At 43.0% G+C, this 70817-nt stretch overlaps 2 protein-coding genes across 4 annotated transcripts; one reads left to right on the top strand and one right to left on the bottom strand.

Annotated features, from left to right (window-relative positions):
- Positions 1-1549: 1549 nt before the first annotated feature.
- On the bottom strand, positions 1550-23760 carry ANXA13 (annexin A13). Its single transcript, XM_082752733.1, has 11 exons — positions 23722-23760; positions 12169-12250; positions 9877-9971; positions 7953-8123; positions 7394-7427; positions 7227-7306; positions 6460-6528; positions 6140-6241; positions 3998-4073; positions 3079-3191; positions 1550-1846 (listed from the first exon to the last, which is right to left on the bottom strand). The coding sequence occupies exons 1-11, from the start codon at positions 23734-23736 to the stop codon at positions 1727-1729; spliced, it is 957 nt and encodes a 318-aa protein (XP_082608859.1). The 5' UTR covers positions 23737-23760; the 3' UTR covers positions 1550-1726.
- Positions 23761-30693: 6933 nt separating this feature from the next.
- On the top strand, positions 30694-57620 carry FAM91A1 (family with sequence similarity 91 member A1). Of its 3 annotated transcripts, XM_082753390.1 has the most exons (24): positions 30694-30891; positions 32802-32886; positions 33358-33509; positions 34903-34960; positions 36417-36484; positions 37547-37660; positions 38701-38791; positions 40333-40395; positions 41429-41535; positions 42348-42386; positions 42499-42611; positions 43504-43622; positions 44033-44145; positions 44344-44430; positions 45181-45313; positions 45739-45887; positions 46343-46477; positions 48248-48361; positions 49313-49385; positions 50375-50524; positions 51013-51120; positions 51396-51519; positions 52556-52625; positions 53776-57620. In XM_082753390.1, exons 1-24 carry the CDS (start codon positions 30820-30822, stop codon positions 53968-53970), a joined length of 2532 nt encoding a protein of 843 aa, XP_082609516.1. In that variant the 5' UTR covers positions 30694-30819; the 3' UTR covers positions 53971-57620. The 3 variants fall into 3 exon arrangements, with proteins under 3 accessions (XP_082609516.1, XP_082609517.1, XP_082609518.1); XM_082753391.1 differs by lacking the exons at positions 51013-51120; positions 51396-51519; positions 52556-52625; positions 53776-57620 and adding an exon at positions 50609-50746; XM_082753392.1 differs by lacking the exons at positions 51013-51120; positions 51396-51519; positions 52556-52625; positions 53776-57620 and adding an exon at positions 50636-50744.
- Positions 57621-70817: the final 13197 nt, after the last annotated feature.

The following is a 70817-nucleotide window of genomic DNA, read 5'->3' on the forward strand; positions in this document are numbered from 1 at the left end:
TTAAAGGGTGCTGAACTCCTAGAGGTTTCACAGAAACCAATCATACAGCTTTGGGCACTCTTGCTCGAATATTTCAAAACAAATCCTTTGCCTAAACCAGCTCCTTCATGTGCATTTCAGACAACCACGTCTTTTTGTTCCAACTACATCATTTAAGAATGGGTACCTGCCAGCTTATCTTGGACAGAGCACACAGTGTGACCTGGAAAGGATAAAATATCACCGGGAACACTGGACACCTAAGTAGATTATTCATGTATCCTTTCTATAGTCTCTGATTACAATAGCCCCATAGCAACAGCGAGAAGGAGACACGCAGATCCTGCCCCGCTTCACTCTTTCTGGGTCTGAAAATTAAAGACTTTGATAAAAGTCAAATCCAGTATCATATGGTTCACTTAAGGGTTGGTATCTGCCTCTGATATTTTTAGGGTACTGAAATGTTGTCAAAGGAGGATCAGGCCTCTAAAATGCTGGGACATCCTATTATACCTGTGTGATACACAAATCCTACAAGCTCCCCATTTTTCCCATTGTCCATTTATTTTGTCCTATCTTTACCAACTATAAGTAGATGTCCAGATGTTACCACTGTAACATTGATACAAGCAGGGAGAAACAGGTCCCATTCTTCAAAAACACTATTTTCAGTGGAAATGAGATGTCAAAGTACCTGTGAGAATTTAGGTCTGAAAGATCTTTCCCCTCACGGTGTAGTGCATGCAGAAGAGGGAGGGGGCCAAACACGAAGAGCTCACAAGTCCATCTCCTTGACCCAGATTCTCTTCTCTCTGTTCTTATTTGTCAGGCCCTCTCATGTTACCATGTATCTATATCTTCTGTCATATGATTATAGGATTTTAGGGTAATTCAGGGTGAAAGGGACCTCAGGTGGTTTCTCATCTGACCCTCTGCTCAAAGCAGGGTCAGCCATGAGATCAGACCATGTTGTTCAGGGTTTTACCCAGTTTGGTCTTGGAAACCTCCAAGGACAGAGACTGTGCAACTGTCCTGAGATCCATGTCTAGCTCTGTAGGAACAGCATTTTCCTGATGGACACATCCACCTCATGAAGTCCTGTCTCTTCCCCAGCCATTCTCCTGTGCCATATCTCAGGAGGTGGTACTAACATGGACTGCAGTTCCTTATCTCCTTCATGGGGTAACGTAGGAGGTGACGATGCTGAGGCAGGAGCTCACAGACAGGGAAATCACTCCAACCTTCCCTTTTGATAGCGTGATTTTTCTCAGGCTTGACTTAAATCATTAATTCACAGCCCACAGGTTGTTTGAAGAGCTGTAATAATGGGTTGAAAAGAAATTTCTATCCATTTTCTCTTGGCAGGACTGTCATGGCATGACACAACACCCTTCAAATTGGGGGAAAAAGTCAGGGAAAGATCAGGGACAATCTTTGGAACTAAATAAAGGCAATAAGTCTACCCAGAAGAAATCATGACAGAAAATAAAGATTCCTCCACATATGCAGACACAAAGAGGCCAATTTAGATTTAGTTTTTTAACGTGTCTTTATTGCTTAAGGACATTTGGCGAGATAGCCATAACATAAACCTCACGTCCAGCTTTACTTGGCAACATGTTTCCCAGCTGGAAAGAAAATAAATTGGATTTTTTTTCTTTGTGCTAATGCCACATATTTTGGATGCTATTTTGGAAACTAATCAAGAGGTGGCTGCTCAGCATGCTTCTTCATTCTTGATGGCTTTTTAGTGCAAAATAGCCAGCAGCAACTTTCTGAAATCCCCAGAGGTATCAGAACGGACAGCTTCAGTTAATGACTTCTTGTACAATTGCTGGAACTTCCCCTTTATTTCTGGCAGGTCGGTCTGAGGAGACACCAAGAATTTCTTTAGATGAGTGGGACGTGCTTTGTGCAATGTGCCCTGTTTCTATGAGGAACCCCAGGGTCTGACCCAAGGTCCACTGATGCCAGTGGGAGGAAAAGAGGAGAAAGCAGTAGGTCCAAAAACCTTGGACCCAGCTTAATAGTGGGACTTGAGGTAAGCCCATGTCAGATGGTGTGTGGTGAGGGGTACAGGCCTGAGTGGAGAGCCATGCTGGGGTGCCTGGGGGCATCTTTGCCTGGTGCTCAGCAGTGCTGTGTGGGCACAGCATTGGTGCCAGATCACTGCATACTCCTGAGGCCACTCTGCAGTGGCAAGAAGGAGTATCACTTCCAGGAGTATGTTCAAAAGACAGTTTTGTTCTACCCACCCACCATGGTAATTTTCTGGTTACTGCGTGGGGAGAATGAAAAGCCTTGTCTTGAGCTTTCCTGGGAAAAGGTACCCATGGCACAGCCCTGATCTTTATCACTGGTTTTGAAACATTCTCATAGTTAAACCACATCTTAACAAGAGACTACACTGGCGACTAATTTCTCACACTATTGATCACTGAAACGTAGGCTCTCCTCATCCATGTGAACAACTTCTCTGTGTCAAGACTGGAACAGCTCTGAGGTTATACAATCTCAACAGCTTACATGGAAGGAAGAGTTAAAGGCTGTGTTTATGATCTCAAATGCCTTGTGCAGTTTTGTGCTTTTTAAGATTACAGTTATCTCCTTTGGCTCTTAATTTTTCTTCCCTCCTTCCCATCTGTTTTTTCCCAGCTGGAATCGGAGAGAATTGGTGACATATGTTTATTAGAAACTGTCAATTTGGGAACTGCTGCTTTATCATTACATAACTAGGCATTTACTGTTACACATCTTACTGGGGCCAGACCTCCCCATGGACCAATTTTATTTAGGTACAGTTGACTCCACTTGAAATTTCCTGTATGCTTTCTGTTTTCTTTGTTTGTTTGTTTGTTTTTGTTTTGTTGTGTTTTTGTTTTGTTTTGGTGTGTTTTGCTTTTGTTTCCCAAAACAGAATTAGATGCAATACCAAAATTAGAGTTGCCTAGGTACAAAAGCAGAGTGTGACCTCTGGTGTCATTGGTCTGGAAGGGGCTGGCTGAGCACACGATCTACCAGGGCTCAGTGTACCCTCTAAGTCTGTATTTCTCCCAGAGCTGATGGTATTACAGTATTGCAGGTCTCAGGGTGTCCTACCTCAGCCCTGGTCACAAGGACGCGAATTAAAGTCTCTTCATCACTCCCAGCTCCCTTCATTGACTTGTGCAGAAGTGTAGCAAAGTAACCCGGGCAGTCTTTGGCACAGTTGACTAGAAAACAGTAAGAAACCTCATTACACCTGCACATTTACACTTTGAAATACATCTTCAATGAGAAGGAAATAAATAAGAAAGAAAGAAAACTCTTTAGGATTTATGATCACACAGAGCTAGTTGGGCTCTTGTTCTGTAACTGGCCCCTGACAGCATGTAAAGGAGGTTTGGGGCTTGAATGGGGGAATACATTTCTCCACAGGGAAAGCATGTTACACGGTGTAATGATCAGCGCTGAATGTGCTGCTATCCCACGGTGAAAATGAAATGGATGAGAATGAGCATTTGCCTATCTGGAGATCTCCTTGCCCATCTCTTCTCGGGATACTTGCTCACTCCGCAACTCAGAAGGGGAAGATTTGGGAGAGCCCAGATCCACACGGATAAAATCAATACCAGTAAGCTTACCAGAGGCAGGGTAGAGGTGTAAATACAGATGACAGTCACCTCCAGTGCCAAACGGCTGTCAGGGACCCTGTATGTTTTGGTGGTAGCCTGGTAGCACCCCACTGATGGTGCCCAGGCATCAGCTGGAAGTTATCAGCAGATACAGCCTCAGGGGAAGCTTGAAGCTGCTCACCCTGTTTTAAAGGGCAAATAACGTAGCCTCGTGAAGAGGAGATGTGTCTGATATGTTTTATTTCTAAAACTAAGGGCTCCAAATCATTACTGAAACCTGGTTCTTCTTTTCCTAGAAGATGAGTCAGCTTCAGTTGAAGGGTATCTCAATAGCTGTCACCTATGTACAGAACCCCAGGAATGAGGGCAAGAACTAAAAATGAAAGCTCTCAACATTTTATTACCAAGAGTGAGGTAAGCCTTCTCCAGATCTCCAGATGTTTCACTTTTAATGGATTCTTCTATGTCTTTCCCACACACCTAGAGGGACAATAAAGAGTAGCCATCAGAGCTGCTGTCTGTACAAGCCATCCCACTGCCATAAAACCAGCATCAGCTTTAGGACACAATGGCAAAAGGCCAGTTCAGATCCTTTTGAGACTTTCCAAGGGTAAGGGAAAATCCTTTCTGGTGTAAGTGCTCACAGATCCGCTGGCACCAAGAAAAAAGGGACTACAAGGCTCGGTAAGGCACAGCAGTTAGATAACCTAAATCAAGCAAGTTGTATGCATACCCCAGGGCTTCTAGGACAAACAAGTTGCGGCTTCTTCTTGAGCAACCCCAAGCAAAAGAGAAACTCTCTGAGCTCCCTCTAACCCCTTTATCAAGCTCTGGCTGGCTTCCACACACAGAAGATAAATTTTGGAACTTTACCAGCTCTATGAAGTTTTGTTACTTCATTAGACTTCATTATTGTCTTTGGCTGCTCAGGGAAAGCTTACAGGCATTGCAGTTGTTCCCTAGTTATTGTATTATTCTGTAGGGAAGGGGAAAAACAGACTACTACTTTAAAACAGAGTTCATCCTGACCTTTGTGAATGTTACAAACCTCAAAACCTTTTACTTTGCTCTGTTTTGCTATCAGGATGGCCCTGCATGGCTTAAAACTCGGGTGGATTTTGTTCATGCCGAGGAGACCACAGGTACAAAGCAGCAACGGGTGCCTTGAGAGGTTCTGCAAGTGTCAGCCTGGTGTAGAGCCAGCCCTACTTATCTTAACCAAATGTGGAGAAGGACTCAAGTTCGTGTGGCTCTAATCTTGGCCCCCTTCTCCTTCAGATGCAGCCAGGCAGGATGTGGTGGTTTGGTTTGGGCAACCTGATCTGCTCGGCTTTATGAATCCAAAAGCCAAGGTAGCTTGGAACCCCCCAGGGTTTGCAGGACTACGAAGAACTACCAGTCAGTGACTGTTGTTCTCCTGCCAGCAGCAAACCAAAAGCTGGATTAAGCTGCAAACATTTTTCCAGCTAAGGGTTCCTTATTGTGCTGACACTGAAATATGGCTGCGATTGAAGGTTTTTACATCTCCCGTGCGCAGGGTTATGGTTTCCTGATGAACTCAGTCATCCTACGAAGCTCAGGACTAAGAGACAGAGGCTGGAGGTGTGGCCCTCTCCTGAGAATAAATGTCACTGCTGAGCTTCCGCCTTTCTGCCAGGAGAAGGATCTCCCCTTGCTTGGACTTTCACGGGTCATTTCCAGGCGAAAGGCATCAGTGGAGGTCAGCTCCAGGTCCAGTCACGAGTAAAATGTCCCTGGTGGGTGACACCAGACGTAGCAGCCGGATGGGATCCTGCTAGCCTAGTTTGCCTTTTGCTCGGAGATAGAGGAGAGCACAGCAAAGTCCTTGCAGCAGCTGAGTGCAAGGGGTTGGAAGAGGCACCCCCAGAGACACCAGGGTCTCAGGAGTAAGCCAGGGACTGACCTGGCACATATTCACCCATCTGTGTGCCTTCCCCACTGCCCCCAAAAGGTCAGGCCACTAAAAATAAATGGGACAGCCACCACAAGGCCACCACCACTGTGTCAACTGTGTCCTGTGGTCTTCAGCAGAGGCACCATGATGTGGTGTTGTGGCAATCAATGGGCTGGTCGGGTACGTGGGTTTGGAAGGGGAAGGTTAAACAGTCAATAGGAGTGTGTGAAGCAGGGTGGCCACGATGAGAGACCCTGCCAGGCTCTGCTTTGGAGGAGAAGAAAAGGTCAGAAAGGCAAAGTTCTGCTTCAGGGCAGGAGTTTAGGAACATCTCTCTTTGCTGGTCCTGCTGCAGGAGTGGTGACACCCACAGCCATGCAGTTGTGGAAAGGACATCACAGTCTTTATTTGGCTGGATGTTGTGTGGGTTATAAAGGGGAGTGGGTTCTTCAATGGCAGAAGACACAGCTTTTATCCCTGATTTCTTTCAGGACCCAGTCATATAGAAATAGTTTCGGAGATTCATTTAAAAAGGGCAAATAAAGCATCACCTGCCCTACATGTTGTCATAGGGTCTGCAAACTACATGTGAGGCCCTGTGCAGCCCGCATCACAGAAGGGAATAACTCACCTTTTCATAGGCTTGAAAGGTTGCTCGCAGCTGACTGTAGCTTCTCTTTGCTAAGACCACATTGAAAGCCAGCTCCTCTGTTCCCCAGCGGCCTTCTCCTGCCTTAAAGATTGCGTATCAGTTTTTGAAGCACTTGTTTATTCACAGCAGAGACAAAAAGTCAGCTGGAGCCCTTGATTCACCACACTCCAGCACGTGCACCGCCCGCTTCAGCTCTGTACCCTGCCCTTGCCTCCATGCTCGGTGCATTTTGTTGCCTCCCAGGCAGCACATTGCTGAGCAGCACTGCACAAGGGGGCTTTTTCTGCAGTTTCACTTACTTTATACAGATCTGTGGCATCTTGCTCAGCGAGCTCTGTGTTGACCTGTTGGCTCTCGTCCCGAGTTGCCTACGGAAGAGGATATTACAGTAGGAAAAAAGACCAAGTGCTGATTACAGTCATAATGGGAAGGAAAGTGGCAATTTCGAAGCCCTCACGTTTATTCTGGTTATAGTTTTGCTGCCATCTGCTGACAGCAGCCTAGTAATGGGCCACTGTGGTGGCGCAGGATCCAACTGTCCAAGTTTACCCCAGACTTCAGAGGTGACGCCTGAATGTTCATCGAGGCAGGGTTTATCTCACAGTTTTATTTGCTCTGTGCTGAGGCCCTAAGGCCATTGCACATCTGATGCCTCAGGAGCAGGACAGGAATCTTCAAGCATTAGGCTTTGCTGTTCAGCCTTGAGTCAAAAAAAAATCTATGGATAACATGCATTTGTCTCTCCTGAAAATATACCAGTGCTTTCCAGACTGGTGTATTTAGTGAATCTTTCCATTTCTGCTCTCTTCAGAGAAATCAGAATTTAAAAACTCACTTCTGATTTTATATAAACCTTGCTGTTATATTAAAAAGTTGCAAACGTAAAGGCTCTTATCCTGAAGAATGCTTTTGAGAATGCCTTTTGCTTATTATAATAACTGTTATATTCATTATTATATTACTTATTACAGTCGCCTTATTCTAAATAGCAGATGATCCTTATTATGATAGAAAAAATGAAATCTCTCTCCCCAGCAGGTGCATAGTAGCAAGTTCCCAGCCTTACCTCCAGCACAGTGACCAACACCTTCCTCAGGGAGCCACTTGTGTCACTTTTCACATCAGACTCTAGATCCTGATCAAAGACTGTGGAGGAAAAGAAATCAAATCTGAGAGGGTTCACTCAATAATGAAGGCTCTAAATGAAGGTGTTTGAAAGGGAACACTACTCACGCCGCTTGTACGCCTCCTTTATGTTTATGATTTCCTAGGGAAATAAGAAACATAAATCAATAGGCAAACAAACAGACAAAGCAGCAGGTCAGTACCATGCCCTTGGTGCTTCAGACGCTGCAGGTGTGGAGCTGGGAGAGGGCACAAAGAGCACAACTCGCCCTTTCCGCCACGTTGGATGGCCATGCTACCAATAACAGCATTTGGACCACTGCCTGGCTGGTTTTGTTTGCATTCAGGGATGAGCTAAAGGGATTTTTGAAGAGGACTGTGCTCTTGTAAGTGGTGGGAACCTCAGCCAGAGCCATGCAGAAGGCTCTGACAGATGCCTAAAGATAGGCTCCTGGGGACTTCTGCATCCCCAGTGCTGCCCTGCGCCTCCACAGGAGATGTGTGGGGGATGTGTAGGGCTGAGGAAGGAATCTGAATTGCACAGCTCTTACTCTTGTCAGAGTTTTGGCTCTGGTGTGACAACCTTCAGGCTGCAGCAGACACAGGCCCGCTCTTTGCCCTGCTACCTAAGGCACACCACATGTAAAATCCACCCGGGTGTTCCAACCTTGTTGCTTCGTGTGCAGAGAATCTCAATCAGCAGCGACTCGTCTGTCCCAGCACCCTTCATTGCCTTCCGAAGCTCCCGGGCCTCGTACTCGCAGGGAAGGTCCAGCAGAGCCAGCACGGCCTTCTCGAAATTGCCACTCAGGTCTCCCTTCAGCACCTCTGCCATGTCCTGCGAGGGTGGGTGGAAGGGTTAGTGCAAAAGCTGAGGAGGGATTAGAAGATTTATTTGGTTGGTTCAGGGAATTTCATGATTTCAAAGCTTTTTTCTGTACCAGAAAGTGACAAAAACATGAAAAATCCATGAAATACACAGGCTTTTTTCATATTAAATACTCTAGATATTTTAATAGTTTCATATTGAAATAATTTTTTCTCCCATCTTTAAATATTAGCCACTCATTTCAGTTTGAACTCTTACTTGCTTAAATACATGTCAACTAGTGTTTTTAAAAGCTTAACAGGAGAGATTTCTCTGAAACACGATGCAGAAACCTTCTTTGAATGAGGTGCACCAGAATGGATCAAGCTTTTTCAAGTTCTCTTCCACTTCTGGTTAGAATTGACTTACTGGGAAAAGCAAAAAAAAATCTATGAAGTGCTTTGCTTTCAAGCCATCAGATTTTTTTTTTCCACCAAAAAACAAACAAAGAAACAAGGAACCCCATAAAAAGAAAGAACAAAACAAAAACAAAAACAAAAACAAACACCCTCTTTCTGATAGTATCTACTTAATTCAAAAATTAAGGTGACCCTGGAGAAGACTTGGCTACTGTGTACGTGTTGGCCAAGCACTCACGCTGAGAATGTCTATCAATGATTTATTTTAAGCCCTATCTGTGGCTGACGTTTCCTGCAGTACAGGAAGCATTTGACAACTTTGGAACAACAATAAAGAAGGCCAGCTTGAAATCTTTTGTTCCTAGGCATGCTCTTACACAATCACAGATGAAGACATGATCTCCAGAGGCTGGCACCAGTGCTGCAGCCGGTCCCAGGAGCAGGTGAGGGCAGTGGTACTTACGGCCCTGCTGCTGCCCTCCCAGATATCCAGGCTGCCCAGGCAGGTGGGAAGGTTTATTATGTGCTCGTTTCACTGGGATGTCCCCTGGAATTTGCCCATTTCTACTGCCTATTTTTATTAATCCTCATTATAGAGCTAACTCAGCCAGGTGTATGCACCCAAACCCATGCTTGCTGTCTGGTTTACATATGAAAGGCTTTCTGTTTCTGCACTGCCTGCCTTATTATCATTGATTAATGACTAAAGTAGAAGCAGACCTTAAGAAAATACCAATTTAATAATAAGCTCTGCAAGATTCAGCTATTCAGCTGTTCACCTAAATAATACACTGGAAGGTTTTATTTTTCTTACATACGAAATGACCAAGGCAGTCCATGCGTCCACCAGAAACCAAGCGCTCCATGAGATTTCTCTGTTCTGCACTGTGCAGTCGATCTCAGCATGAGCATAAATCAATACTAAATCCACTCAACACAACAAAAATATAATGATGTAAGACCAAGTGGTTCCTCTGAATATGCACCTGGTCTGAGCGGGATTTGGAACTGAAGTTAGCTGCATTTGCCTGAAAGCTTTGGCTTCAGGCTTCCTTTTTTTGAGATGCACCGAAGATGAACACAAGCTGAAATATTTTAAATTTTGGTAATGACTTATTTTCTAGCTGTCCCAGCTTTGCCTAAATTGCTCAGATCTGGGTAAGGCTGATTTCAAAAAGACTCTGAGGCCTAATGTTATTAAGATAATCAGTATTTTGGGAGATAATAGAAAATGCTGGATCAGAAACTAACAAGTGACCTCCTTAAATCTGCTGGACCCTTGATATTTGAAAAGCAGAGCACTGTAGGCTACATTTCCCACAGGCAGGCTGTCTGAAACAAAGAGGCTGTTAATTTTGAAATACCTTGCCATACAAAGCATTGTACTTCTGTTTTATTTGTTGTCTCTGCTCCACTGTTCGGCTTGACAAGACTTCGATAATTTTTTTTTCATCAGTTCCTGAAAAAGAAGGTTGGGCATAGGCTGCATTTAATCGGGAATCCAACGCAGAGGAAAGAAAACAGGACTGAGTGCTCTTGGCTCTAAAGAGAAACAAATCGATGTGCATACATCTACTGGTGCCAACTCTAGGATTTGTAAAAGTACGTGAGATTCTTTTGACAAAACATGCATCTGTAGTTGGCTATAATGTTCAAAACATAAAATACAAGTTCATTGCCTTGTGCAGCTGCTTATATGTTATAGGGAATCTGAGTCTTCTGTTTCAGATCAGTCAATGCCCTAAAACCAGGGCACTGTCTGCACATAGGCTGATATCCGAACTTTTGCTGGCAGTGGCTGTTTGAGCAGTCTCTGCCCCTGTTTCTACCCCTTCCTGTGGTGCTTTACAGATGTGGCAATGGCCTGGGGACAAGCGGTAGGAGTAGGTGAGGATCATTAACCCACTGCCTGAACAATGTCTCTACAAGAGATGGTGTCAGAAAGAGGAGTGGGAATCAGCCTTCATGGTCTGAACCTCTCTGCTGATGCTGTTTTGTTTGGCAAAAATAAGTGGGAGAATGCAGCCACTGTGAAGTGCAGGTGATGGGCACCACAGGGGCTGCGTCTCTGGGGAGCCTGTGGGGGAACCGACCGCAGACACCCTGCCACGAGAAACTCCTGGGGCAGCTTCGAGCTGAAACCTATGCAAGGATGGAAGTGGCTTGCTAAAGGCAATGACCTTGTTCTTGTGCTTTTCTTGCCCTAAGCCAATATAAACAGATGTTTGCCCTGAACAAAGCTGCTGGGAGACATCAGTCGATGTTTGTGGCTAATGGGACAGGACCAAAGCAATGTTGTTTGGATGCAGGAGTGACACAACAGAGGAGTTGTTGCATTAACATGTGTCCTGGTGCGCTTCTATCTGCGGGACCAACAACTTGCCTTGGGCATTATTTCTTCAAGGCAGGTATTGAAATGGAAAATGTGTATCTGGAGGGGCCTCTGATCCTGCACGGGATGGGCACTGCCAAAATGTCCAGAGAGTATGAAGGCTTCAAATGGCAGATGAAACATATCAAGCCATATGACAGCTCTGCTGATGTACTCACGTCACACTGGTGAATATTGCCCCAAAATCTTCCATCTGCTGCTTCCAGCTACTGGACTTTGTGTTGTGTTATGCCTTAATGCAGGCTCTTGGGAGCTAGGGCCTGCAAGGGTTTCTGAGGAGCTACCAGTACAAGCAACAAAAATACAAATGATGTTGGCATTCAATAGCAGTTGATGCATTTTCCTCCCTGCATGCCATCACTGGGTACATTCAGACAAGTTTAGGGCACCTTGTCCAGTTCTTTTTGCTTGGAAGCAAGACAGAAGGCATGGTCCTATTTTAGAAGGAACAACACCTCTATCTGACAATGTGGGGCTAAACTTTTAGGGGGAGAGTCCTCAGGGGAACTGTCTTGAGTATGTCGATAGGACACTGTTCCTAAAATTCAGGCACTAGCTAATCCCGAGTGTCAGTGCTATACCAGGAAGAAAGGCTTAAATACATGTTTACTGTGCAAATGCCTGGTGTGGATTAATAACTTAATGCTCTCACATGCTGCTCAGCTGTTCTGCCTCTGCTGGACGTTGGCACCTCCGTGGATCTGAGGACCCGTGAGCGCTGGACATTCCTGTTCACAGCAGCGCTTAAATTCAGCCAGTTTACTTTAAGACTCCCTTAGGAGATGGTGGTCGCCAGTACTTTTGGTTCAATCACTGACACAGGTTGAGGAACATCCCTCCCATATTCCTTTCAGCTGATGGAGCTGCAGTGGGCTCTGATGAGCATCTGGAGGCGGTCATGTTTTTAACCAGTCCCTGAAGACCCGGGAGAGGACATATACCCCTGCCCTTAATCTGGCCTGACTGGCTTGACCCCATGACTGTCATATCAGCCTTGACAGCTTCATGGCCCTATCCTAATCCTAATGTTTACCCTAATCCTCTGCAGCCATGCAGTTAACGCACCAGATCTTACCAGTCTTTGAGGAACAAGCTGTCTTCCCTTCCCATTTATCTTAATCCTATTAAACTCCATGGGTGTGCATGTGCTTTGAGTCAGTAGGTGACAGAAAGGATAAAGATTAACCGAAAAAGGTTTAAACAATTGTTTTTGTGTGTGTGTATGCTGTTTATAATCTTGAATAGGAACCAAGAGTTTTCTTACCGGCTCCTTTGCAGGCACTGTGTATTTTCTTGGCATCTCGGTCTGCATCAAAGCCGTGATGGTGGTGGCGTTTTTCAGTTGACTGGGAAAATAGAGAGACAAAAGATACATGAAAAATGGTTTTGCAGAAATTCAGGCCAGCTTCTCACCTGATCTTTTGTCACGTCATCTAAACTGTAAATATCATGCTGGGCTTTTCAGAAATGCTGTATCTGTCACGAGGCCCCGAGGACTGGAGCAAAACCAGCTGTCCCCACGTGGCACGTGATGCCGATCCCGTGTAACTTTGCTCTGCCAGTTCTGGCTTGTTCAAATAATTTGAATGTAATGACTGTAGAGTGGACAACTTTGTGCCAGATCAAATATGATTTGCCTGCGCCACTTTAACAGCAGGCCAATATAAACGACTTATCTGGTGCGGGCAGAACCGTGCCCTTCCTCTGCAGGACGTTTGGGAGGGCTGAGAGCTGCCAGTCCCAATCAGCTGAATACAAACTGGTCCTGTGAGCCTTTCCTGCACCGATGCGCTCAGGCAAATGAGATAACTGGAGATATATAACAGCAGAAAGATGGCACCCTTTTTTCTGTGTGTGTCAGTATTGTACATATGGTTACCTTGAGCTAGACCTATCGGGGATAATAACTCAAAGTCCACAGCCACAGCAGCAGTTTACAGCCTGACATATCAATGTAAACAGAAAACCACACTAATTCCTACTGATCTGATAAGCTGTGAATCAGAGGGGCTGCAGTGCTGGCACATCCTCTACCCGGCTGTTTCTCAGACGAGGGCAGAGGTATCTGCGAGCAGGAGGTCAGTGACATTTCCATCCCCCGTAGTATCACGAATCAGATCATTTGAATGTCTGGGAGCTAAAACAACACTGAAAAATAGCTCCTAGGTTCCTAAATCAATTTGAACTATTTGCACACCGTCTGCCCTGGGGGTTTAAGCGTGCATTAGGAGCGCTTTGGCATTTCCATTCAAATAGCAGCAGGGGGATCCGGCAGCTTGCTTTACACCAACTCTCTGCTGATGATGATGAAGGGTAGGCACCCAAAGGCATGGCACTGTGCTCTCCCTTAGGGCTACTTGAGGGCTATGCCACCCCAGGGCATGGCACAGGGCTCCTCAGCCCTTCCAAAAATGCCACCAAACAGCAGAAGAGCCTCCGTGGCCAAGCTGCCTCCTGGTCCTAGGGGAGAGCATGGGCCAGAGGTGATTCCTGAAAAACACCACAGCCAGCATCGCTCTGCTGGGTTTTATCTCAAGGATCAACCCCCAGTCCCTGTGCTCCTTTACCTGTGTAATAGACTAAAGACCATTTAAGCATCTTGGCTTTTCTAGCAGTTAATGGCTAGGGTGCAATTTACTGCTGCTGGCAGCTGCTGTGCTGCAGCCATCTCGCTCAGATTACCCTAACTGAAAGCTATTTTCACAGCAGCAATTAGCGAGGTACAACAACAGCAAAGTGAAAAGTTCTCTCAGTCTTATGGCACCTTCCTAACACCTTCGTGTCCTCTTCATTGTCACAAGCATCCCTAGTAAACCTGTGTCCTGCTGTATGCTCTGGGTACACCCGTACTTCTTTAAACCTTTCGAGCAAGGTGGAAATAGATGCATGTAAATTGTATTTTTCTAGGGAGAGATTTTATTTCATAGATTTCCAATCTCTCAAGGACTTTTCCAAGAAAATGAAAGGGAAAAGCACAAAGTTAGAAAACAGATGGAGGGATCCCTGTCTGTCCAAAATGAATGGCCTGAATTGCTTCCCTGTTTTTCTAGTGTGACGGGGTGGTTGTGCTTCTTTGATGGAGTCATGTACAAGAGAGGTTTTGTACAATATGCTTGGAAATTCAGCTCTAGTTTCTTTCTCCTTTTCTGATGGATATGTTACACCCTCATTTTCCTTCCCCCCTTGGTAACAGGCAGGTTTACCAGAATAAAATCCACCTTTGTTCCCTGCAACCCCAGAACAAACAACGGTGGCTAGCCAGCCTCAGGGATGAGATTGGGGACCAGAACAACGGCATCCTACATCCCAACAGGAATCCATGCTGGAAATACAGTCCTGAGATAAAAATACCACACACACAATGGGCCTCTTCAAGTCCTCCTCACCCCGTGGTGGGTTCAATGAGCATCGCACGCAGCATCCAAGGGGATGCTCTGCTGCCCATTCAACCAAGCATGCCCCACAGAGAGCCTTCTCTTCTCCCCAACACTACGTTTATCATGCCAAGTGTTTTCAGCTCTTCAGTCCATACCTTGATATATGCTTGTTGGGATTGTCAGTTACCACTGTGTGAGGTAGTGCACTAATTATTTCTTCCGTCTGCATATTGGGGCAATCCCAACAGGCACTGAAAGCTGGAGAGATAATGTCCCTGTTCTTATATTCTGGAGCACAAAATACAGAGAAAGTCGCTAGCTTTGACCACTCTGCTCTATCCAAGTGCTATTTGAATGGTAGCCCCCAGCTTCATGCCAGTCAGGAGTCCTGAGCTGTTGCTCCAGATTTGCTTCCTCCAGACCTGGGAGAGAAGATGTGCTGGGGAAAAGTGAGAAGATGGCAGCTGTGTCAATTTGCTCTACCTTTCCAGCCATCTCTCAAGGACTGAAACACCTACACTGAGGCCCAAAGGGCTTCCAAAGGGTTACAAAGCTGTTTTGTGCTTTGCTCTGCCTCACCCTCCAGCAGCACTGGGCTGTGGGCATCGCTCCTGTCGCACCGGTGCTGCTGCCACCATGGCTCCCACTGCCCCAGCCCCATCAGAGGGGCACCCGGTCCTGCTAATGCCATCCCAGCACCTTGGGAGCGTGGTTTGCTATCCTGTACCTCGATGGCTCTTGGGCTAAACTCAGATTTTAGTGGGTCCCTAACCCCTCCGTGCCACTTGTCATCGTAGAGGTTGGGTCTGCGTGTAGCATGGGTGCTCCAGGTAGGAGAGTGGTAGCAACTGCTACTGAAATAACACCGTGGATTTATGAGGATTCATAAAGACATAAAGAAAACTAGTTCTCAAAGGAAAAGAAGGAAGGCTGGCTTCTCAATGGCGGTCAGGATACGCTTGTTCTAAAGCAGCACAGGAATCTTTTGAGTCAGCTGTGCTGAAGCCTCCATCTTCAAATAAATCCCTGTAAAACATTAACTGATGAGTCTGGGGGATGCCGTTCATATAGTGCCGTGAGTAACACCAGCATCAAAGCTGTGTAGATAAAAACTGATACGCGGGGTAGGGAACTGTCAAGGGCAACTCCTGAGTCACCCGGAAAGCTCTGTTTAAAATCCACTCTCTGACGGTCCCAGCCTTGATCTTGCCCAGGGACATGGCCCACTGACTTTTTTAGTTTTTCATTTTTTTGAACAGTATTCCTTAGTTTAAACAGATTTTGCCTCACTCGCATGTATCTTTAGACAACAACCATTTTCCCTTGCAGCTTTGGCTAACAGATGTATTTCCATCAAACTGGAATGATGATCGCTTGTCTAAAACTAACACTTTTAACTTGTAAAGCACACTGAGTAGTTTTTCCTAGAGTAACTTATACTTCAAGGAGGTGGAAGATGAGTTTATAGCTGAAGGTGGTTGGCAATGTTTAGAGAAGCATTTGGAGACTTTTCTGTGATTTGTCAGCATGTGGAGGAGCTCTCGTGGTGCACAAATAAACAGGTTAGCAAAAAGGTCAGCGAAAGCAAGAAAGAGGGGAAAAATAAGATCTCAGGTGGATTGAAGGCATCAGCTGTTAGAACTGGAGAGAAGCAGCAATACGCTGTGAAGATGTCAGAAGACAAAAGCTAAGAGCTTCCTTATACATGCTGCTAGCCTGTCAGAAGACAAAAGCAGCAGGAACACTGCGGTGAGCGTGCCAGGTAGCTTCCTGTATTGCAAAACAGAGACAAAGTACTCCACCTGAAAATAGCTGATAATACAGCTCAGCAACCACAGGTATTTTTCCACCCCCATCCCCTGAAGCAGATGCATGACCATGCTCGAGAACAGAGGTTTTGGTCGAGGTGCAGAGTTAATAGGTGTGGGCAGAGCTCTGATAGGGGCCAGGCTGACCCAGGGATGTCGGGTCTTCCTTTTTGCCAGGTCCATTTCTGTGATTTATTTGGTGGATGTCTTATTTCAAGCTTATATTTGGTTGCTGCAACCCATTTTTCTTTGGAAAATAGAAATAAAAACGTAAAGTGGCAGCCCGCAGCAAGGGCAGGCTGACCCAGCCATGCTCTTTACAGCACTGAGTGTTGTCTGCAATAAAATTTAGGGCAGTCTTCAGCTGCCTGGTGCCATTAGAGCTGCCCCTGGGTCAGCTGCCTGCTGCCAGTGGGAAGTGCATGGTCTCCTGTGTCACCTGCATCTCCCATCCTGGTGCGGAGATCTCAAGAGTCTGAGGGCATCTGCAGCGGTTACTGGAGATGGGCATGGCATCAAGCCCCAATTATTCTACCCGTCCTGTTATTCTTCACATACATTTAATTATGAACACAAAAATGTGTTGGAGAAAACCAAGGTTTGAATAAGAATGACAGAAACCAGTTCCACATGCGACAATCTGAGCTTGCCTCCCAACAGCCTGCTTTCCCCCAGATTCACATCTCCTGCCTTTGGTCTGGTTTCAGTGCCTGTCCTGACACAGGACACGCATCAGGCTTTGGCTTATGGAGCTTCTCATGTAGCTTCTCTCTCTCTTTTTTTTTTTTTTTAATTTCACAGCAGCTAATAGTTTTGCCACTAATACCCTGCCGGTAAATTCAGCTAAAACTTTTCCAGTGGGTACACATATTTTTAGCCTAGTGTCCTAGTTTTGGCTGGAATACAGCTGATTGTTTTCCTAGCACCCTATATGGTGCTGCATTTTGGATTTGTGACCAAAGCAGTGCTGACAACACCCTGATGCATTAGGTGTTACAGGACAGCACTCACCCAGAGCCAAGGACTCCCCAGCTCCTCGTGCTGCCCTGCCAGCGAGGGGCTGGGGGTGCCCCAGGAGCTGGAGGGGACACAGCCAGGACAGCTGGCCCCAAATGCCCAAAGGGACGTCCCACAACACGGGGTGTCATGCTCAGCAGTAAAACTGGGGGGAATTGACCTGGGGTTGCCATTGCTGGACATCAGCCAGCTGGTGGTAGTAGCCAAAACAATTGGAAACCCACCACAAATCACGAACTGGAACCTGCTGGGATTTCTCATTTCTCCCCCTGCACTGTCACTGACCCAACAGCTCCAAGACCTTCAGGGAGCCTCTCCTCCAGCCAACATCTCCAGTTCCCCTCCAGCTCAGCGCTGAGAGAGCAGTCAGGACTGCTTTGGGGAGAGCTGCTCTTGCTGTAGGCAGTGGGTAAGTTAGCTGACATCTCAAAGTTCCCTTCCAACCCCCTGCTCCATGAATTTCTGTTTCCCTCTTCTGTGTGAGGAGGAAAATGTGTCATCTCTGTCTGCCAAGGAGTGCCCCAAAGCATCTAGCCACCTTGTTAGCACGACGGCAGGGCTGGGGTGTTTATCTCATCAGTTCAATCATACCCAATATTTTACGACCACGGAAGACAGCTTTTGGCAAATCACCACCTACGTGATCAATTTTTTATCAACGCGCACATACTTAAGATTAATTATTTATCCTTGCAGAAGCCTTTAACAGGCTGTAACGCAACTGTAATCCAAGGTTAACTAGACTGACATACTGGAGAGGAAAAAAAAAAGATACTTTGTCTTAGAACTTGTGGTTCTAGCCCTCCACTACATCACGCATTACAGGATAACCCCCTGTGAGCAGAACCAGCCCTTATCTGAAGGGATAGTCCTAGCGGCCCAGTTCTCATCGCTCATTTCCAAACACTTCCTTGTGTTAAGAATAAAACACGAGAAATAAACGTGGGAGAAGGCTGCTGGGTTTGGGTCCCGATTTACTTCGAAAAGCAGACTGAAAACATGCTGCTATGTTTGTGTTTCATCACTGGGCTGCTTTACTAGAACAGGCATTTACAGTCACAAATATTTTTTCACCTCACTGTCAGGTTACCTTAGGCCCCTTGGGGCTGCCTCAATTTTTTGGATCAGAGCAGGAGGTATGAGCTAACAGGAACAGCCACAGCCTCCACCACCGTACGAGGTATATTCCTCTTCTGTATTAATGTTGCCTTATTTTAAGCCCATCCACTCCTACTAGCAAATATATCCTCCTGCTTTTGTCAGCCAAAAACGCAGTTGGGACTGGAGTGAACATCAGCAAAGGGAGGAGGAAAAGTCTGGCAGATATTCCTGGGGGACGAAAGGGTGAGTTGCTCAGAGAGCTCCAGACCATCAGTCAGAAGGGGCAGAGACCCCATTTCATTTCAGTGCACAGGCCATAAGACAAACCTCCACGTACTAGAAAAGCTCAATATAGAGGAGAAACAAAAGAAACAAAGATCAGTGACTGGAAGTCAAGGTCATGCCTCATCTAACTGGGAAAGGTTGTTCCCAGGTGAGGATATTTAGTCATTACTGGGCAGTGGGTTCCCCACTTCTCATTATTCTATCAGCATAAGATGTTCTTCTGCAAGCTCTTCTTCAGTAAAATTCAAAGAGTTGGGCTCCACGATTCAGGTAGGAATTTTTGTGAACTGTACAGGTTTTAACACCGAGGTCAGGGTAGATGGTAGGCAATATTTGAAAACAAACAGAGGCCAGCAGCTGCGGCATGCTGGCAATAGGGCAGTATCAACAAGCACCAGGGTTTGTGCTACGGTAATAAAAAGGTGGGGTTGATAAACATCTGTAATCAGAGGGAAGGCTCGGTCCTGTTGTTCAAGGACTGCTGCTCTTGCTCCTCGCTTCGGATGTTTCTGTGCTGTAGTGCTGCTCAAAGGGATGGGTTCTTGGGGAATGTGAGGAGATCAAGCACAGGGAGGGACAAGCTTACACCAACTAGACGTATGTCAACGGGGAAGCCCTACCTTAAGGACTACACGTGTCCTTTTGACCGCGAGCTTTCTTCCTCTGCTGTTTTGCAAAGCATACCCGGCATTTTTGTTTGGTTGAGCAATTTTCTCGGCCAATCACAACGTTGGCAGCTGGAAAATTGCCACCTGCCTCCTCGGCTGCGCGGAGAACCGCACCAGCCTACCTGCATGCCATCTGCCAGGCACGCTGCCGCTCTCCAAAATCCCCACGGCTGGTTTAGGCTTCACAGCTGTTGGCAGCAGCACACGCCTAGGCTAGCTTCGTGCTGCTAGTTCGCTGCTATTAGCTAGAAAACAGTTTCTGTATGAAGTGTGAACGGGGCAATGCCATGCAAGGCATGTAGACCAGACTTCCTTACCCAAAAGACTTGCAGTGACTCAGTGAATCCTTCCAAATCACCTTATTTCCTACATCTGAGACTAAAAATACAGAGATAACAAGATCCTACTAGAATTAGTTGCATTTTTTTTTCCCTGTTATAAACAAGTGGCATCAGTGCCACTGATTGCTCTGACGGCTATTTAAACTGCAAAGTTTAGACAAGCTCTCTCCTGCAATGTCTCTCCTGTTTCTACGCAGCCGTTAATACATCATCTCAAAAGGGCCTCTGGATAATTTTTAACAGCTTAATATCTTCATACTCATTGCCATGAGAGATAAATCCATAATTAAGAGAAAAAAAATGTTTTTGTGGGTATCTCTCATGGCAGAATTTTGCATTGTCTGGTTTTAATGTGTCCAAAGCCTTTTGGGTCTGGTGGAGATCCTTAAAGCAGATTACTTTCGAAATCAGAGTTAGTTATTAGGGTACTTTTTCAGCTGAGGTCCCAAATCTCTGACTTGCATACTCTTACAGAGCATGAGATCAAGTGTTCTTATGTCTCATTAAAACTTTTCCACTCTTCTCATTACCTCAGCTGAGACTTGTGATGAGTTTTGGTAAATTGATAGAACTGAAGTTAATTCTTCTGTATGCCAGCAAAAAGGCTAACATCACTTAGGTATATCTATGTAGGGCTGAAAGACATGGCCACGGTCTTTGGGAATGTCACACCGACTCATCTGTACTTTCTAAATCTGAACTATTTAAAAGGAGAAGACCTGGAGGGAAACAGCATCCCATCAGGGAAGACCAAGGACTGCACGCCTCTTCCCTTGGTCCCTAATGCTTCACTTTTTTAAAACACTTCCCTGCAAGATGCATTATTGCAAACCATCTATGTATTTATAGGTACATACACGGGGTGTTACTGTTCAGGCATTGCATGTTCAGTGTCTGACAAACCACCTGTACTGGCCGAACTTGGAGGTTTCTGTGTCTAACTCCCTTGACCTCACAGGGTGGAGGAAGTCTCAGGATGCTCCCAGGTCAGCTGAATCACCCAGGTAGGACATACTAAAAATGTGAATACCAAAAAAAGCGTTAAGAGTCCAGCTATTTGAAATCTTTTTAACAAAACTAATCACCCTTTGATACCTCAGAGAGTTTGGTTTTGTTTGAATGCTTTTCCATAAATGAATAATTAATTTTTCATTACTAATAATAATCATTAATTAATGCTTTATGCTTGTTAACACCTACATCAGCTGCACTCACAGCGCAGCATCAGACCTAAAAGGAACAGCAAATGTCCTGGGTAGATGGGGACCATGGAAATGAAAAGAATCAGCCGTGGTTCTTCCCCAGTGCTGTGTGGTTGAACAAGAAGGTATTTCTGTCTTCTGCTGACTGCGGGCTTAGGGCCAGGGTCTGAACAAGAATCTATTGTCACTGAATCCTGGTCTGCCAGGGGAAGTAACAAGTAGCTACTGTTGAGCTTTGTGATGAGATGATCAAATCATGCTGCAGTAACACTTGTACTAATGAGACATTTCTATCCTTGTAAGCCACACAAAAGCCCTTGTGATATTTGTGAGCTTGTCCTCAAGAGGATCCATCAGGCAGATCTGATCTTCAGGTTATACTTACTTTTTTACCTTCCAGTTCTCAAACCAACTGGCCCACAGCAACCTGCTGCGTCCTTCTTATTTTACAGAGTCCTGCCTGGCAAAAGGTTTGGGCTGCTTTACAATGAGAGGGTGAAACTCAAGGGACTCCAAAAGAATCTCAAAAAAAAGGTAAATTAACAACAAAGCACTCGTCCATCCTCAATTCAAGTCACAAACATCATATAAAACAACAGAATAATGCATATAGGATCTTGGATTCTTCAGAGACAGAGGGTTAAAAATCAGTTAAACAATTTCACAAAAGACAAAATCCATCAAAGTTTTCAAGCCATCGTATCATGAAAACAATTGCTGCTATTCCCAAAGTGTCCTCAAAGCACCTTGCTTACAGCAGAGCCGCTACCCAGATTTTCAGGTGCATTGATTCTACTTGTGGTGATTTTGAAGAAGAGCAGAGGTGCAAGTAAGCGTGAAGATGCAAGGCTACAAATGGAGAAAATAATTAGACATTAAATCTCTAGTGATGAGCAGTCAAGAACTATGGCTGGTTGTAGACAGAGGGACCAGACCCAAGTCACACAGCGAAAAATGGGTGCAAATGTGCAGGTTTGGAGCTCTAATGTTGCATCAGGTGCAGCTCTTAAACAAGAGCTGATTCAAACAGAAAGCTACTCCTTAGACTGGTTGGAAATTTTTTGTTGAAAGCATATTTTTCAGTAAAATTTGTAACTTTTGTTCAAATGAACATGCTTAGGAACATATTCATTCTGATGAAAGCTTAATTTTCAATATGAGAAATTCTGATGTAGCTAAAAATTCCCATTTTAACTTCCAAGTGATGTCACCTTTCTTTTTCCTACAAACATTGTTCCTTTGAACAATGCTTAGTGGTCAGTGAAAATTTCATTTAATAACACTTTTTTTTTTTATTTTTTTTTTAAGTTTTAAAGCTAAATCCATCTAACCAGAACAAAATACCTCAGTTGACACGGATGATTCATTTTCTGTTTCTTCCAGTAAAATTTGGGCCAGTTCAAGAAATTTCATTTCTGAAACTTCAAAGCAGACAACATTTTGGAATGATGCAGAATTCAACAGATTGAAATAACCCAGTGTTATCCAGCTTTACTAGTGCCAATCTACGAAAGAGAAGTCACCTTTGTGCACTGCAGTGCCTCCCAAAGCCACCATAAACCACTGCAACGTGCTGTAACACCACAGTGCCCCTTTCAGTCTTCAGAAAAAGAGTGCTTACTGGCTTGTCTGCTGACAAATTGGTAGTCCCTACCGTTGGTTTCCGTACATCGTCTGGGAGGTTGTAAGACTTGCTCTGGAGGTTTAAAAAACACAATGCATAAGACACTCGTAAACCTGTGGTTGCGAAATACGAGATTAGGAGAAAGAACAAACTAGAGCTGAACACCTCTGTTAAGAACTGAGCATTTTCAGGCTGTTCTAGAAGTGGTTCTCTGATGCAGGTTCAGGCACTTGTCCAAGACTGCCTGTAATTTTTGTGGGGACAAACACAGAATGAAGATAAGGGAGCTACAATTCAGAAATATTCAGAAATGTGTGAATACAATTCACAAATAGTTGTGCCCACAGCAGAACTTCAGCATACTGCATGTCCATCCAGGCCACCTAGTCCAGCACGGAGCTCGTACAACTGCTAAGCCTGCCTGAGAGGCAGTGCTGTGGTCTCTCACCACAGATAGACCTCAACTGGCTACGTTAAATCTAAATTAAATACACTTGTTCTACACTGCAAGGCTCTCCAGGGTCAGAACCCTCAGCAGATGCCTGCTGACAGCCCTGTGGTACATATGGTGAGGAGATGGGAGCATCTACCCTTCACAGAGAGACAGCAAGCTCCTTGGCTTAGCAGCTGGAGCTTTGCACAAAAGCTTTGGGCTCTCTCGCTTGGTCTGGCAGAGAAAAAGTCCCGAAGAGCTGGTCCAAAAGGAGCAGATTCTCTGCATCTCTCAGGGCTTTGCTGAAACTGAATTGAAGAAATAGTGGCGTAATAAAACAATGCGAATTCTAGAGAAACTACAGTAACGTTAACCCCTATCAGCAAACAGGCTGGCTTCTATTGATACATACTGTTGATAGCTGGCAATCAAGATTGACGCACAGCTGAATAAATATTGTCATGCATCCACGAGTTCTAAAAGTGAAGGTAAAAACTCCCAACTTCATCAGTGAAAGCTACCTCCTATCCCTCCTATTCAGTGAGGAACTTGGCTGAATTTTGCAAGTGCTGGCCTCTGGAACAGGAAGCTTTTCACAGATCTTTAGGGAATTATTTTTGTTCCAAGGCAAATTTGCTAATCTAACTAAAATTAGTTGTCCCGTGACAACTGATGCATCATTTCGTTTTCTCAAAATTAAAGCGCTCCCCTTTTTAACTATGCCATTAATGTTAGAACACGCAGGACCTGTGTGCTACAGTAATAGTTTTATAATTCACGTAATCCAATGAACTGGATGTTACAAGCTGTGTACACACAAATTGCCCGCCCACACTTAAAATAGACTTTGAGTTTAAAACTTCATTTGCAGCTATATTCATGTCATTGGAAGAGAAAACAGACAAAAATAAAACCACAAAATTGTTGCATTCTTGACAATGCAAATTAAAGAGCTACTTACATGCGAGCTGCCCATTTTTGCTTAGCCTGGGTGTGGAAGCGTGAATTCTTCTGCTCTTCAATAAACCAAGCATTCAGATGGAACTGTCAACTCTTACGAGAGCTGCTAGGTCCTACCCAGCCCAGGGTTAATCAGTAACTTCTGACATATTCCAATTTCAGTCATTTCAAGGTGGGGTGTATTCCATCATTACATGGTGCCTTTATCATCCCTGCAATTTAATAGCACATCCTGTTGGGTCATGAAGATGGCTTTTTTTTTTTTTTTTTTTTTTTTCCTCCAGGGAAAATCAGGATTTCGTAATATAAGCGTATATATACCCTTTTACTTCATTCTCATTACAATGATTTTAAATGTGTAACTACGGTAGTGTCTAACGTGCACTTTCAAATATTTTAGAACGCAGGATGCCTGCCCTGAAGAGTTTGCAGTGGTTCTTATAGGACTTGGTGGTATTTGACATGTCATTGAGGACCCTCAGCTCCCACAAAATATTTCAAACAGCATCTCGCTGCTTGTATGGGGTTTATGTGGCAAGGCTTTGGTACTGGGGAGAGGGGGCTGCAGGGGTGGCCTCTGTAAGAAGAGACCAGAGGTTGTCCCTTCACTGGACAGAGCCAGTTCCAGCTGGCTTTGAAATGATGGCCAGAGCTGGGCCAGACCGTGATGCTGGTGGCATCTCTGTGACACGTATTTAAGAAAGGGTAAAAAACCACTGCACAGCAGCTGTGTGAGAGAGAAAAATGAGAGAAGCAGCCCTGCAGCCCCCAGGTGAGTGCAGCAGGAGGGCAGGAGGTGCTCCAGGCAGGCAGCACCAGTTCCCCTGTGGCCTGTGGAGAGGCAACTGGTGGAGCAGGCTGTCCCCCTGCAGCCCATGGGTCCCACATGGAGCAGATCTCCACGCTGCAGCCCCCCCATGGGTGGAGGAGCCCCCGGTGGAGCAGGTGGATGTGGCCTGGAGGAGGCTGCGGCCCATGGAGAGCCCCCGCAGGAGCAGGCCCCGGGCCGGAGCTGCAGCCCGTGGAGAGGAGCCCACGCAGGAGCAGGGGGCTGGGGGGAGCTGCCGGCACCCGTGGGGGACCCGTGCTGGAGCAGTTTGCTCCTGGGGGATGGACCCCGTGGGACGGAGCCGTGTGGGAGCAGTTCCTGAAGAGCTGCTGCCTGTGGCAAGGTTAACCCACCAATGTGCCTTGGACCAAGGCACGAGGAGAGCCAGAGAAAACTAAGAGAAGAAAACCAGTACACTTGCATTTATAGCAGTTCACTTGATTAGCTAAACAGTAAGCAAAAGGAAATCACTGTGTTACCAGAATGAATGTTACCAGAATGCAATAATAATTCTAGCCTTGTGAATATTCATCATTTATTTAATACTAGTGTGTTTATTCTCAAGACATTGGTGTGTGTTTTGAACAGTTTGTCAGACAGAACTTTCCTGCAAAGACCTCACTGACCTTCTAACACACTTTAAAATAAATCAGTTTTGATTATGTTGTTCTAAAATCAGATGTAAAAATCAAATGTGAGTCTGAAGAATTTTCTCTAGAATACAGTGCTTTGTGGTGACATACTGCCTCAAAGACACCTTCAACACCTTCACTGAGGAGGGAACTATCTATTTCTTCCACGATACTTTCAGGAATAAAGCTGACCCAACCGACATTAAAGGAAATAATGAAATTGGAGAGAAAACAACTGCAGGGTTTCGATGGAATCTGCTCAGAAGCTCCAATGCAGGCTGGTAAACCTACTGCTCCCATCGGTTGTAAGTGAAGTACAGCAGCCCAGCACAGCTCATTAAGGATTTAAAGCAAACAATAGGTTGAGTCATACGATATCATGCTATGCATGCGCGTGGTCTATTTGAACATGCAAATAGGGTTTCAGCAGGAAAACTACGTGTTACTCCTAGAGATCGATTTTATTGACTTCAGTTTATGTCCTATGAATTTAAAAGTTTGCAAAATTAACAAAAATAAAGGATTGAGTGGTACTTCTGAGCCTTGTAAATAACAGGACTGCCTCCCTGCCAGAGACTTGGACATCATATTCCTGTGGGTGACATAGCCCAGGCAAAAAAAGAGGGGTATCTCTTGGTACCTAGTGAATAGAGTCTGCCTCCACATATTTCCTCCTTCTTTTGCCAGCAGGATGGAAAACCAAGGGAGGAGTATTATACCATGGCAAGATCAAACGGGTTAGATGCAGGGCATGAGAAGGCACTCAGGGCTTATCAAAATGGTGTCTATTAACAGCCATTCTCTGCAAGGCAGAGCACAGCAAAATGAAACAGGTAAAAAAATAGAAGAGATGAAACATTATCCCATGTAAGAAGCACCACACACTACAGCACGCAACCATTGACTGGTAATGCTGCTACTCTGGAGATTATAACCAGAGAGTGGTTAAAGCTGAGGGGCCTTAAGTGAAGCTAAATGGCAGAGGCCATTAAAGTCTTTAATCTAGTGAAGGAAGTGAAATAATGAAGGACCAAGGTGGTAACAGATAAGAACAAAGTGAAGCTGAGCTTTGCAGTGAAGATGGCTTGTGCTCTTTGCAGAGCCTGTTTGTGGTGTCAGTCTGCCCACGTGGCTGGACAGTGGGATGGTGTCTCATTTCTCTGTGAGAAGAGGATGATTTTTCCACTGGAGTGACAGACACCTGGATTTCTGAGCAACAGAGAAACACTGCTTGTGGATCACACCAGAGTCAACAGAATTAATTACCTTCACCAACCTTGACTGCAGCATTGGTATGAGCTACGAAACTGCTCTACCAGTGTTAGCGGTGCTTGCCATTCCTTTCAGCTCTGCTGAACCCTGGTGATCCTGCATGGGACAGATAATTTCAAGAAAGTAAAGACAATCACCAGAATTCATAACAGTATTTCAAGATTTATCCAAATAAACTAATTAGTTAAAAAAAAAAAAAAAAAAAAAAAAGATCTCACTGCAACTTCTGAGTGGAAGAGTGGATGTCCAGAGAAAAGCTGCACTGATGCAGCTCAGCTAGCTCTTTCAAGCACTATTTTTTACTACACAGATATGCCAGAGCCATCTGTGAGTGGGAAAAGCAAATCAGCGGGCCACCACCAGTCTATCACAGTTGTTGAGCACATAAAAATCAACTTGTATTTCAGGAAACAGAGGAAATCACTTGAGGAAGCTGTGCTGCTACTTCTGATTTTAAACAAGGAGGAACTTGTTGAAAAAACAAGGAGGTGCCAGTTTGAAAGTGGTAATGATACACAGAGTTAACTTATTCCAAGGAAAAAGCACAAAAGACCTGGAATGAGGGGAAAAAAAAAAAAAGTTGATTTATTTTTGAAAAATCAGTGAACTGAAAGGCAATGTCTTTTGAGAATGTAATCTCAAGAATGAAGGCTACTGAGAATAACCGAAATAAAGAATATTAAAGCCCAAGAGGAAATTTTCTCTATAGGAGGGAGAGACAGGCAGTTCAATAAGAAAAAATACGTCTCTGTAAGTCTGCAACAGGTACTTTTTAAGAAAATGAAACTTCAAAAGGCAATAACTGAGACTGCATGTAGGTGCACAGGACAAGAACATAGGAACCAATTTAGAAAAAGCAAATAGAGTAAGAGGCATTAAAGGCAAAAAGAAAATGGTCTAAAAATATCTCAGAAGTGAGAGACAGACAAAGATAAGTGTAGATTTATTACAGAATGTGGAAGGAGAGCAGCTAATGGATGATGCATGCAGGACTAAAGTGTTCAATCCCTCTTTTGCTTGTCCTCACAAAGGAATATTATTACTGCCAGAAATTAATGCATTTAAGTAAGTAGTCATGTGCTAACCAAAATGGAAAGAAAAATAAAAAAAGAATATTCATTATATATAGTCAGCAGCAAAAGTCTACTCAGTCTTAAACCAGGGCTAAACAATCTGTGAACCAAGGCTGATTACCTGTGAGAATTAATGTAGGTCAGGGGAAGTTGTGAAGGACTGGTGAAGGCTTTACATAGTGCCTGTATTCCCAGGATAAATCTGTACCTTGCTGCATCTGCCTGAAGCGACAGCTGAAGAAACTCTAAACTGTGCAACATCCATCCATAATAGCAGGGCTGGGAGGGAGTGGATGATATCCTAAGGCCTGGGTAAAAGATCAGGCCAAGAAAAAGGATCCCTTATTATCCAATGCTCACTGCATTGTAGATACAAGATTTACACCAATGTGATTGTAACTTCAGGGTCCAGTGACCCCATTCAAAGGCGCAGGAGTTCAGAGTGTTTCACCTATGATTTTTACTTAATGAATTTGAATCTGCAAATTCTCAAAAATAAATAAACACAGAAAATTTTTGTTGTATGGTATCCTCTCTGGTAGTAAATTCAGAACTTGTTAAATATGTTCACTGTTGGCTTCTAATCATAGCTCTCATCAGTTATTCTGTCTATCTGTAGATCTACTGTATGTCAATAGTTTCTTTCTAATTGCCTTGGTTCTGCTTCCCTTCTGCCAGTGCTATCAATGAAAAGCCTGAGGCAGCTGATAGGAATATAATGGAAGCCTCCAAGCTACGAAACACGTCTTTTTTCTACATATATTACTGTCATTCTGGGCAGCTACAGCCTTAGCCTGTGGATTCTCATACCTGTGTCTTATTAAAATGGTAATTTGCGTGCTGGTGCCACTACTAAGAGAATTCACTTCAGAACCATCCACACACACACACAAAAAAAAAAAAAAAAGAAAAAGAAAAAGAAAATCATCCTGCCCTACTGTGAGGCGTGTCTAATTACTGATATCAAAAGCAAACAGACAGTACCAGCCAAAGACCTGCACCGCCTGGTTTACGTAGCAGCAGGCAAGGCAAAAATGGCTTTTTGTTGGTATCTTTTCAATAGTTTATTTATAAACCAACATAGGGTGTGACAGAGAAGGACTCTTAAGAAACCTGGTGACTATGATTTGAAGGATGAGGTCACTTCGGCAGGCTGTGACCATGTTCCTGGACTGCACCCTGCCAGTGGTACGAACAGGGAGCCCTTGTCTCTGGGGCTTGTGAGCTTCTTGCCATCTCCTCAGCTGCAGGATCTCTGTGGGACACATCCACTGCCCAAGGCATTGTGCCTCTGCAGCTGTGCAGGAGGGAGATCCTGGAGGCAATGGTGACACCAAAGCTGTAGAAATGGGTCTGTCGTTCACCAACTCAATAACAGAGCAGTGAGCATCTTTCTCCTGCTGTTGGTCCCCCTTCACCTCTGTCACCGTGGCTTGAAGGTTATTGCCAAGCAGGCAGGGTAAGAGCTTCATCACTTGAACTGTGCAAGGAGTCAGGGGCTGACTTGCTTTCACTTGGTTCTGCTTATTTACCAGTTAATTCACCGAAATGTTGTGTGGTGTTAAAAATGAAGAGTTCTAACCCCATCAGTATTTCGCTGACAGTTATGAAAATGCTTGTGCATGGAACATTGGCACTGATTTTGACACTTATATTATAAATAACTCACAAAACCCTAGTTCCTAATAGAAGAATGGCATCTGCTGGTGCTGTTTTATTTGAGGCAGTTTCCTTGATTGTACTAATCTCTCCAGTGCTATCCTATTTGAACAGGATGGGCTGCAGCTGGTATCTGGTCTCCCCTGAGCCTCCTCTTCCCTACACCAACCACCCCCAGCTCCCTCAGCCGCTCCTCACAGGACTTGTGCCCCAGGCCCTTCCCCAGCTTCGTAGCCCTGCTCTGGGCACGCTCCAGGGCCTCGATGTCCTTCTGGGACTGAGGGGCCCAGAGCTGAGCACAGCACTTGAGGGGTGGCCTCACCAGAGCAGAGTACAGGGGACGATCACCTCCCTGCTCCTGCTGGCTGCACTATTTCTAATGCAGGCCAGGATGCCATTGGCCTTCTTGGCCACCTGGGCACACTGCTAGCTTATGTTCAGGTGAGCATCAACCAACACCCCCAGACACTTTTCCTCTGCAATTCTTCTGAGCCACTCTGCCGTATGCCTGTAGAGCTGCATGGGGTTGTTGTGGCCAAAGTGCAGGACCCGTCACTTAGCCACGGTGAACTTCATCCCGTTGGCCTCTGCCCATTGAGCCAACCTGGCCAGGTCTCTCTGCAGGGCCAGTCCAGGTGAGAGCATCACATCCAGGCATGGGTGCTAGTGCCTGAGCCTCAGCCTGTGGCCAAGAAGGTCGATGGTATCCTGGGGCGCATTTGGAATAGTGCTGCCAACAGGGCAGGGAAGGTGATCCTGCCCTCTACTCAGCCCTGGTGGGGCCACACCTGGAGCACTGCGTCCAGTTCTGGGCTCCCCTGTACAAGAAGGACATGGCAGTACTAGAGCAAGAACAGAGAAGGGCTACTGAGATGAGGGGATGGGAGCACCAGGCTGAGTGAGTTGGGCATGTTTATAGCCCGGAAAAGAGAAGACTGAGGGAAGACCTCCTCAATGTGTGTAAATATCTGAGGGGACAGTGTCGAGAGGATGGAGCTGGTCTCTTTGCAGCTGTGCCCAGCAACAGGGCAAGAGGCAGCAGGCACAAACTGCAGCATGAGGTTGGGGCTGAATATGAGGGGGCACTTCTGTACTGTGAGGTGACGGAGCACTGGGACAGGCTGCCCAGAGAGGTTTTGGGGTCTCCTTCTCTGGAGATATCCAAAATCTGCCTGGACGCCATGGAGTGCGACGGGCTCTGATTGATGGCGGGGTTGGACGGGATGAAATGCAGAGGGACCTGCACACCTCGGCCATTCTGGGACTGTGTGACTGCGACACTGTGGGATTCTGTGGAATAACGTGAGTTTTTGTGTGGTTCTGTGCTTGTTTTACTGTGTAACTCTGTGACTGCCACCGCCCAGCGGAAGCTGACGCCCCCCGCTCCCGCCCCTCCCTCCCACTCCCTCCCACTCCCTCCCACTCCCCACACCTTCCCGCCCTCCACCCCGCCGGAAGTGACGCCCCCCACTTCCGGGGGCCGTGACGCGGAAGCGGCCGGGCGGCAGCGGCGGCTGGGAGCGGGCCGGGCGGGGCGGCCCCGGGGCTGCGGCGCCCCCCGGCGGCGGCGGGGCCTGGGCCTGGGCCTGGGCCTTGGGGCCTGGTGTAGGCGGCAGCAGCCGGGCCCCCTCGCCATGAACATCGACGTGGAGTTCCACATCCGCCACAACTACCCCTGGGCGCGGCTGCCGGCCAGCGTCAAGCAGGTACAGCCCGGGGGGGGCACGGGGAGAGGGGGTTTGGTGTGGGGAGAGGGGGTGTGAGGGGAGAGAGGGGGTTGTGAGGGGGGTGGGGGGGGCGTTTGGGGGCTGTAAGGGGGGAGAGGGACGTGTAGGTGTAGTTTGGGGGCTGTAAGGAGGGAATGGGGGGTATAGGGGTGGTTTGGGGGCTGTGTGGGGGGAGTGGGGCTTATAGGAGCGGTTTGGGGGCTGCGTGGGGGGAAATGGGAGGTATAGGAGTGGTTCGGGGGCTATGTGGGGCGAGAGGGGTGTATGGGAGTAGTTTGGGGTCTGTGCGGGGGGAACAGGGTATGTAGGAGTGGTTTGGGGTCTGTGTGGGGGGAATGGGGCATATAGAAATGGTTTGGGGTCAGTATGGCGGGAGAAGGGCCTATAGGAGAGGTTTGGGGTCTCTATAGGGGGAGAGGGGCTTATAGGAGAGGTTTGGGGCCTGTATGGGGGACATAGGGGTGTATAGGAAAGGTTTCAGGTCAGTGTGGGGGGAGAGGGACATATGGGTATAGTTTGGAGTCTGTAAGGGGGAAATGGGGTGTATAGGAGTGGTTTGGGGTCTGTATGCGGGGAGTGGGGCTTACAAGTGTGGTTTGGAGTCTGTAAGGGGGGAATGGGGCGTATAGAAATGGTTTGGGGTCAGTATGGGGGGAGAGGGGCCTATAGGAGAGGTTTGGGGTCTGCAGGGAGTAGGGCTTATAGGAGTGGTTTGGGGTCTGGTGGGGGGCCGAGGCTTATAGGTGTGTTTTGGGGTCTGTAAGGGAGGAATGCGGTGTTCATATAGGAATGGTTTGGGGTCTGTGTGGGGTGAGGGGAGGCCGTGGGGGTGCAGGGGTGCTCTCAGGGCCGTCCTGTGCAGCCCCAGCAGAGAGCAGCGCGCCCTGAGCCTGGGCTGCCAGCAGCACCCGGTGCTGCGTGGAGCAGAAAACCTCATCAAAGTTTGATTCGCCCGGCGTCCTGGGCCTGTGGCAGCAGAGGGGAGGCAGCGTGTCAGGGAGAGGGAGGTGCTCGGCTCACCCCCATGGCCCAGCGCTGCTGGGAAGCTGGCAAACAATTCCTGCCTGCTCTTGGGCTCCGAAAATACCTGCATCTCTCTGTGGGTGTCCAGTCGTGGGCCCCAGCTGTGAGACCGAGCGTGTTTCTTTGCCCCATACACGCAGCAAAACACCTTTTGAGCTAAGGATCTCTTTTGCATGTGAGCATCAGCTGAGGGAACTGGGAGAAGAAAACCTCCTGGCTTTTTACCGGCCACAGAGTAGAGGGGCAACGTGGAGGGTTTCGCAGGACAGCTGCTGAAATAAGGCATTTAAAGCTCAACCAAAGTTTGCTTTTTATCTTGCTTTGTGATAGTCGAGTGCTGCACTGTGTTTATGCCTTCATCTCGTGACCTAAGATCACTTGATTGCCTGCTCTGTGAAGCTACCAGGGAGGTTTCTTTTTTTTTTTCTTCTTTTTTTTCTTCTAAGCTTATTAGGTGCAACAGCTGAAACTTCACAATAAATGATTTCTCTTGCACTCATTCTGGGTGCTTCTTCAAGGGTGCAAGGTGCTGACTGCGTGGTGAAATGCTCCGTGCTTCCCGTAATCAAAAAGAAGTTTTGCAGCCTTTGATTTGGAGATGAGATGCTCCCACTTTGGTCTGAAGGGTTCTAGGAAAAGAAAAACAACAAAAGATTGCTGTCTGAGTCCCCGTCCTGTGTGGAGGGACCCATTGAACTACAAATAGTCTTGATCTTGTACCAGGACTGAAGATCTCTCACTGCAGTGAACCAGGGGACTCGCTGACTGATGACAAGTGATCGTTTGGTTCTGTATGAGCCCCTTTGCAGTGGTTTCACTACACCAGGTTTTGTGTGTGCCAGCTGACAGCTCTTCTTCTTTTCAAGGGTCTCGGGAACTCTCAGAGGGAGTATGAAAGGCAGGTTGTACTCTACAGCATCCGCAATCAGCTACGGTACCGCAATAACCTAGGTGAGTAAAGAAACAAAAAACTTCCAGTCGCTACCCGGTTCTTCCTCCTGGAAGGCTCTTTCCTGAGAAACTCCAAGAGCTTGCCCTGTTTCAAGGTCTGGCTCTTAGGAGCTGTTGGTTACGACTTGTTTGCTCACTCCCAATGTGTTTTGTGTTGACTGCATCCAGTCCTCCTCCTGTAGCAGATAATGGCTTTGCTAATTAATGATAATTTCCAGAGCCTGCATGAGTGGTCTCTCAGCGGGCCACTTTGTTGTAGCCCATCAAATAAATCTGTGTAGTTCTAAAGTGATCCTTAATGGCTCTGAGTGCTTGTTGTGTGTGTATAAAATGGGTGCTGAATGCCCTGCACCACTCCTTTGTTTGGTTTTTACTTTTGTCAATCCACATTTTGCTATTTCTGATCCTTTTGCTGTAACGTTTTCCTGTTTTTTAATAAACCTCCTAACTTTTTCTCCCCTTTTCCTATAGTGAAGCATGTCAAGAAAGACGAGCGGAAATACTACGAGGACCTGCTGAAATACAGTCGGGATCACCTGATGCTGTACCCCTACCATTTGTCTGACATCATGGTTAAGGGGCTGAGGGTAACGCCGTTCTCCTATTACACGGGCATCATGGAGGTGAGCAAATGCTGAGTTCTGTCCTACAGACAGCAGAGCTGCCCCAGAGTGCGTGCAGGGCAGTGTCACGGGGCTTGTTTGCTCTGGGTAGGGTCTGCTAACGAGCTGCAGGTAAGGAAAGCTTCTGGACAACTCCTTGTACCTGCAGGTTTTTCCCTTGGGCCCCTGTAAGCCTTTCAAAGACTGGACTTTGTCACAGTGCACTCAGTGGGCTAGGCTTTCTTCTGATGTTTGGTATCTGCAACTCGGAGTCTTTTATTTAATACAAATGAATTCTGTTTGATTAATAAAACAAAGGGAATTTTTTTTTTTTTTTTTTTTTTTTAAAGAAAAACACAACACAGATTTGAGCTGTTTTCTTTTCAAAAATGATAATTGACCATATTAGAGATCTCTTCTCGGAGAATTAAGACAGTTCTGTTTTCTGTCACACGCTGGCAATCTTCTTTTATTTTCTTTAGATGTCGGAAGCGACTGCTTATTTTCTGTTTAGTGACTGCACGCTTTATAACCGCTTAGTTCCTAGCTTATTCTGCATTATTGCTTAGCAATTTCCTGTGCTGTTTTTTGTTGTGACGGCAGATGCAGGATTTCACCCTTATTGATCTGTAGATCAGCATTTTTAGCTTTTTAAAGCTTACATCAAACCAAAGTATAATTTTTGTGTATTTAACTTACTGTGTGATGAGTATCCAAGCAGTTGGGAAGTTAACTGGCTCCAGGGGGTTAACCACAGCAGGCAGCTAACCCCACTCAGGTGCTTGCTGCTTTCTCAGTGGGATGAGGGAGAGAATTGTGAGGATATGAGTGAGAAAACTTGTGGGTTGAGATCAAAGACAGCTTGCTAGGTAAAGCAGAAGCTGCTCCTGCAAACAAAGCACAACAAAGAATTAATTCATGACTTCGCAGTGGCAGGCAGATGTCCAGCCACTTCCAGGAAAGCGGGGCTCAGTGAGATTAATGGTTACTTGGGAAGGAGCATGCCGTAACTCCAAACATCCCCCCCTTCCTCCTCCTTTCCCCCAGCTTTTGTTGAACATGACATCAAATGTTACAAACATCTCTTTGGTCATTTGGGGCCAGCTGTCCTGGCTGTGCCCCTCCAGCCCCTCTCTGGCAGGGCGCTGTGAGAAACAGAAAAGACCTTGAGGCTGTGTAAGCACAGTGCTCACTAATAACTAAAACATTTATGTATTATCAACATTGTTTTGGTCACTAATCCAGAACGTTTTCTACTACAAAGAAAATTAACTCCATCCCAGCCAGAACTGATACAATGGCTTCAGTAGATTTCTGTTTTAATTTCAATTTGTTTTTGCAAGACAGTGATTTTTGGATCTGCTTCTCTGAAGCAATAACTCTTGTTGGAACTAAGTTTTCTTTTCTTTTTAAGGATATAATGAACAGCGAAAAAAGCTATGATTCGTTACCCAACTTCACTGCTGCTGACTGTAAGTATTACCTAGCTGCATTGCTGCTTCCAACAAGCTGGGGTTGATTTGCAGGGCACCCGTTTGCCTGAAAACATGTGTGTGAGTGAAGGTATAGAAGCATTTGGTGGTATTAAGGAGCATGTGCTCTGCATGCAGAGTTCTGTCAGTATGATTTTTTGGTGTGTGTTGGGTAGAAAGCTTTGGGGAGTTCCCAAAAGGCTGTTGGTACCCCTGTGAATTAACATCAGTGTACGAAGAGGAACCTTGTACCAAAATGTTTCGCTGTGATACCTTCGGATGTCCCAGCTGTTTTGTCTTGCTTTCTGTTGTGGGCACAAGAAGGGGTAATTAGGGAAGTGAAAATGCGGCCTCTGGTGTTGAATTTGAAGGAGAACAGAGCGATAGCCTGCTGACAAGTCTTACAGAGGAAAATGCAGATTGCTGACACAGGGAAGGGTGTTCCTGAAGCCTGCCACTGGGAAGTTATTTATAGCTACGTACTTCATTTCTCACCTTCCCTATGAATTTATATGGTTCTCTTTAGGTATAATGTACAGTCAGCTGAGGCGTAGTCTACAGGTTTGGAAAGCAGTTTTTATTTTTATTAAACAACACAAAATCTCGAGTTAACTGTACTAATTTGCCTCTATTTAATGTTCACACTGGGGAAACAGATAAGGAACTTTTTGCTCAGCATGACGTAGGTTCCTGGAAATCTAACATTGCTCAGGAGTCTGTAGACAAGAAAGGCTTCTTTGTTGTTTTTTTTTTCATAGCAATCCTATTATTTTAACAGCAGCTGTGAGTCAGTGACTGAAGTAAATTAAGTTGAGTATCTTCATTATAATTTTTAATAAAACTAGTGTCAAACCAGAAAGCTGGATGTAAAACTGAGACAGAATACGGGTCAAAGCTCAAAACTACTTGAGTAGTTTTCCTGTATCTTTTCACAAACTGTTAGTGATTGAAGGCTAGGGGTTATAGAATTAGATCTTGATTCATTTCAACTCAAAGAGTTGTTAGTCATCTTCCTTAAAGGCTTATATGGCCTTTGTGCTCTAATTCTTAGCTGACAGAGTTGTAATCATGGTGTGGTTTTAGGCTGGGGAAAGAAAGCTATCAACCAAAATCAGGTACAACTTTAGTCCTCTTGATCTGAAGTATAGTTATTACCTGTTGATGTAAGAACAGGAGAGCAAGGGGTTAGGTTATTCCATGCTACCTTGCAACTTGAGAGAAATTAAATTTTTTTAAACCTTTGTAGAGTAATTAAATGGGGCTAGGTTGTGGTTTTTAGATGCACGTGATTCTCAGTCAAATTCAGTTAGAACTGACTTGAGGCTTTCTATTATTTTGGGAAGAAAGAGTAAGTGAAAGTCTTATTTTAGAAGTAGGCCTGATTCTTTGAAGAATGTTTTCTGTATCTTCAGCTTAAACCCTTCTTAAGGGAAATAAAAACTTAATTATTTTTCAGGTCTAAGACTTCTTGGTATAGGAAGAAACCAGTATATAGATCTAATGAACCAATGTAGATCTTCAAAGGTGAGGTTGTCTTTAATTTTCCCTTTCTTCCCTCTCCCCCTCCCCCATAGCATATTATTTGATAGGAACGGAGTGGAAACATTTCACGGGCCTTGTTTTAATAATGTCTAACCAAATGCAACATAATATATTGCAAATTATTTTCTGCTTTGTGATATTAATAAATAACTTTTAAATTAAAATATACTGAAGAAAAGGATATGTGGCATTGCCTTTTTTAACGTATTTTTCCTCGATGTATTTATTCCGTAACTAATGTTTCCTGGCCACTATAAATATGGAATAGTGGTGTTGGTTTTAGAATTATTCCATGTTTCTGTGGGTGCAGCTGAGAGCAGGAATTCTAAGACTGTCCTCCAACTAGGTGTGCAATTTTGTGATATGTTTGTTGCTCTCTAAGACAACAGCAATGCACCTGAACAAGCATCCGTGCATATGAACAGCATGGAAAACATTGCAGCGGCTGTTGATAGCCACAGAGGTCTTTTTATTTTGCACCAGTACTTCTCTTTCTTCAGGAAACTCATAAATGGTTGGACCAGATGATCGTGGAGGTCTTTTCCAACCTTTATGATTCTACGAAATACTCTCACAGTAGCTTCATGGCACTCCTTCAGCCTGGATGCTGATTGAGAATGTGGTGTACTTGGTCTTTTAAAATAAAACTATGTTCTTAAAATGGTTTTTAATACTATTAAACTTCTTAAAATATACCACTTGTATACTTCCCTGTGCTGTTTCTGGACTTGATCCCATTTGAGTAGTGTTTTTAACTAGTGGCACATAGAATACAGTTTTATGTGAAGATTTGACAGTATCACAAGGAAATATTTTTTTTTTTTCCTTGTCGTATGATTTGAGGGAGGAGGGAAGCACATTTGTTTCTGAACAAGGATGTGCTTTCACTAAATGACAAGATTAATATTGTTTGTGTGGCCAGTCTGTGAATGTAACGTACTTAAAAATGGATGCTTATAAAAATCAGCTTGTATAAAGGTGAACAGCTGTCTGCACGTGTGAAGTGCTACTTATTTCTATCTCAAATGGACTGTACCACTGCAGAAATTTTTCAGAAGGAAAACAGCCCGTGATCTGTTACCTGTCAAACCTGTGGAAATAGCCATAGAGGCTTGGTGGGTTGTGCAGTCTGGCTACATCACTGAGGATGACATCAAGGTACGTGAATACGGCTTGCACCTCTAATTTTGGCTGAATACCCTGACAATAGGCTTCCTTTTGAGAATTCTACACAAAGACTGTTGTAGGTTGGAGGTTTATAACAAGTCTTTTATGGAAATAGAGACTGGAACTTGTAGAAGTGGCTGTTCTCTTCAGCATATTCTGCTCTCTCCCTCATTTGTACTTTGTGTTGCGTGAAGTGCAGAGGTTGCTTTGGGTCAGCCAAACTGTGGCAACTGAAGCGTGTACTGCTGTGCTTTATAGGGAACATGCAGCAAAATAGCTTCTCTTAAATTTCATATTTTAACTCCGACATCTTGTTTTTGACTAAATCTTCACCTTCGATATAATTAGAATGCTAGTGGACTTTGATATGTATCTTCTTTTCTGCTCTCCTTATGTCTCCGTATTTTTTTCATTGTTTGCAGACGAAAAACGTTAGCTGGCTTACTGCTTCTTCCTCATTCTACTTTCATTCTCACAATTTTTCTACAGGCAGCTAGTCACTTGATCTAATTAATTGATTTAATTCTTTCTCTGTAATCTTTTGTTTGTTTAGATTGGAATGTATTTAAAGCAGTGATGAAATCTTTGCTATCACTGGGAATATCTTGGGTAGCGATTGCTTGTATTCTGACATTCCATCAATCCAGAACAGTTAACGTGGAGCAAGTTGCTTTGATGTTTTTGATGTTTTATTTGACCTCTTTATAGAATGGTCCCAGTTGCATGGTTGAACACTCAATTCAGAAGCTTTAAAGAGCAAACCTGTCATACTGTGGACTTCATTTGTCCCCTGTGCAGTTAAATACCATTCCTAGAGCCCACATTACTTTGTGCAGGGACAAGAGCAAAAATTTTAAGACTTGAACAAGAAGGGCAGTGAATTCTTCAATGCAAGCATTTTGCTGAAGAGCATGGTTACTTTGTTTTCTCATGACTGATCTGAGCATGAGATACTTGTGGTTTTTGAGTGGTATTATTATTAAATTGCATAGACTTATTTCTCCAACACTAACAAGATTTTGCTCACCTAGATTTGCACTACGTCGGAGAAGTCTGCTATCGATAAGATCATTGATTCAGGTCCTCAGCTTGCTGGTTCATTAGACTTCCATGTAGTTCACAGTAAGTGCTTGAATGACATTATTTTTTATTTAATCTTGGTCAAAATCAGTAAATTCTGAGAGTAGTGTTTGAAAACTAGGAACAAAAGGGTTGTAGACAGCTGATGCATAGAAGGATGTGGAGGAAAATACTCAAGAGCTTGTACAGGCTACGTTCAAGACCTTGTAAACAATTTAAGGGTGAGCCTTTAGCAGCTGTTGATGTGCAATTTCAAATAATTTGTTAAATTCCTTCATTACAAGGTGACAGTAGAGATCGAGGGAGGGGAAAGGAAAGGGAAAGGTGGTAGATGAGGATGAGAGAAAATAAAAATGGCAGAGTTGATGATCCCAGGTGCCAAAACTTCAGTTCGCTTTTCAAAGAAGAGGTTTTGAAATTTCATACTGTTTGAACGCCATCAAAAATGGAGCTCAAATCTAAGAGCCTGACTCTCCCTGTTTCAGTGTGAGAAGCATTAGCTGTAGACAAATCCCATTAGTCAAGGGAATACAAATTCACTGACAAACTCTGCCTTGAGATGTTGGTTTGTAAATGTTTGGTTTACTACAGGCAATTGGAACTGTGTTAGAAATTAAGGCCAAATTCCATTGCCTGTTACAGAAGCAGAACAAGACAGAAATTTAAGAACAAAGAAAGGTGGGTGTAGTACAAGCTCTGTAGTGGATCTGAAACTGTAGGGCTTAAGAAGACTTGAATTCAGAAAACATTCAATGATTTTTCTCTATATGTGGCATGATGTTGTTTGTGGAAAGGGCTTAAAGCTTGGCGGGAAAATAGGTTTAGAAGGATCCAGTCTACCTTTCTACCTAATTTGTGGGTATTTCTTTTCTTAAAAACTTTTCCCTGTCTCATCTACTGTGTAGAACTCAACTCAAACGCTTAGTGCTCAGATCATAGTCATGTGTGGGAAGTGTTATTTGATATCTGCCGTGTCGTATGCCGTGCTCCTCTGTATCACTTGTTCTTTTGCTGATACCTTGTGCTGATGCGCCCTGGAATTTATTTCTGTAGTTGTATAAAAACATCTTTCTCTGAAGATTTGTGGGAAGGACATGTGAGGACCATCAGAGCTCATGTGACTTAGTTTGTGTCCGTGCTACAAAGCATGCAAGCTCTACCCTGGGTTAGAGCAGGCCAAAATGTAGCCAGCAGCCTCAGGTGACAAAACTAATTCAGAATAACACTGATAGATAGTACAGGGATGGTGGTGAAAACAATGTTAACTTTTAGGGAGAGTAACACTTGTTTTTATCAAATGTAGCTGCTTCAATTTCTGGTCCTTCAACCATACCCAGTCACCCTAGGAATAGTTACGGAGCTCCAAGTGCACTGCATCAGAGATCAAGTAAAGAGCTCTGTTTTAGGGTGACACCTGCTGAATATTACATGCATTGATCCACACATTGCAAAGTAAAATTGTACTGTGCAGGTTTATAGAGAAAATTACTTCAAATTCTGAATTGACTGGTGGGGAAATCTACTTGTATCATCAGTACTCTGGGAAATGCTTTTTCTGTAACGATGTATTTTTGTTTATACAGGCTTGTATAACAAAGGATTTATTTACCTTGATGTACCCATATCTGATGACAGCTGTATAGCAGGTAAGTCAATATTTTTATGATATAATAGCTATGTTTTATTGGATCTATTTCAGTTATCTTATAGTTGTCTGTCTTGGAAACTGCTTGTCTATGGGCGTGAGTTTGCTTAAAGCATGTGAACCATGAGAATTTTTCCCAACAAAGTATTTTTCAGCCATATTAAAACTTTTGTACATGAGACTTAATTCAACTTGAATTCTTGCGCTTTAATATAAGTATCTAGGTAAGCTGAGATTCTTTTAAAGATTTATGACATGATTAATATGGAATAAGTACCCTCCTGTATGCCTGTAATGAAAAGAAAGAATAATGTCAAGAAATGTAGCTGCCTTGCCAAAAGGATGTGACTTTTTGATTCCTGTGTGGCTTTTTTAACAGATGCAGCTTTTTTTTTGTTCTTTTTTAGATACCACTTCCATCCTTCATGGTCATGTCACCTTAATTATAGTAAAGTGCTGAGTCTGGGGACTAGGTAGGAGCTTAACACAGTATAGCTGCCCTTTGAACAATTCATTGTTCTGTGCTAGGTCTCAGGGGTTTCTGAACTGACTGTGATATGCAAAGAGGCATTACTTGGAACCTAGCTGTGCAGAACCATGTGTCATTGCTCTAATACAGAGCAGTTAAATGAAAGTCCTCTAATTGCAGGAGAATTACTGCTTAGATATTAGCTTTGGGATTCTCAGCCTAGGGTGGAAGTGTTTTTTGTTTTTGTGGGTCCCCTTCACCCCCTGCCTTCCCATTAGAAAACATTTTATTGGCTGGCTGACTGGGAATTATCTGTAGTGGATGGGTAGGAGTCTGCAAGATGATGCAAGGCAGAGTGGCTTTATTTTTTATAAGAAAACACATTAAAAACCATTGCTTTTCTTAAGGAGAATTTTTAATACCATGTAAACTACCTTTAGGCTTTTATTCTTTTAGACTCTGGAGAGAAATAAATACCATGAGAACTAAATCTCTGTAAATTTATCTTCCTGTTTTTATACAGTTTCAGTTTAAAAATTCTAATCTTGGAAATAATTCTTTTCAGTGCCACCGCTTGAAGGTTTTGTGATGAACAGAGTGCAAGGTGATTACTTTGAAACCCTCCTGTACAAGATCTTTGTTTCAATAGATGAACACACTAATGTGGCAGAGGTAAGTAAAACTTCCCTTGTGAAAGGGAGACAGGAAAACTTGAAAAGGCCCAAAGCACACTGGTGAAATACTTAAGATAGAGGTAGTAATAGATAATCAAGTGATTCTATTTATAAGTATTGCCAGACTTCTAGGATTTGAGATGCAAATAGATTCTTTAATATTGAATGTAACTTGGTAGTGTTGCAGGCTAAAGGTGTACCTTCAATTCAGTGAAGGAGCTCTATCAGCTGGAGTGAATTTATACAGGAGTGACTTGTGTAGCAGCTTCTGTACAAGCTAGAATTGGAGAAATGTTTTCTCCGTGTCCTAAATGGATTGGTTCTGTTTTACTAGTGTGAATTTAAAAAAAAAAAATTAAAAAATTTCTCCAGTAGTGAAAATATGTAAGGTATTGGCTTATAGTAGGAATGTACCTTTTGCGTAAGTACATACAATTTTAATGAAATACCTTTTTCATAAGGTCTGATTCTCAAAACTTTGTGAATAAGTATCTGAAAAATATCCACTAAATACATCCAGGATTTATCTGCTTCTTTGTATATCTGTTGATACACACAATTAGTCTAGAAATTACATACTAGAAGATAACCTAAGATTTCTTTTGCATGCTTTGATGTGGAGCAATCATGAGACTTCATATGACTTTCCCCCCCCTTCCTATGTTGTTTTGGCCAGGACAAAATTGTTTCTGCCATTACAGGCTGTATTGAAGTATAAGGAGACAAAAACAACAAAAAGATGTCAAAGCCCACAAGTGACAAAACTCTGCATTTTAAATTCTGTATTGATGAATCTTTTTTTCTTTTTAGCTTGCAAATGTACTAGAGATTGATTTGTCTTTAGTAAAGGTATGTATCATACATCTGTTATTTGATGTGGAAATCTCACTGTCCTGAAAGTTGTCTTGATAGATGGGTTTCATATTGCAGTTCCTTATTACGAGCTTGTGTGTTTTTTCAGAATGCTGTGTCCATGTACTGTCGGTTAGGCTTCGCTCATAAAAAAGGCCAAGTGATAAACCTGGATAATCTTCATCCATCATGGAAGAATGTTCCTTCTGTAAACAGACTGAAGTAAGTGTCTCTATTCTTTCAAAAAGCTTATTTTCTCTTTGAAGAGAAAGCTAGCACCTAAATCTGATTGTAGAGCTATCAGTTGCTCTCTGACTTCTGTAACAGCTGATTTCATTTGGCTTTCCAATATGTACAATGACAAATACTTGATTCTCCCTCAAATCTGAGGATAAAGGGTGATAACTTACCCTGTAAGTTCAATTTATTACTTCTGTTGTTGTTACTCAGAGCAGGCTTTTTGACTTCTAAGTGCCTAGCTGCTTGCTTTTGAAGCAGACAAGTGTGTGCTTGTTTTGAAGTGCTGGGCTCAGAAATAACAGCTATTACTGTGCTAGTACAGAGACAAAGTCTCTTGGTACTGCTGCAAGTGAATATGCACATACATAAAGCTTGCTTGCTGTGAATAGTTCTTTCACTGACATTCTTTATGTATATCCATATTAAATACTGCAAAAGTGATGTTAATGCAAACAAAGCAAAGGGCTCTCTGAATCGGGGTGCCAAGTTAAATTATTTAAGAATTGTCAGGCACTTCTAGTTCAATTGCTCTTAAGCCACTTAAGCTGAGGCCTAGTTTTTTTCTTTAATGTTAACTCAGAATGTGAGAACAAAGCAAATTAGACTTCTCCATTGGATTTTTCTTGAAAGCAGGTGGTTTGACTTTTTCAGATCTGTCGTTCAAAACCTGCTATTTTCAAACCACCAAACAAGCTTCTCTTCTTAAGCTAAAGCAGGACTCTGAGGGACATCACACTGGGCTGGTTTAGGGCTTTGAGGTATTGAAAGGCACGTGTTGGGTGTGCCTGTGCATGGGGTACTAGCACTGGAAGGCAGAGGTGCTTCTCTGGTGCCACGGTGACCTATAGATGTGGATTTTAATTCACATTAATAGGAGTACTTTGGATCCTCAAAAGATGCTGCTTTCATGGGACAGTGGGGAAAACAGAAGTCCTATACAGGAAGCTGGGTCATCTGCCACAGATACAGATACCAACAGTCAAGATGATCCAGGTTAGCACTCAGTGACTTTAATATATTAGGAACAATTGTTTCATACTTGTAGTGCCATAGGCTATGAAGGGTTCTAGAAACAAATGAAATGCAGATTGTGTAAATATTTTTTTCATATGGAATATACAACGGGGGAGGTGGTGTCTGTCTTGGTTTGCAGTTTTTCAGCCTCATTTTTTTGGGAAAAATCTATTTGGCTAATCTGTTTATGGATGTCAATTGATGCCAAGATACCAACATGTGAATAAACTTATTCAGGTGCTACTTCAATAGTGGTAAGGGAATTCTGTTGTACTTAGTATGTCATTAACTAAGGGTTTTTGATTTTTTTTTAAGTAGTTGTTGATGACTTGTTGATACTATATTTAAACAAAAATATGATCATCTATTTTCTTCTTGTTCTTTCTTAGCTGAAACAGCCAGCGTGAGCAGCCTGAATCTGTCTAGTGGACATACAAAGCGTATTGCCTTCCTGTTTGATTCTACTCTCACTGCCTTTCTAATGATGGGAAATCTTTCACCAGTATGTCAAAATTGTTCACTGTGTTACGCTAAGAATAAGTATGTAAAGTTTTAAAATAGTTTGACTTCATTATAATGAAGTTCTACTTACTTCTAAAAACTTTTATATTGTTTGTGGCTAAGAAACATTCGCTTAATAATTTTTGCTTGCACATTTCCTTTTCAAAATAATTAAAACAGTGTTGTTTTGTTGTTCCAGAACTTGAAAAGTCATGCAGTTACTATGTTTGAAGTTGGGAAACTGTCAGATGAGTCTCTTGACAGCTTCTTAGTGGAGCTGGAAAAGGTAATCTGTTACATGTATGGCCAAATCCTTTTTCAGCGCTTGTGTAAGGGGCTAGAAGACGCTTGTATTTTTTGTAGGACTGCTTTAAGAGTCTCACCTAGCAATGCAGTGCTGTGAACACAAACTTCATCATGCTGAACCTAAGTGTTTCAGTTAAAATGCTGCTGATTTGCAGCATTCAAACCTTTTGTGGTGTACACAAATGTGGTGAAAGTCTGGTGAGCAATGTGAGTTCAAGAGCAGTATTTGCCCAAGTCCATCTGTCCAGGGGCTTGCTTGTTAAATAGAAATCACTTGCTGTTTAGTAGGGTGCTTCATATATTTCTAAAAATCTGCATATAATTCTTGTAGGAAAACTTAACCATTATATTCTGGTATGTTTAACCTATCTACCTTTTAAAGATAATTCTGCAGTTGCCCTTTTGGAATGATGTAGCAAGACTTTGCTGTTAATTGCTGTATTCTTTTACACCAGTTAGGTGTAAATAATATGCATGTAAATCCCTGTTTAAAGACTGAGGCATGGTTCACGTTTATAGATGTCTGTGTACATTTTGACAGTTTGCCTAGCATGTTCAAGACTCACTTTTCATTTAGTAGTCATTGTGGATCACATTTGCATATAACCTGCAGGCTTGTTGTTCAGTTACAGAGCTTCAAAATGTTAGTTTGTTAATCTTTCCTATTGTGTGATTGATGCTTGCAGAAAGAGTGTGCCATTTATGTGTATTTATTTTGCTTCTTGTTTAGGTTCAAAGCACAGGTGAAGGGGAAGCACAGCGGTACTTTGATCATGCACTTACACTGAGAAACACAATACTTTTTCTGCGGCACAATAAAGATCTAGGGGCACAAGCTGTGCAGCCCGACCAACCAAATAACGGTACCGAGAATACTTTTAAGGAAATCCTTCAAACTTTAACTTTCATGGACTCATCTTTTAGATTAAGCTTCTGTGTTGCAAAGCAATTGGTGTTCCCTATTTAATTAAAAATATTTTCAAGCCAAAACCTCATTACTTTATCCTTTGTGTCTGTGGTACTGAGCAACTTTCTTCAGTATTTCTGCATGTTCTTCTTTTCTGGGAGCAGTTGGTGAGGAGCACGTTGCAGCTCTGTTCCAGGGAATTCTGTGTGACCAGAACTGCTGAAATTATTTGGATTAACTTGAATAAATCTGTATAACATAAAATTTAGTTGTGGAAAATACTGTATGCATGGTTTGACAGGGTGGAATGGAAAATCTTAGACCATACTTTGTATGTTCTATCTCAAATGATAATTTAAGAATCTTACATTCTCAACTCAGGGTTTCCCTTGGACCTCCTACGATGTGAGAGTTTGCTCGGCTTAGATCCAGCTACCTGCAGCAGAGTTCTCAACAAAAATTATACTCTGCTGGTTTCCATGGCACCACTCACCAATGAAATTCGACCTATTAGCAGCTGTACGCCCCAGGTAAAAAAAAAAAAAAAAAAAAAAAAAAAAAATACTGTGGGGGGAAAAAAAGTATCTAGTAATATAAATATCTCTAACTTTGTTTTAGATATGTCTGTCATGTATCTCTTCAGAAGAGATGTAATTATTGCCACATAAAATAGTATTTAAATTTGTCTAAAAATGCTTAGTAAAATGTGAATGTTTACTACATTCACTTTAATTTATTAACAAATATAACTGTTTGAGTGGGGTTAATGACAGATACAGTGTTCTTGAACTCATTTATAGAAAATACCTTAGTGTCAAGGGACCGAGTACCTAGAATATAATCTTTCCTTATTAAATTAATGCATTTTTACTCCTTCCTGTGCTGTAAAGCTAGCTTTATTTTTGAGACCTGATGATTAAGTTATATCTGCACATATAAGAGTTGCAGTAATAGGCTCTAATTGCTCTGAATAATCTCTCTTCAGCATATTGGACCTGCAATACCAGAAGTCAGTTCAGTTTGGTTCAAACTGTACATTTACCACATAACTGGACAAGGACCACCCTCTCTTTTGCTCTCTAAAGGAACGCGTCTTCGAAAACTTCCAGATATTTTTCAGGTAGTGTATACATGGATTTGTTTCCTTTTTCTAAATGTTTCAGAGGGTGCAGTACACTAAAGCATTCAGGAATAGCGGTTGAAGTCGGGAATAGTAATTTTTCCTGTAGTTTAAGTGACATAATATTTTAATAAACATTACACTAGGTTGGATAAGAGGCTTTCTTGGTTCAGTAGCCAGTCTCTAGCAGTGGCTGTAGCTATATGGCTACGTAGTATTTCCTCTTAAAACCTTTCCAGCCTTCCCGTGTTCTGGTCTGGAACTTGGTGAACTGTATGTGATTTTTGTGTGCATAGAGACCATAGCTGGAGATCTTACCTCTGCAGTGATCAGTTGCTCTTCCTGGCCTTCCCAGCCTTGAATCCACCTAACCTTTGAGTACGCATACAGTATTTTGGGAAGGATTTCCATAAGACAGTGCAGGTTTGTCCAGTTCATGGGCAAAGAAGTCCTGTCCAGTTCATTCACAAAGTCCTGTCCCGTCTAGTTCATTCACAAAGAAGTCCTGCTAGGTATCTTGTAGCTCTGGCAAACCTAGGCAGGAGTGGTTACGGCAGGTTCTAAACTTGCCAGAAACGAAAAGTCATCTCTTGACTTTAATTTGACATGCAGGAGAAACTGAACAGTGTTTGTCTCTCACTGATAAGAATTCATAAAGTATAAACTAATCAAAAGTCTTGTTCAAATTTATAATTGGAGTCTCTATGCTTTGCATCTCTTCGTTCTGAGTAGGCGCTTGAGCTAAATCCGTTACAATAACATGGAGACACTCAGAGAGGGATGCGTGTTCTTAGGTGTATCTATGTCAGCAGTCATCTCTGGCTTTAGGGTTTGTAGATGTATTTTTCATTCCTCCAGCATCTTCCACATCTCTCTTCCCTTCCACATCATGTCTTTTTTGATCTCAAAAGTTTTGTGGGTTGCTTCTATTTCTAAGTCTAATTTTAAAGCAGCACAAGATTAAGTGAATCAAGTCTTCTAGAGAAGGCATTTTGTAAGGCTCTTGGCAAAGAATTTCATTCAACCATTAGTAAGTCAGTAGCTTAAACTAGTGGTAAATGTTATGGATTGCATATTTTCATTAATGAAAAGCATTCAGTATGGTAGCCTTAGAAGATTTCTATAGTAACCTGTATTTTCAGTAGGCTGATGGGTCTGGTTTTCCTGTAGCACATGATTTCACACCATGTATTATCACAAACTTGTTAGAGCCTTTTTTCCTCTGTGTAGATGGGGATGCTTCTCTCCTGCTACTGTTTTGCAGTGTCATTTTCTTAAGGAACTGTTGAGACATTTCTAAAACTCTTACAGAAAAGCAGACATGCAGGACTTCAGTCTTGAAAACTAAGAAGTAAAAATTGTTTCACAGTCAGCATTCTTGCCTCTCTGCCCCTTCTCTTTGGATATGTATTTTAGGGTGGATATATCATTGTTCTCTCTTGACAGTGTTAGTTTATCTAGCTTTTATTTTCTTTTAAGTTATATGGGATTATTTTCATCTCCTATCGGTTATGAGTGTGCTGCAAGGGCCACGTAGGTACTGCTGACAGATACCTCCTGCTCCAACTAGCATCTTAATTTTGAGGTTGGCAAACTTCTGTCTTTAATGGAAGTATGAGCACGAGTGATACGTGGAACAAAGTATAATGCTATGAGTTGTAATTACCTGCAGTTACTTCAGAATGGTGACAGTACGTTATTAGCCTAACTAATCCTGCACTGTGTGCTTGGATAGTCTATTACTGCTGTAAATTCTCTTCTGTCTTCCAGGGTTATGATCGCTTACTAATAACATCGTGGGGTCACGACCCAGGAGTGGTTCCTACTTCGAATGTGCTCACAATGTTGAATGATGCTTTAACGCATTCAGCTGTTCTAATTCAGGTATGGAGTATTCCTATAAGTGATTAAAACCTACCTAATTTTGAGTAAAGCTGTTGCATGGTAGAGGAGATTAAGAATGTAGGAGAGCTATGCTTTTGCTAGGAGCTGAAAAACGTTTAACTTCTGTAGCCATCGCTGCTGTGATTTAGAGATGGTAAATACATGAGTTTGGAACTGAGTGCATATTGCGTGCCCGTTATTGCTTTATGGGCAGACATAACAGGGTTTTGCTAAATGAAATGTGGATTTGTGGGTGTGTTGGGGATGTAGGGGACTGGAATGCAACTGAAGAGTCCACAAGCATTTTGGACTGTAGCTACTTCATATGAGGTGGCTGGAAATATGAACTATTTTTCAAGAAATGCGTTTTTTTCAGGGTGCTTAGTATTTAATTCTTATGGTAAGCTACAGTTCAGGTAATTAATGACTGCTTTTATGGGAAGCTAAGCATGCTGTTTGTCACAAACAGCAGAAACAGAGTGGGTTTGTCTGCTTGAGAAAGTAGAGTAGCTTCCTTTGGTATTTCATCAGTTCAGCTGAATTCTTGGAATAATCATTTAAATAGATGTTTAATATTTGTAGCAAACATAAAACTGCACATTCTTGAAGGCAGCCTTGATGCTCAAAACAGTTCCATACTTAGGTGGTGGAAATTCCTTTATTTTCCTTCAGAAATGCTCAATTATTATGAAATTTGTTTATAAATAGTATCGTAGAGAAATATTGCTCCTCTTCAATTAAGTTTAACTTCATTCCGTTTATTCACATGCATTTTAGAGGGAAGGGTCGCGTATGTTATTCAGTCTTTATTTCAGCAAAGCGAGTATTTTATGTAAATACTTGTGTTTATTTTGTCAGCGTGACTGGTACCCTTTAAAAGGGAACACAAGTAGAGCTAAGCTAAGTTGATGAGCGTATTTTTCTGTCTAATGCAAATTTATTGGTGTTCAGGGGCATGGCATGCATGGAATGGGAGAAACTGTGCATATACCTTTTCCATTTGATGAAGCTGAGCAGCAAGGAGGTAATTTTCTTTAATGTTACCTCCACACCACCATATTTATTTTTCCTGCATGTTATCTCATTCAGCAAAGTCGTGATAACAACTTTAATACAAGTTTAATACATTTTAACAATTGTTAAAAACAATTTTTAATTACAAGATTGTTTAATTGTAATTAAACAATCTTGTAATTATGGGTCAAATTAGATTAAAAAAATGAAAAAATATTTAAATAGTTGACAAACCTGTTCTAAGCTTAGGGATGCGTCTCCTTTTTGTATTGTGTCCTAAATAGAATGTGTTTCCTGGCCTGTCTTGTGTTTCAGTACAGACAATAAGAAATAACTTCCACAAACAACTCTGAATTTTTATTTGTGTGTATTTATTAACTGTATAAATAAATCTTCTATGTATTCTTCTCTAAGACTTTCTTCTATTTGGCATTTATTAACTATGAGAGTTGAGACCAAAAGCAAACAAAGTTAACTGGTTTAGTAGTAATAGAAACTATAACAGAGGATTCCTCACTCTACTAGGAAGAGCTTTGCTAGCAAATCTCCTTCAAAGTTTGCCTAGTTCAACTAATTTTAAAAACACAGGGATTAACTTTCTGACATACTCCTTGGTGAGTAGGACACGAACTTTGGACAGCTGAGACCATAACCTTTCCAGCTGAGAGGTCTCCTCACAGCAAATTTCCGGAAATCTAAAATTATTTAGGCTGCAACTTAGAAGAATCTGGGCCAACTAGAAATAAAGCTAATTTCCTCCTTTCATTTTTATTATGTTTAAAATGCGTTACTTTTATATACACCCTCTTTGGCCTGTCTGTTTTCTGACTTGATGGTAGGTAAAAATTCTCAAAGGCAGAATCTGTGTTCTAGCATGAACAAGTCAATGTTGAAACGCATCATTACCCTACAATACTATACTGTAGTTCTTCAGAATTTCAATGGCTCTGGAGGAGGATTTTGGTAAAGTAAACTGAGGTGTGTATTGTTTTCTGCTAGACTTCTCCCGTGTGAACATGGGCATTCATACAGCTTTGAAGATACTGAGAAACAAAGTAGACTTGCAGCATTTTTGTGGCTATGTCACTATGCTGAATCCTACAAGTCGGCATGCTAACAGAAAGCTGAGCGACGCTTCTGATGGAAGAGGTTAGTTAACAGTAATTTTTTCCCTTAATTTTCCCACAATCACTTCAGCAAAGTTGAACAAAGGATTGCAATTTTTTGATTTAGAACTCTACAAAATATCATCTAACACAGAGAGGAACCTACCTTGAATGTAAATCTACTGGCAGTAGACAGCCTTCCTAATTGTTATGTGATCTTACATCAGACATTGCAAATACAGACTGAAAATCACTGCACTAGGATAGCCATTGGAAGGGGAAAAATAATTTAAAAACATTAAAAGGTAAATTGTCATTTTTATATGCCAGAACTTGGTCTTTCATGATTGTTTTGAGGATCCTTAAGTAGTTCTTCAGTCCTAAAATCAGTGAGACCTTGTATTTCACTATGTCCCTCCAGTTTAATAGCTATATGGCCTTTGGGCAAAACTTGTGTCAAGTTCCTTACATCGGTTAATAATTAAACTTGCATTCATCTAAATGTTTATGTAAGAATTATCTTACCTCTAGGAGAGGCCGAACTAGCATCAGGATCTGATGTGAATGGGAGTACAGAGTCATTTGAGATGGTAATAGAAGAAACCTCAATGGATTCTGCAGTCAAGCAAAGCCTTGAAGGTAAAAGCATAACAAGTGTCTTTACTAAACGTTTTCAGTCTGGTAAGATGCCTTGTTTTTAAGGTTCTGAACACGTTGTTATTGTGTAGGATTGTAAGTGCAACGCTAAATGTTCTTCCTTTCTAAAATTCAGATTCCCTTGAATCTTTGAGCAGTTCATTAAATTAATTGCCTTAGAAAGTATGAACTGTCCAATAAATTCTTGATCTGAGAGAACTGGTTCTGGGATTAGTATTCTTGCTTTGTCTCTTCCTAAAATTTGTTTGTTTCTTTAGTACCCACAACAGAACTGGAATGGGTTCCCCTGGAATTATGCTTTGGCATTCCTCTCTTCAGCTCTGAGTTGAATCAGAAAGTCTGCAGAAAAATTGCCACTCACGGATTATGTAGGAAAGAAAGGTAAGCTGTGTCTTACCAGCCACAGGTTTAACAGTTGTATGTGTTCAGTCCAGAGCTTCTGCAAAAAACGATACCTACAACTTGATAACTATAGGAACAGGACTGAGCTGATCTCCAGGGTACCTAATTCAAGTATGTAAGGTGGTGGCATTGCTTTTTGGCTCAAAGATACCAGCTGTAATGTACAGTTGAGTAGTCCCTAGATGTAGTAAAATTAGGCTTTTTTTAATTTGTGCAAGGTGGAAAATTAATTCTTTGTAGCAAGCTCTCTAAACAACAAAAACAAGTAGTAAGTTTGGGGTGCCTTCTGGTCATTTCCCCTTCCTAGCCTAGAACAGACTTTTTTTCCTTCTTTCTGCAGCCACTGATCCCCTTAAAAAAAAAAAAAAAAAAGCTTACTAGTAATGCTTTGATGTAGAATGTGTTCAGCTTTGGTGTAAAGTTTCTTTGATCTTGGCATTTTACTTCCTAAGCTTAGTGCTGGCTTATGATCAAGTTACCTTCTGCTTTTGACTATAGCTTTTCTTTATGAAAGATTACTCTTTCAATGATGTGCCCTTTTTCTCCCCTTGGCTCTGGAGACTAAATAAAAGGCCGCTTGAAAACATGGCTTAGGGGTTTTATTGTAGCAGTCAACTTGCTTTTAATAGTCTGTCACTAATCTGCTTCTTAAGTCACATCACCATGCTGTCCTAAGTAAGGAGGAGACGTGATAATCTAATACATTAATATCTGAAGTAAAATAACATTTTTCAACTGCAGTAGTTTCAGTTTAGCACAGTGTAAACAGGGAAAATAGCATTTAGCTGACTAGACTTGCAAACAAATGAGATGCGTTGAGCACCTTGTCAGTGGTAACATTACCATCAAGCTTTCTTTGTGAAAGCTTTTTTTTAATTGCTCAAGTTATTTCTGAGCAGGTTACTATCATACTTTACTAGAATAAATTTAAGCCCTTTGGAAGGTTGGGAATTTATGGTGTGCGTTTTGATTTTTCTGTATTTGAACATAGGCTCTTCTCTTTCACTCTTGACAGCCTTCAAAAACTCTTACATTCCAGTAGAAAGCTGTCTCTGCAGGTCCTTAATTTTGTTCATTCATTCCAGGTAAGGACAAATAGTCAAGATGTAAGTTGTTCTGTATGCTCTCATCCTTTTTGCCCTCCTCTTTGCCATTCTTTGTTGTATGGAAATGTACTCTGTTGTGGTTTTTGGTTTTTATTGCTTTTTCTCCTGTAATCAGTAACTGTGTTAAGTGCTATGGACCTCAAATTCTCGCCTTATTTAATCTTTGTCTTTTAACTTATGGGTTTCCATTTAACTTTTTTCTTTTTTGGGGAAGGGGCGGGGAGTGGGGACAGGGTAGTTACTTATAATACAGCCTACATTGGTGGCTGCTTGGTTGCTTCTTAGGTACATCAGGGAGATCCCTGCAAACCATGGATCTGCTGATGCTTTGAAGTGTTTTTGAAGTGAAGGGTGTGTTTCAAGTCAACTGCATTCACTTAGCAAAGATAAAATACATTAACAAGTATCTTACACCACTAGACTCTTGCATTTGTCCTAAGATCTTCTAGCATCTGGTGGTGAATGAGTATAAGTATGTAAAACTCTACATACTTTGGGAGAATCTTTAAGAGCAAGGATAGAGGACGGGGTCTTGCACAGCAAGAAAAGAAATGCCAGCTGTGCAGCCTCCTGTAGTTCTGCATGGAAATGTATGCTAGCAAGGTGTGTCCACATGTGACATGGGATCTGCTTAGCTGCTTATGCTTTATGATACTTTTCTCTAAAATCCAATAAGATACAGAACTTACAGGTTACTTAACCAAGGTAGCATTATGGATGGTGGGACCTAGAAACAGTTTCCCTATGAGAAAACACACACCCACCTCCAAGCACAATATGAGATAGTGGCAGTGCTTAACATGTTCAGACTGACACACAAACTATCCTCAGGATTTCACAGATTTACGTTTGCTTTGTTGAATGTCTTCCCTCCATTTTTAAATCTCAGGCCTTGAAGGCTTCATGGAATCTAAATATGTGTACACAGATGCAGCTGAGCCAACTGTTTGCCTGTTTCCTACTGCCCTTTGTTTGTTCAGGTTTTGCTTCCATAGTGATTTGGATTAAGCATACTTCAGAAACACTAGCTCTGTTTGCAGATTGGAGTAGCCTGTTATATTCTAGCTGTTCAGTCCTTAATTATTTCTCTTGTTTTTAAGATGCTTTTTTTTTTTTCCTTTTGCTTTAGGAAGGTATTTCAACACTGGATCAGCTCCATGATGCTGGTTCTTCAAGTTCACTTTTGCAGCCTTCTTCTGCAGATACGGGTGTTCCACTGCCTGCCAAGAATCTCATGTTCAAGGAGGGTGTGTTATCTGAATGGAGCGGATGGTCCCCTTCCTCGGTTTTTATTTCAACCACACCTAAGGAACAGGTCAAATAGGGGTTCTCACGCATCGATCACTGAATGCCTTTCTTCTATTATGGTTCATTTATAGTGCCAACGACTAAGAAGTGTACTGTTGCTGCAGCATAACCCGTGTAAAAGTAGTGTTACAAAAATGTATCGTGTTGCAGTATTGGGGAAATGCTTAAACTGTGTAGAACTTGTTACTCATTACTGCGTATATTGCTGCAACAGAGAGCTTTTTAGCTGTCAGCACTATTTTTATCTTGAGACAATCTTTCTTTTATAACTAAACACGCCCTTTGTAGGCTTTCTGATGATTGTTAAATTTCTATGCTGTCACCACAAAATTGCAATAGTAGTTTTCTATGTTCATTACTCAGACATAAATTCTGTTTAGTTTTGTACTGTATTACTGAAAATCTTTCTGTATAAAGGTAAGACATTTGGCTCTTCCTCTGAAAGCTCAGTGATACCAACTGTTTAAAAAAAAAGAAGTATCATGGTGATATGGGGCATTAAGAATTGTTGAATTACGTTGTTTAGCCTAATACTAGGCCATGACGCATCAGCACAATAGGAAGAGGTTTGAGGTTTATCAAGGCAGACTTGAAGCCCTGCTGATGATTAAGGCCACTTTGAAGAGGAATGGTGCACTTTCATCTCTGGCAGAATTCAGTGGAGATGTGGGATTAGGGAGGGCTGAAGAGGTTGGCTCTGTTTGTAGGGCTTTTGGTGATAATGGACTGTTCGTGCTCTGTGTACGAAACCAGGAGTTTCTGGGATTTTGGGCACACTGAGAGTTTGTCCCTCGTTGTTTGAAACTGGTGATGAGCACTATGGGAAAACTGATGTCATAAGTTGACTTTAAGGTAGATAACTAGATCTGTGCTATTGATTAATGGCTGAAAGAACAGAGCTCTTTATTTTTCATGACTGTCATTAGCAAAGGAAAACAACAGCAGAGGATGTGTAGGCCGAGACTTCTCTGAATCTGCTTTACTTGAACCATTAGCTGTTGATTTTGACAAACATTACAGTGAGGTTTTTTTTCATCCAAAATCATGTTCTGACTCTATTTCTAGGGGATGATTTTATGTAGCATGATTTCACATTGTTTATACTAGGCATTAACAACTTCTTGCCAGCTTAAAAAAAAACCAACAAAAACAAACAAACAAACAAAAAAAAAAACAACAGGCCTGTCCCATATAGTGCGTGAGGAGAACAAGAGATTTGAAATACTAAGGCTTTTAACCTATGTGTCTAAGTACTCTGCCAACAACTCTCTTCTGGAACTACCTTGATTTAAATAATCATAATTAAAAATGAGACTTAACCATCCTGCCATTACTAGCCTGTGTTACGTTACGGACCAAGAATCTGTGGCAAAGATGATGCTGAAAAAAAAGTGAGGAGAAAAATAACAACATTTGGGTTTGTGTTCTGCTCTGTATGGCTGTATGAAAAAACACAACACAAGTTCAAAAAGGGAAACTGTACCATGGTAGGATAATGCAGTGACTTCAGCTACAACTGTGAAAATCCCATTCTTCTTTTCTCCTTCGCTTTATTTACATTCCTAAAGTGTAAGTGTGGGACTTGTGCTCTAAGAAACTGGAAGTCTGTAGTACTTCAGTTTGCTCAGTGCTGCTCTTTTTCTACATCTATTTTGTTTTTGTATTTTACCAAGAGCAACTGAATTTAGTATCGTGTAAATTAGGGAGCTAGAGTATCTATATAAAATTCTTTATTTACACTACAGTGACTTGTACTGGAAGTACATACTCTCCATGGTGTTTTTTAAGTTGCCTTACTTCCTTCAAAGGAAAGTAAAGAGGAAACGGATGTCAGTCTGCTAGAAACCAAGTTTACTGTGAGAATTGTTGTGTGGAGATTAATCCAATATCTAGCACTGTAGAGGAACTAATCAGTAGAGGATGGCTTACACTTTCAGTACTATAGACAATACTTTCGGCGCTACAGTGAGCTGTAGTAGGTGCGCTAGTTTGGCATATTGTATTGAATCTTGCCACGCACGCTGTCTGTACAAGCATGGGACTGATGAGAGTGCAAGTGAAATCTGTTGTACGGAAGTTTGAGAATGGATTTCAGTTTTTGTTCTCGCTGCATATCTTTCAGTGTTACTGAGTGAAGGATGACCTCTGTTACTAGGTTGTCTAAAGCTTCTAAATAAAAGTTGTCTGCTTTTCAGAGTTATTTAATACCCACAAATCTTACCGTTAATGGTGAGGATTCCGGATACGTTGCAGTTCGTAGAAATCAAGCTACTCTAATTTTGTTGCCTCAACACTGAATTAGGAGCTTAAGTGTTCGAGTCTGCATATCTGAAGTTTACCGAATAGATTGCAACCAAAGAAGTCCTTAAAATACCTGAAACTCGGCTACAGCTCCAGTGCTTGGGATGGTCCAGAGGCTTTACTCAAAAGTATGTGACTTTTGTTTTAATTGTGGTGTAAAAAATAAGATCTCCAAGATCCTCATACCAAAAGAATCTATTTTATATTGTATTGCAAATAAAGACAAATAAAATAATTTCTTTTCTTCAGGTAGTTTTATTGACAGTGGGGGAAATTACATGCATTAGAAGATTGTAAAGTTATTTTAAGTTTGTCTTCAGCAAGATCTGTTTTTAACTCCTTGAAGAGAGGTTGGCTTTGTGCTCTGGCACAACCATGTGGTAATCATTCTAGATGGGTGTACCTGAGAATATTCAGGAACCAACTAGAAAGTGTTTTGTTTGTTTTCAAGTTTTTTGATCATGACATTATCTCACAGTTGTTTTTCCTTTTTCCATCATTGTTCTCGGATTTTCCTTTTTATTGTTCAGTGTTTCTGGCTTGTATTTTGAAGGTTTTAAAGTCCAACTGTAACTGAATACAGTTGAACTCTTCTCGTGTGACGTTGTTAATATTATACATTGAAATGTACAAAGTCTGTGTTCAATTAAATTATTGGCACATGTAACAATTGTTTACAAATAAACTGTGGTGTAGGTCAAACCATGTGCAGCATCCTTCACACGCAGCAGTTCTGTTATCTTGGGCACAGCAATAAAATGTCACCCTGGTACCGTAGTGCTCAGGACTACCAAATGGTATCAAAAGATCTTGTTTCCATATACTTGCAGTTCTGCAGCAATGCAGTTTTATAAAGAGAGAACTTTTTTAGTGTAGCCTTTTCTGTACCTTAACCTCTAAGGAGAAGGGAAAGCACAAGATGATGTATGCCATGTCTCTTCCTTCAGCTACAATCTGTAGGGTTTATAATTGAATGCAGCTGCACAGGTGGTATCTGATCCATTTCCTTTGACTAAAGAGCTGTGTGATTGAGAGCTTAGATGAAGTGATACCAAAATTGTTGTTTGTTTCTTCCTTTGAAGCAATCCCTTTCAGCTGAAGTCTGATTTACAGCAGAATGGCAGCGGAAGCAAACTGCACTGCAAGCTCATTTGGCTTTGTGCAGGTCTGTTGGCACATTTCAGTGATGGTAGTCACTCAAAACAGTGCCATGGAATTACCACAGATATCCTTATTGCTCATAGCGATCATTGTGTTGCTGCTAAATATGAGCTATTTTTCATTTGAGTGTTAAAACGCTTTCCAAGGCAATATTTGGATAGCTGTTTTCAATAAATGTTAACTGTTCAATGATTTGTGTAGGTATAACGGCATGGCAAATCTGCAAATTGGGGGATAAATAATTCAGGACAATGTATCCTGTAAGCCTAGGCTTCATCTTAGTGATGTGACTGCAGAGAGTCTGATTACAACAGAAAAAACTAATACAGAAGTAGATGAAGAAAGGAAACTAGTGGTCTCCTTTTTGGATTGAAGTCTTCCTTTATTCTATTTCAGATTTTCTTGAGAATGTCCTCATAAGAACCCAAGGACTTTCATTCCACTTAAGTACTCTAAATGCATGCCTCTAGCTTTGTCCTCAGGACAGAACTAAAGGTTTCTTGTCCATCACAGATGAAATGTATCAGGTTTTAGTGGTTGGTGAATAAAGCTAATACTAATCCTCCCTCCCACCCCTCTAGAAATAACGAACAGGTCAGCTGCTTTTGAACACAGCCCAGCTTTTTAATGCTTCTTGAAGAAGGCTTTGGCCTACTTGGGTATCAAGATTATTTGTTTGGGAACTACTTGGTACAGCTTGTCTCTTGGAACTGGGCAGGCTTTGGGATTTGAATTTGGATGCAAAGTTCTGGGTCTGCAGTGACATCCCCTGCACCTGGTTCCAGTTTGTACGTGTGAAATGGAATGATACTGAACAATGTGCTCATGTCGTACAAATTTGTATTGCTTCCTTTAGCATTGCAGGCTCTAGAGATGCAGGCAACTCCTGCTGGCCTTGATTCTTTATGTGATTCTGCACAGCTTCACAGAAGTGAATTGAATGTCATGTGAATGGCATACAATTTCTAACAGGTTTAACATACAAATTCTAACAGCTTTAATGAATACTGACGTTGGATTTGTGTAAATTAATGAAGATTGAATTTGCATTATGGGTCTATGTCCTGCATCTTTAGGGTTCCCACCTCCACCCATTACTGACTCCCTGCCAACCACTGAACAACTATCAGTCCAAGTCCAAGCAGAACTGAGAGAATCTCAAAAATAAATGTACGGATAACCAGTATTTTCTTCTTTCTGCACTACAGCACCATGGTTTTGTACAATTGCTCATTTGCTGTTTTTTTTCCCTCTGCAGAGGATACAGGGAAAAACTTTTTCACATTTAAGACAGGCACTAGAGCAGGTTGCCCAGGGGTGCTGTGCAGCTTCCAGCTGTGGAGGTTTTCAGAACAGACTGGATGGAGCCCTGAGCAACTTTACCTGAGCTCATGGCCCACAGCACTCCTGGAGTCCTATTCAACCTCAGCTCCTGGTTAGAAACCCAGGAAGAAATCTTACATGCTTGGTTTTAAAGAACACCAAAGTTGAAACTGTGTTTTGGGAGACCGCTGGCATACAGGGGAGCATCCAGCCAATTTTACAGCAGGTAAGTAATGCAGCACAATACATCTTCTTAACGCTACCTAGATCATCACTACTCAACTACCAGCGTGAGAGTGGCTTTATGAATGTGGTGGCAGTACCCAACCTGGTGGCAAGGAAACACCAAGACTGGGGCTGGAGCCCAGAGGAGCAGCAAGGTGCTGAGGCCAGAGGCCTTGGAGGACAACAGGATGGAGCTGATGGACTTCAGTGTGTCTTCTGAATTGCACCACTTGAGAATAGTGGTTTTTTTTTTTTTTTTGTTTGCCTTATTTTAACCTGTTTGCCATTTTGTTTTTAAAAGATACAAGTTCAGTTCTGTGGTTTTGATAGGACTTAAACTTATTTTTCCTGGGCTGCAGCTTTTGTTGTTTTTACCTCCTGTAGACCAAGCCTGGCACTGTTTGTGCTATGCCCACTTTCCTCCTGATGCTCAGTTTCCTGTGGGTTTTTGCACTGCAGCGTCAGCTCTTTGCTGCTGACCTGTGCGTTCCTCTGGCTTGCTTTGTGCTGCACTTGTCACATGCATGTAACATCTGGCTTTGAATTTCTGCTGATGTCTCTCCTGTTTTTAAAAATCTGCGTGTTTTCTGTTTGATGTTTTCTTGCCTAAAAAACTTGGCAAGCTTAAGGCTTTCTTTCTCCGCAGTTCGTGCGTACAACCCTGTATGGGAATGGGGGAGCCTCTGTTGCTGTTTCCCATCGGGTTACACGTGGGATTTTAGCCTAGCCATGAGTCTGCATTGTACACGTTGACAACTCTTCATGTCCCTGGGCTACCTGGCCCTTAGCATCCAACTGCACGGAGCCCAGTCCCAGGTTTTCAGCGGGTGATGTGGCAAGGTACTCTGCTGTTGTCTCTTCAGCTCATGTGCTGCTTCTGAAGCTACAGGCAGCTTCCAGCTCCTGCAAAGGGAGTGATTTGGAAACAATGGGAAGAATTAAATCAATTGCCTGGATATAACCATCCCTGTCACTAGCAGTAGGCTGGAAGTTTCTTCTGCAGCAATGTATGAGGTGGTATAACCCGCAGCATGCGTGGTGTGCAGGTAAACCACAAGGTTTAAGTAGTTTTGGCCCAGCGTGGACTGAAAAGAGTCGTAATAGAAGGAATACGTTCAGCCTAGGAACAGAAATAGAGGTGAAACCAAGTTAATGATTAGAAGGGGGAAGGAAGAAGTTGAGAAGAAATGCTGGGAGAAGGAGTATAGGTACTGGCATGCTGTGTCCTAGAGCTCACTTGGAAACGGGCTTCTTAAATTCCCACCATAATTCCTGCCCCAAAAATCTGGGGAAGAAGTTAGGCACTGAAATGAGAGGTGCCTAGGGTGTGAGCAGTCTGGGAAACCAGCAGGAGGAGAACTGTGAAAGCACCCCAATGGCTTATCTTCCAGCTCCTTGAACTCCTCCAGCCATCAAGGTGCGTTAACTGGATTGCTTTTACACCCACTGTATAAAACAAAGCGAGTGTCAGAAAGGAGTGATGAGGTATTCCTCCAATTGCTTCTAACATTAAATGAAGTAGCTGTAAATACTCTGAAATCACACGTGTTTACCTGGACCTTATAGTGGGAATGTTGCAGTAGGACTCAGCAGGTTGAAGTTTCTACGCACACGTCCTTTAGGTGCCACCGCTTCTGGTATTGTCTCGACTTCCACAGCCAGGATTAAACAACAGATTTATTTTTATTTTATTAATTTAAAGTGTTCTTAAGGTGGGTGTTCTTTGCTGGAGAAGGTTTCTGAACTGAGGCAGTTTTATGCAGTCGTCAGACAGAGCTCTGCCTACCGGATCAAGATATTCCAGAAAATAGACTTGGTTAAAATGTTACTTGCAGAATACCATGTAGCTGGTTATAAAACTAACCAAATAGTAGGACTAAGCCTTTGTCAAATATTGATTTGATGAACGACACTCATCAGGCAACCTGATACACTAAGTGTTGCCATTAGCTGTGCTGTATACAAGAGTGTACGTCAGTTTAAGTAGTTTAAGCATTGGCTTGCATTGCCATGGCAGTCTCTAAGCTCTGCTCAGCTTCAGGTCATTGCCTGCAGGCCCAGCTCAGTTCCTGAGAAAGTGCAGCTCCTGAAGCCCCACAAAACACAGCCTGTTTTCTAAATTTAAGTTTACCTTAGTTTATCAATCTTTGGTCTTCTGAAATGGAGCCAGGGACATCTGAATAAAAGATGGGGTAGAGGACTTTGTTAGTCCTCGCCTGCAGCTGATTGATGTTTGTTTGTTTGATGCTGATACCCCCAAACAGGCAGGCTTACCTGCATGGCTGTGTGCTGAGAACCTGTGTGGGACACAGGTGTCTGAACAGCCTGGACAACCTGGATCTGAGAGACCTTAAAAAAGAGGAACGTGGCTTTAGCCCCACTCTTTACGTGCTGCTTTTGATAATAGTGATTGGGAGGGTGAAATAGTGAATTTCATAGAATCACTAAGCTTGGAAAAGCCCTCCCAGATCATCTGGTCCAACCATCCCCCTGCCACCAACGTCCCCCACTAACCCATGTCCCTGAGCACTACGTCCAACCTTTCCTTCAACACCCCCAGGGACAGTGATGATTTGAAGTGTGTTTGTAATGTATAAATAGAAAATCGATGTGGAGCATCTTCTCGGACCTGGTATTCCCTCAGGTGCCTTTGGGCACTTTGAGTGGCACATCTAACAGTGCTAGCATGGCCATTTCATCCAGAAATAGTTTGGGGGTTTGCTTTTGGAAGAAAAGCTGCTGAAGCTCAGTTTTGTAGCATTCCTCACACTGCTTCTTCTGCATTGATCCTGGCTAGCGATTTGTCTAAGCTGTCTCTGTAATTCCAACCTTTTAAATTACTAAGGAGAGCTCTTCCCCTTAGCAGACGCTTGAAAGCAGTCCAATACAGTATTATCAGCTGAATTTCTATAGGGCTTTTATAAAAATATCAGTTTTTTTAGCTGACAAATCTGATAATGCTGGTGAATGTTCTTCTTTGGTCCAATATTTGCTTTCTTCCTAGAGGGCTGAGTTTCCAGCTGTGGCCTGAGGGGACTGAACAGATGTTGGTGATGAACCTGAAGGTTTATGTACAGTGACAGGCAGATAATAATATTTCAGAAGGTGGGGGGCAGATATTGTTTTCATCTCCACTCTTCAGAGCAGATATATGTCAAATCCATTATTAAGCAGAGGGCAGGATCTAAAATTGTGGTGTTCTGTGCATTTGTCTTCAGGCTAGCAGTACAGAGGCTGAAGACGCTGGGGGGAATGAGTGAAGCAAGATGAAAATAAAAATATATATATAAAAATCAGCATCCCATTTAGAAGAGTTGTTTCCAGTCCCTGCTTGAATTGGACAGAATAGCTGCTTCACTTATCAAGTGGAAAAATCAGGACAATGCCTCTTGTGACATACAACAAACTTATTTTTATCATAAAATGATTTTTACCTCCCTGCTGATGGCACCGCTGTCCTGCTGCTACTGGAAAAGTACCACTTGCTGCCTGACAGGGTTTTAGCAGGATGCAAACAGCAGGCAGGGCTTCTCCAAACCAACAGAGAGCAGTCTTGCATCAAAATATGAGACTGATTTGTTGGAGAGAAATGTGTTTGTGTCTGTTCCTCCCAGGCTAGGAGTGAGAGCAGCAACCCAGAAACTCTTGTTTTTAGGAAAAGTTACTTCTGTTTTTTAAAGCAAGGTGCTCTTTCCCCTTGCTTTTTTACATCTGGTGAAGACAAGCCATCCTCCGGCATCAGGCTTAGCTTGAAACAAAGACTGCAGAACTGGGCTCCTACCTCCAAACAAGTCTTGGCTTTAGGGGATAAGTTTATTGAGAGATTGGATGCAGCTGGCTCTCTGCCTGCCATTCCCTGCTCCTCAGCAGATTTCTGTCCTGGGAAGCTTTGCAGGGCTTGCTGGCTGCATAAACCTGCTCTGCAGCGACCCATTTCTGTGCAGGGGCTGGTACAGCTCAGTTCAAACAGACTTAATGGATTATTAAGAAGAAGGTTTCTGCTCCTGAGTAATGCTTATATCTGCCAAATGCATCTTGGTAAAATCACATCCATGTCTGAAGCAGGGGCCAGATGAGTCTTGCTGGTGGTGGCTTTGGGGCTGATGAAGCCACAGGTGGTGGCAGCAGGTTGGGGCATGCAGGGGCAACACAGGGGAAGAGGGATGGGGGCAGACCCAGCCACTGCTGCAGGCTGCTTAATGGTGCTCCTCTGCTGCCTGCCTCTCAGCTGCCTATTGTATTTGTGCTCTTTTCTTTTTAAAAAATGTTTGAATCACTGAATCATTAAGGTTAGAAAAGCCCTCCAAGATCATCTGGTCCAATCATCCACTAACCCATGTCCCTAAGCAACCAACCTTTCCTTGAACACCCCCAGGGACGGGGACTCCGCCACCTCCCCGGGCAACCCATCCCAGTGCCTGACTGCTCTTTCTGAGCAGAAATGTCTCCTCATTTCCAGCCTGAACCTCCCCTGGCACAACTTGAGGCCATTCCCTCTGGTCCTATCACTGGTTACCCGTGAGCAGAGGCTGACCCCCAGCTCCCCACCCCTTCCTTTCAGGCAGCTGTAGTGAGCAATAAGGTCTCCCAGAGATGGCCTGTGATACCAAAGTGTCCCTGGAGGTTGCTTCCCACACTGGAGTGTTACACAGAGGGTTTTTGGTTTTTCTAGCAGCTGCCGTGAGCTGGTTTGCTGTTTCTATGTCTCAGGCATCCAACATGTGTATGTAGCTGTGGGCTGAAAAGATTCAGAACTGCTCAGTTGGAAGGGACCTACAAAGGTTTCACAGAAAACCTACCACAAATTGTAAATCTCCTTCTTGAGCAGGGTGTGTGTGTGTGTATATATGTGTGTAAATGTATAATATATATATATATAAGACATTTAATATATATATATATTAAATGTCTGCTGTGGGGATCCTGTGGCCAGGCCTTGGTTCACCTCCAGCCTCAAAGGCCGGTGCTTTTCTGACTTCAGGGGGTTTACTGAGCAGTTACAGCCTCAGCTCATTTTACACCACCAAAGTGATCCATGTCTGCAGTTGGGGAGTGCGGTGTCAGCTCCTTGTGGCCCTGATGTGAATGATTTGTACTGGCCTTTTGTGCTGGGGATGGATTTAATTCATTTGCTGGCAGGGGATGACGGGCTGTGCCCCATGCCTTTAGAAGAGCACCCACAGGAAACGATCAAATGTCCTAGCACCAAAGCGGGTTGAAAATGCCATCACCAAAAAATATAGTGAATTTGTTTAACTCGGTCTTTCTGGGGAAACTCTGTCGGGGTGTAAGCAGCCTGGGACAGCTCGTCTGGGTGGGGATCCCTGTGTCCCAGAGACCTGGCAGCTTCATCTCAGCAGGGAGCAGGCCCTGCCCTTCACAGGGGGCCTGTGGGGATTGAACAGCCGAGAGACACCACCTGGTGTAAGGGGGACATGGAGACCCCTTTGCAGACCCAATTGTGTTCACAGGTGAAGAAACAAGAGGCTGAATTGGGTGCAGGATCTCCAACACTGGTGTTAGCCCAGCTGCTGGCTCCTGGGCCCACTTTGGCACGGACAGGGCTTGCATGGCCAGCAGGGCCAAGCTCCCTTCAGCCAGGGTGAAGCTGTGAAATCTGCTGGCTTCAAACAGCCTGACCTCAGCTCTTTGATGTCTCCTGCAGGTTCAGCTTCCATGCCAGCCTTCGGTGGCTCAGCAAGGTCCCTGTGGACCCTGATGTATTCAATAAACCCATCTAACACTCTTGAACCTCCAGGTCTGTACCCAACCCTCATTTAGATGCTGAACTTTCTTTTGGTAATGAATGCGATCACCAGGATCCCAAGAGGCTTTTTTTCTCTTCTCCAAACAAATCAAAATTCCCATGTAATGATGAATCCATCTTGCTAATTACAGCTCTGGGGAAAGGTTTGCCCTGTCTGCCAACAGCTCATCCAAATTGCTGGGGCACAGATCAGATATATATATATATATATATATTTTTTTTTTCTGCTGCAGATCTGTGTTTAATCCCAGGAGCAATTCTATGCTTTATTATTATAAAAGCACATCATTTAATTCATATTTTGTCTCCATGTGTGTCACTTACAGGCCTGAGACTTCAGTGCTCAGAAGCTTGGGCTGCATGAGGCTGCTCATGGATAGGTGATGGGGGGAGCAGTTGCACTTATTTTTTGGGAGGAAAGAATTACTGAACATGAAAATAAAGTTGAAAATGAATGAAGTTCTGGGGTTTGGGACAACCTATTAATACTTAAAATAGAGTTCCTATCTCCGAAAATTACTGAATCATGCTGTGTATTAAGTCATTTTGCTGCAGGCTTATCTTTGCTCTAACTAGGACAGAAGAGATTGACTGCGACTGCATTATGCCATTTTATTTTTCTAAGTCAAAATAGCAAAGTTGTCTTCTACCTATAAGTGGTGCAGATACCCCCTTAAAAATACTTTGCCCCTTATAACAGGGTCAGAAAGGCCTTGCAGCTAGCACCGTGATGTGTGCGGGGTACCTGCAGAATACAGCACTGATGCTCTGGAGGTGATGGAGATATCTCCCACTCCATTTCCTCCTTCTCTGGGTTGCTGCCAGGGCTTGTAAGTCAGAGCTCCTGCCAGGGCTCGAGTCAGCAGAAGGTCAAATGCAAGTGAATGTGAGAGAAACGTCTCAGGAGATGCTCCAGCTTTGTGCTGTCTTTACCGGGCTCTATCTAAAAAGCACAGAGCCCTGAAGGGATGAATTTGCCATAGATTTGCGAGCTTGACTGAACTTACAATTTTAATTGCCTAGAAAGCTGTTTTGCATCCTGTATAGCAGACACAGCCCTGCCCTTGCTGTGAAGAGTGCTGCAGAGCATTGCCCACTGCTGCTGAAACCCAGGGGTCTAACATCAGTTTGTATGAAGCTGGTAGGGATGCGTGCATGCATAATGTCATATACGTGTTCCTTTCTTCCATGCCCGCTTTCCCTGCTCTGTAATAGGTACCCCGTCAAATGTCCCTGGAGGAGATGCTCTGACTAACAAGTTCTGTATGTGTGAAATGCAAAAAAAACATCCAACCCCATAACCCTGCCAGTCTAGAAGTGTCAGAGACCCTCCCTGGGGGATTCACATCATCCAATTCTTTCAGGAGCTTTAAGAGAGAGATCTTAAATAGATCTTAAGTATATAAATTCACAGAGAAAAAAAATCTTATTTGTCCAATCACTAAGCTGATTAAAACTTCTATCCTGAGGTACTGAAGAGCAAACAACCCAGAGGTGTTAATGAATAGCCTGGAGTTAATTAAAATGATGGCATCACTGAACACAGGTCACCCCTTCCAGATATGATGCTGTCTGCCTGTGGTTCTATGTAAATGCTGTGAATGAGAGGCTGCTGGTCTGATTTCTGTTTGGTTTAGGGTCTTTCTCTATCAAAGGTCATTTTAATAAATGAGAGCTTGAGGCTGAAGGAGAGGAATTGTGCTGTTGGGCATGGCAATACGGATGCCCGTGCCCCAGCATCCTTCTGCACAGCAGGGCCCTGAGAGCCTTCAATTGCAGATATCAAAGTTACAGCCCCTGGAGTGGTCTGCTCTTGGCTTTACCGATGGTGTAACCCAAACAACTCGTGCAAATGCAAGCAGAAGATGCAGTATCAGGCATGCTGTGAACACTACGGGGGCCCTGCTGCTCCAGTGCAGCAATGAGTAAGTACAGAGGTAGCAGCAATATTCTCAGAGGTGTGCATTTTGTGGTTGTCTAAGACCTGCACGTGATGATGTCTCTGGATCAGGTTGCGGATTTTACCCTCATCCATGCTGTAGTTGAAGTGGTAAAGAAGGGCTGACCTGTGACGTTCCTTAAAGACAGAGATGAGGTGGCTGGATTTCAGGAGGATGGAGGAAGAAATGGGTGGAAAGATGCAAAGAAATCCGTGTGATGTTCTTAAAATGGCAGGTAAGGGAGATGGCCTCGGAGTTTCTGAATGGATTTGCCTTGAAAATACCCAGGAAGGCAGCACGAAGGTTATCAAAACAGAGCTGATGTTCTCCAGGCTGAACAGCAGTGGAGATGCTCAAAGCATGGGTCTCTGTGTGTCTGAAGCATCCTTCTGAACATGGGACTACAGATGCCAGAGAGATTTGTGAACAATATTTTGTCATAGCAATTTTATGTTTTCTTATGGTCTCCACAGACTTTGGCTGTGGTGTTTTGTTGTCATTTTTAATATTTGCTTTTTTACTGTCAATATTTAACTTCCCAGTGTGATTTTGTAAACCGGCCACCCAAGACTCCAGTTGACATTTTCATCAGACTGTTCTGATGGCAAACTAATGGGCACTAAAACCCCAAACAAATATATAATACGTAGTCATATTATACCAATTTATGTCTTTACAACCTGTTAAAACATTTTAAGCAGAGGGGTTTAGCATGGTTTGGATGTTGACTTTACGGACATGAACATTAACTGATGTTGTGTGTTAGCAGCTTCTGGATGGCATTGCGCTTTTGAGCGTGGGAAGAATAATGCAGAAAGGATTGGAGGGTTTAGTATTTGCCTGTAGAAAGAGTGATGTTTAAGTGACTGCCTTCCCCATGGTTTTTAATCCCCATCTAACACCTGCTGTCTACGAAGCTTTTGTTCTGACGCTGTAGTTGTTCTCTACAAACTATTCAAGAGTTTTGTAGGATGCTGGTATTTCTGTAAGTCAATTTTAATTATCTGCTTTGAAGAGGTGCAAAAGTCACTGAATTAAATTCTGGAGAGGCTGTTGCTAGTTTTACTTATCATTTGAGCATGACACTCACTTTTCCAAGAACAGATCTGTATCAGATGAAAATTATAAGAGCAAAGCATTTCTTGTATTTTTGCATTTTCTTAATTAGGCAAAAAAACTCTCAACCTTTAGGAATTTGTTTTGTTGCAGTTGCAAATCATACTGTCAGTTTTCTTATGTGATTGGAGCAGATATTTCTATGTTTTTAGCACTAGATATGTTGGGAACTTGAGCTACTGCTGCCAATCCGTTGGCAATGGTGATACCATTATATTTCCTTTCCCTGTGTGCTGAGGTGAGGATGACAGTTTTCAGCACGGAGCTTTTCTGATGTATGTTGACCTACCTGAATGTCACATCTTGACTGATGGTATGGGAAAGAAGAACCAGGAAGGCAGCTCTGTTACATCCCAGTGACAGCTTGGGCTGAGCTGGCAACAGCGAGCACACATGTAGTGGGATGTCAGCTCTGGGAATTGGTAATTAAAATGTCCCCATGCAGGACCACCCATCTGACATCAAGTATCTCCTATCTACCGTTGTCATGGCCCAAGAGGAAAGCACACAGCCCTGATTGTGTCCAGAGTCTCAGGGTTTCCTACCAAGGCTAACGTTGAAAATAAATTGGGGTGGTTTTGGTGTGATGGACCTGCAGAACCAAGTCAAGGAGATGGTAGATACATGATGGTCTTCAGTGTGGGCTCCTATGAGGACTAAGAACATGGGGTCACTAACTGGTGGCAGGCAGGGAGAGCAAAAACATCAAAATGGGTCTAAATCTGGAGAATCCCTGTGCCAATCCCAGCTGCTGTCTTTTCTGAATGTGAGGAGCACATTGCAGGTGCAGGCACTGGGAGGTTGTTATCTTCATCAGCATGCAATGAACGTGGTGCTGTGTTTCTCCTGTAATTTCAGAAAGAGCTTCTCCTATAATTTTCCCTGTAGTTTTCAGAAGGAGATTCAGAAATCCAGCTTTCACCATTGCATCTGGACGATGGCATTGAATGGTGGGAAGGAGGTCCAGGCTGACGCTTGATGCTGGCACTGGCCCACTGCAGGCAGGGACTGATCCTGCACCTCTCTAAGAGGTAAAATTCAGTATTTTCTGCTCTTCCCGCTGAGGTGCCAGGCAGCACTTCTTGAGTTTTGCTTTGGGCTTGATGTAAGCCTGCACCTGGCATGAGCGATGAACCTGGGTTACTCTCTGCACTGGGGCAAAGCCAAGGGGGTTCTCTGGGTGGTTTTAGTATTTTTGGTAGTTTATTGACCAAGACAGGTGCATGGCCTCTCTCTAGTTTTACATTAAATGCCCTTTAGATGTTTTAGCGTCCTCGCTTTGGGAAGAAGCTCTGGGTGATGCAGCATGGTGTAAGTGTATTCTGTACCCTCACTTTAGTTGTGTTTTCTTCCTCCCTGATGTTTTGCTATGGGAATTATGTCTGAAAAGGTGTTATAAGGGAAATGCAGTCTAGACAATTTGTGCCTATCAAATATTTCATTTCAGGATGTCACAAGCCCTTCTTCTGAAATCAAATCACTTAAAGGTCTCCCTTTGATCGTATTTGATTTATTCCAGAGTAGGTTGAATTTCACTCCCACAGCCTGCCACATCAAATTCTGAAAACTAAAACGTTTTGTACATCTGCACGGCTGGTTACAAAGGAAGGGATTCAGCTTTCATGCCATGCTCCTCTTGCTGTGCATGTACCTCTTGCAGGTGTGCTCCACGGGCTGTGCTTTTGTCTGTTCTTCCTTGGGATGAACGTAGACAGGAATTAAAAATGAATTATCTGTGTCCTATTGCTCAGATTTATCTGAAGATTTCACTCTCACTTATTTAAGTTGGCAAACCAATCTGCAGTCCTGTGCAAGGAGTGAGATGGCAAAAAGATTCATGCCTGCACCAAACCCTTAGTTTGCTTTTTTCCCCACTCACTTCAGAGAGTGTACAGCTAAGTGGCATTTTCTAGAGAAATGGAGGTAATCTATTTCACATAAAAGAAAATGAAACAGAAAATTGTTGAGTCAATTTCATCTACAAAAGGGGAAAAATGCTCGCCCTAATATCAAAGTGCTTATTTACACAGGTGTGTTATAGTTTATGATCATCCCTGAAACAATCATCATAATGTTTTTTCGAAATCCAGGTTGCGGTGTCATACCGTTTCCTTCCTGGTGCAAATAAGCCACTTAAAGCTGGAGCTGAGGCACTCTGTTTGAATGACATTTTTTGGATAAATAGTTTATATGTTGAAAAAATGCAAATGAAATAGCTTTTTTTTTAAAATTTTAATTGCTGACTTGACTATTTGCTGATTTCATCTGAACAGTGGCTCCATTGTTGAAGCACTTTGCCTACATTTAAAGTCGGAAAGTAAAAAATCATTTTAAAAATTAGGAAAAATAACTGTTTCAGTCCCAAGCTACCCGAGGTTATGTTCTTCACATCACCAGCAGAACTCCTCTCCTCTCCATCAGTGACGGAAGCCGTGAGATGGCTGCGCATCCCCAGGGGCTGTGGCACCCGATGCCTTCCGTGCTGTCTGCTGCTCCCAGGTGAGTCCTGCCAGGTCTGGAGGCATGAGTACACGTTCTTTTGTGGTTCTAAAGAAGCTGTTTTTACCATCTCTCAAGGGCAGGGGAACTGCATTAAATTGGTGGGGCAAGCTAAAGGGAGCTGAAGGGCTAAAGGGCGACTGTAATAAGCTATGTCAATAGGATTTTCTGCAAGAGAGATGTAAAAATCAAAAAGGTTTTAACTCTAGGTAATCCCTCAATTTTCTTGTCTTGCTGAGCAGCAGTGCAGTGGCTGTGTGTCACCTGGCTGATCCCTGGAACAACCATGCTTCTGAATAAGATATAAAGCCAGAATCACAAAAGAGTGAGGTTGGCACTCGCTCATCAGTCTCACCTTTGTATCAGTTTTAAACATGGCATCATGGTTGTCAAATAGCTCTTTTTATTTTAGAGGGCAAGAGTAGAGATCCGTATCATCACACTTAAATGAATGAATGGTTATTCCCAAATTGTGCTGACTGCAAGACTGCTGAAATGTGGCAAAGCCGGGGTGATACCTGCAATAATAGG

The sequence above is a fragment of the Aythya marila genome (genome assembly GCF_965140915.1).
Source record: "Aythya marila genome assembly, chromosome: 2".
In the NCBI taxonomy this organism is placed as follows: Eukaryota; Metazoa; Chordata; class Aves; order Anseriformes; family Anatidae; genus Aythya; species Aythya marila.

What these genes read in the sequence shown, in the direction of transcription:
- ANXA13 (XM_082752733.1), bottom strand. An exon ending in TGTTGGTCACTGTGCTGGAG is followed by an intron (nt 6,529 to 7,226) that starts GTAAGGCTGGGA and finishes CCTCTTCCGTAG; the next exon opens with GCAACTCGGGACGAGAGCCA. An exon ending in ATGCCACAGATCTGTATAAA is followed by an intron (nt 6,242 to 6,459) that starts GTAAGTGAAACT and finishes GCAATCTTTAAG; the next exon opens with GCAGGAGAAGGCCGCTGGGG.
- FAM91A1 (XM_082753390.1), top strand. Translation starts at nt 30,820, where the DNA reads ATGAACATCGACGTGGAGTTCCACATCCGCCACAACTACCCCTGGGCG. An exon ending in ATTACACGGGCATCATGGAG is followed by an intron (nt 33,510 to 34,902) that starts GTGAGCAAATGC and finishes TTTCTTTTTAAG; the next exon opens with GATATAATGAACAGCGAAAA. An exon ending in CAACAGTCAAGATGATCCAG is followed by an intron (nt 43,623 to 44,032) that starts GTTAGCACTCAG and finishes GTTCTTTCTTAG; the next exon opens with CTGAAACAGCCAGCGTGAGC.